The following is a 72089-nucleotide window of genomic DNA, read 5'->3' as shown; positions in this document are numbered from 1 at the left end:
AAAATCAAATCAATATACATAATTTTAAATTGTGTGATACTTAAATATCTAATCAAATCAATTAGTTGATATAATTAATGCATCATAATGAATTGTATTTAATGAGTTAAACAAAATAAATTAAGAAATACTCTCAGAAACATGCTACGTTGACTCTATCATTAAATATAAAAAATCAATTTTTATATAATAGAATCGATAATATAATAGACGGCGAGAAAGAGAAAGATAAACATTGTAGATCTTAGGTTGTTTCATTTCGATGTTGTAATGTGGGTATCACATTATTTTATTTATTCTACCCTATGGACCTTTTTGCAACTTTATTTCAGTATTAATAGAATTTCACTACCTTTTAGTAATAAATTAAAATCCAAAATAAAATTGAAAAAAAAAGTAAAGAATATAAAATTATTGATTGAAATTTTATTTTATTTTTTGTTATTATAACAGGTATTTTTATTTAATACAAGTGTAATAACCCGTGCCATGCACGTGATAAGATTAAAATTATAATTTTAAATTCTTTTGTTAAGATTAATTTGAATTATAATAATTTGATTAATAAAAAAGTAACATATTATGTATTGTTTATTTTTTCTTAATCTAGTATTAAATTGATTAACTCTAAAATAGTTATTAATTAATTTTAGTAATTTACTTTTTTCAATAAATCAAACATATATACTCAATGTGATCATAAATAACCTAGTAATACTTAGACCCACCAATAATTTTTTATATGTTGTTTTACTGTCAAGTAAGAACATATCAAAATCAGCTCAAAATAAATAATAAATTATTAGAGAATTCTAATGCACAAAATTCTCTAATAAACAATAAATAATTTAAATCCACTAAAAAATAACTCAACACTTTTCTTTGATACCTGCAAAACATATACCTGAAATAATATTATATCAATGTTAGTATACAGTTTTACAATCATCGACCATATTTACTATACGTGACTCCTTCTTAAAAGTTATTCTACATACGTGTGCAGTCGAAAGATAAATTACTGGACTTTATTTTATTTTTCTAAATTACTATAATTATGCATTATTCATTAAATGCTACTTGTAATATAATTGTAATATTGTAATATATTTATAATAAAGATATTTTTCTAAAATAAATTTAGAAGAGAGAATAGTGCTTTCATTTTGGAGGGAAAATGAATTCATGAGGAATTGACACTTCACTTTTATTAGTTGATAATGTATTAAATATTGATTTTATATAATTATAATAAAGATATTTTTCTAAATTAGTATAATCATGCATTATTCGTTAAATGTTAATTGTAATATAATTATAATAAAGATATTTTTCTAAAATAAATTTAGAAGAGAAAATAGTGATTTCATTTTAGAGGAAAAACGAATTCATGTGAAATTGACACCTCACTTTTATTAGTTGGAGGAAAAATCCAATTTTAGTATATTTCTCGTTATTATATATTTTTCTCTAATCATATATCCACTGTTTTCTTTCCTTCATTTCAGCATTTTGAATCTGGATTTAACTTGTCGTAATTCTCACTTCTCAGTCATTCTATTAGATGTAGTTGATAACTATTGAAATTCTTTGATTAACATAGGAGAAAATATATTATTATATGATAGAATTAATATGAGTATATTTTGTTATTAAATACACAAAGTTAATGTAAAATAAAATAACACATAAAAAAAGCAAAGAAAATAAAATTAAAATAGCAAAAACGATAAAAAGATTATTTTTTACAATTTTATTTTGTCATTTTATGTATATAAGATTAGAAAATAATAAACTTTTGACTAAATTAATTTTGTATTTGTTGTATTCAAATTAAATAAGTAATAAGTTATATTATTTTAATTTATTCCTTAAATTTATATATCATAAAAATCAAATCAATATACATCATTTTAAATTGTGTGATACTTAAATATCTAATCAAATTAATTCGTTGATATAATTAATGCATCATAATGAATTGTATTTAATGAGTTAAACAAAATAAATTAAGAAACACTCTCAAAAACATGCTACGTTGACTCTATCATTAAATGTAAAAAATCGATTTTTATATAATAGAATCGATAACATAATAGACGGCGAGAAAGAAAAAGATAAACATTTTAGATCTTAGGTTGTTTCATTTGGATGTTGTAATGTGGATATCACATTATTTTACTTATTCTACCCTATGGATCTTTTTGCAACTTTATTTCAGTATCAATAGAATTTCACTACCTTTTATTAATAAATTAAAATCCAAAATAAAATTAAAAAAATAAAGAATATAAAATTATTGATTGAAATTTTATTTTATTTTTTGTTATTATAACAGGTATTTTTATTTAATATACCAACACCGTACAAAATTAATCGTAAAAAAAGTATAAAATATAAATAAATATACTGAATTAAGAGATAAAATTATATTTGTTATCTCATTTTTACTTTTAGCAGCACAATAGAATATCATGTACTCAACATAACTTAAAATGTAAATTATAATTAATTATACTTTTTATTTTAAAATATTTAAAATTAATCTTAATATAAATAAAAATAATTTAATATATTAAATAAATTAATAGAATAATATAAGTTAACTATTTTTTTATTAATTTTATTATTTTTTTCTGACTACTTTTAAAATTACGACTTTTTTTTTAATTTGACTGTGAAATAAAATTAGAGTTGTTGGTCTACACCATTAAAAAAAATAATACTATGCAATTACATTTGTACATATAACATGTTCCTTAATTTTTATATGCTAAACTTAAGATTCTGTATTTCTTTGTTTATGCCATAAATAAGTATTATTTACAATGATTCGTATTGATTTAAAAAATTAAAAATTGTTGTACGTATTAATTTTATATTTAATATTAAAACATGAAAATTTACTATGTTATTTTACTATTAATGTATGTAGTATTACATTATAAAATATAAAAATTAAAATAATTATTATATAACTTAGATGAATTGAACTAAATATAAAAATATAAAACAGAATTATATTATTAAATTTTAGTAATTTTAATTAGTTAATAATATAAAATAAGATAGAAGTGACTATTTATAATTGAATAGTTTTGGTTGATTAGACTAAAAAAATCGAAAAATACTCTAAATAAAAAGCCAAATTAACTTTAATATTAAATTCATTAATACGATTTTAACTTTATATAATAGTTAGATAATAAATTAGTAAAAGCAAATGGAAGGATGGCTTTAATTAGTATTTGATAAAATATTCATTTAGAATAATTAAAAAAAGTAAAAGTATGATATTATTAAAAATAATACATTTTTATGTTTAAAATATATTTAAATAAAATATTTATAAAATATAAAATTTAGAATAACATAACATCATGAATATTAATCATTAATCAATTATGAACTAACATAAAATTATAATACAATTTATTGACGAAAAATAATCAACAATTAATGTTAATAAATATAAAAATCATCCAAACACTTTGATTAAAAGTATGAGTGGTTAATTATCATTTATTATTAATAATATTTTGTTCATAACTAAAACTAAAAATATAATTATTCAGATTTAGATTTTAGAAGAATAAGCATATAAATAACAAATAATCTATTTTATCATGCATATTATAAATTAATGAATTAAACAAACTAATATAATGAATTATAATTAATTAATTGGTATAAATTATAATAAATTATATGATATTTAAAAAAACATAAAATGAATAAGAAGAAAATAAAAAGAAATAGAAGAGATAAAAGACTACAATAAAATAAATTAAGTGTGAGAGTTTTATTATTTTTTTTTACAAATTTTATATCACACCTGATGACAAGTCATCTTAGCCTATTTTCACTAGCCTTTTTCTTTTGTTTTCGTTTGATTTATGTACTTTCTTGAGCCATAAGCAAGCCAATTTGGTAGATTTCCATGTTTCCTTTGATTTAATCAACTATGTATGAATTAATGCAATTTCATGAGATTTTATGCTATAATTGTCATATATTATGAAAGAATAACAAACTCATGATTTTGAGCAAAGCTTTGATGTGTTTGGTTAATTAATGATAGGTGAAAAGAGTTTTGAAGAAGGTTGAAGAAAGAAGGAATGGCTAGGAGCAAGAGAGAACAAAAAGTTTGAGCCAAAGTTTGACCTCAAACTTTAGCTCAAACTTTTAAAAGAGTTGAAAACACTCCAGAGGAAAAAAGCTTGAACAAAAGTTTGACCTTAAACTTTGGCTCAAACGTTGGTAGCAGCAAGCTTAAGCAATCTGGTATAAAAAGTTTGAGTAAAAGTTTGCCTCAAACTTTTACCCAAACTTTTACTCAAACTTTTATGATTTCAACCCGGTTCACAATGGATCTTTCTCCAACTCCAAGAGCAATCAACCAAGGCCTTTATCAACCCAATTCCATCAAGAGCAAAGGCCCAATTCAAGGCTTGAAGATCATTTGAAGAAAGTGTATAAATAGCTTAGGATTTAAGTTTTTCGGGGAGCTTTTCCTTTGGCATTTTTTAGAACACTTACAGAGAGCTCACTTTTACATTTTTTTGAATTGTTGCTTTAGAATTCTAGAGAATTGGGAAGGAGAATTGATCTCTCTTCTTCCTTGTTCTTGCTCAGCACTCTTTACTTTTCTTGTTTTGGATCTTGGGTGGAGAATTGGAGAAATTCTGTTTCAATCTCACCTTGGGATCTTGTTTAATTTTCAGCATTGAGTTTCCATCTCTGTTAATTGCTTCTTCTTCTACTCTTCTGCAATTTACATTTCTTTATTTTCTTTGCAATTGTTCTTGCTGGATCTAGGAAGGCAGTGAGATCTAGACTTGGCTATCTAGTCTCTTGAGTCCTGAGATCTATAGCTTTCAATTTCAATTTCCTTGTTTCGTTGTCACACCAAGCTTATTCTCATTTTCATTTAAGATCCGGTTTAATTGAATCCATCTTTTACATTCCTGTTTGTTGAATTTTTCTTTTCGTTGTTTAATTTCTGCAAATCCAATCCCCAATTCCCTTTACGATTCAAGCCATTTACATTTCTTGCACTTTAAGATTCTGCAATTTACATTTCTTGCGTTCTAAGTTTCTGCCATTTAATTTCTCGTTCTTTAAGATTCAGCACATTTACCTTCTTTGCTCTTTAATCTACTGCAACTGTCCCTCTCCCTTTTAAATTTCATGCAATTTAGCTTCTGTCGAATACAAACCACTCAAATCAACTTTTGATTCGCTTGACTAAATCAACCACTAAACTAAAATTGCTCAATCCTTCAATCCCTGTGGGATCGACCTCACTCCCGTGAGTCTTTATTACTTGATGCGACCCGGTGCACTTGCCGGTTAGATTTGTGTGTTTGAAATTCGCTTTTCCGTTCTCCAAAAACACACATCAAGTTTTTGGCGCCGTTGCCGGGGATTGAAATAGATTGACAATGATTACGTGAAGTGGAGATCTAGATCAAGCACTTTTTCTTTTCTGTTTCTCTAATTTTTGACTGACACACTAACTGTTTGAATTTTTGCTTGAGCTAATTAAAACCTCACTTTAGCAATAGAGTGAAGTTTTCTTGGTTTAACTTGATGATGTTGATTCTCATAGCTTGATAAATCAACGAGAGAAGTGGTTTTCGATCAGTAATCTCTCAAGTTTACCAACTGTTTGACACATTGCGTTAACTAATCCTTTAATCATATCCTGGCATAAATATACTCTATCTTCATTTGGACTGTATGTGATTGTGCAGACCATGGAAGGGAACTCAATGAATGCCAATAAGTAGGGGAGTAATATCCCCACCTTAGATGACAAGCAACCACTCATCACCATGAACGACATTGCTCAGTGGTTTAAAACTTTCCCACAAGGAAACATCATCGGATGGGAAGAACTAATGAGTGAACTCCTAGTCAAGCTGAAGCTACCTCAAAGAACTATTAAACCAGAGGCAGGAGTGCAACCATTCGCACAAGAGAAGGAAATTGAAGGTATTCGTGCAATCATGGCCCAAAGCGAGCAGATACATCAACAGCTTAAGCAACAATTGGAGCTTATTAACAGAAAAGTAGATGAACTGCAACATGCTGTGGCAAATACACAGAACTCACCTCAAAATCCCCATTGTTGGAATCAACCTGAAAACGGCTTTGGAGTAATTAACCATGAGCAACAAAGTCATGAGCGATCACACTCTCCAAACAGCTCCTCAAGCATGTCCCAACATAGGACTCAGAATGATGTGTACAACCCACCCTGGAGAACTCAATCCAACTGGAGGGGGGTTGAAAACCAAAATCAAAGACCAAGGGACTTCAACTGCAACAACCCCAATTTAAAAAACCAGCATAAAAACCACCCCCACAACAACAACCATCACGCACCACCCCAATGCACACACTTCCAACCCCATCATACCTCACAACTCGCCCAAAATGACTCTCATCAACCATCACAGTTGATACAACCACAACCAATTCCAAACTCTCAAAGACTCTATGTTCTAGAAATGATGATGGAAAGATTCATGAAAGTTCAAGAAATGATAACAATAGAGCAGGAAGAAATAAGGAAAAATCAAGAGATGATAAGCAGGAACCAAGAGGCCTCACTCAGAAGAGTTGAAAGGCAAATGGAACAACTGGTTCAAAATCTTGCTGAATTGGGCGAGAGAGAGGCAAATATATCCCTAAGGGACACTGAAGATGACCCAAAGAACAGTGAAAAAGCTGCTGGGTTGAAAGGGAAAGCAGTTATGGAAAAAAGTGAGAAGGCTACGGGAAAAGAAACAATCATCAAGGAAAAGCCCACGGTGAGAGGGGGAAACCAAAGGCAACAGAAGCCTCAACTTCCATGATCAGAAGATGAAGGATGTCAAGCTAATGACAATAAAAGAGCGCTTGTTGGGAGGCAACCCAACCTGAGGTAGTTTTCTTTCCATAGTTATTTTAATAAAAAGGTTAATTAACTTCATCTATATTGCAAGAAGCTAAGTTTGGTGTTACACACCAAAACAATATAAAGGAGAATGAAGGATTGTAAGTTTGGTGTTCCACCAAAATCCCATCATAAAACACATTCTCACTTTCTGCATAATGCTAGCTTCAAGCATCTAGACGAACTAGTTAACTATTCTGCTGTTTCCTAGTCTTTAGTTCTATTGCTTTTGAAAAAGAAAAAGAGTTCCACACATGGTTAATCTGATGCATGAGAACCATTGGCAAGGTACTAAGTTTGGTGTTTCCACACCAAAATAAGTTCAAAGGCCCACAAATGAATCATGCATGCTAACCATTGTTTCTAAGTGCTTGGGGAACAAGCAACTTTCAATATCATTGCAGAGCATCATACAAGCTTTTGGAAGGATTAAGCATCATCAACCAAAGAGATGAAAGAGGAATGTGTGGATCAGTGATGATGATGATGAGGAGTAAAGCAAGCGAACTCCAAAAGGTTGTATTGTTAAGTGATTATCTTACATCAAACACTGCTATGATTGAGAGTGGTTTTGTTTCCCTGATTATCTGTATGTTTAGTATAGTTTTTTTTTCTGAAATTCAATAAGCAAGATGCTTGATCATTTACAACATCATACTCTCCAAAACTTGTTTGCACTCAATTTTTCAAAAAATGCATCACATGAAAGTTCTTTGAAAAGAAGGATTGAGGAATTAAACAATTTTGAGGCAAGCAAAAGATTAGGAGAAGTGGTGGTTCTAGTTGTATAATTATGTATTGAGGTTGCATGCTTATGAAAACTTGCATGGGAGCTCATAGGCAGGACATAGAGTTCAAAGAAGTGTTGTGGAGATTCTCAAACATTTATTGATCCAAGAAGCAGCAAACAAAACAAGAGAAAATAAAGAAAATACAAAAATAAAAAGAACATGGCCCAAGGCTCTGAGCATCAATTACTAGGCAGAAAAGAAAAGAGAAACAAAAACTCAAAGAGTTGTTATCCTAGTAAATGCTTGTGGTTGAATTGTGTCAAAGAAAGAGGCTTGAGCAAGTAAATCCTTAGGGGTGCTTTAACACCTAATACCTTAAAACCAATTGGTTTAGGAGTATTGATTGAAAGTTTATCTAAAGAGCCGCTTTGAGACATGACACTTAGAGTCAAGGCCAAAGCACAGAAACTATTAGCTGCTTCAAGGTGATTACCTATAGAGAGATCTCCATGATATCATTTGGATAAAAGTCCTAAGACCTAAGACTTCCAATATGTAAGGACTAGTAAGCACTGAGGCCCTTGCATGAGCATATGATTTAGAGTTCACCCCACTGTCACTTGATCACTTCACTCACAAGATGGTACATGTAATTTTTCAAATCCATTCTGATTTAAAGAACCTTTGAGCATAATTCCTTTCTTGCTTGGGGACAAGCAAATTTTAAGTTTGGTGTTGTGATGACAAGTCATCTTAGCCAATTTTCACTAGCCTTTTTCTTTTGTTTTCGTTTGATTTATGCACTTTCTTGAGCCATAAGCAAGCCAATTTGGTAGATTTCCATGTTTCCTTTGATTTAATCAACTATGTATGAATTAATGCAATTTCATGAGATTTTATGCTATAATTGTCATATATTATGAAAGAATAACAAACTCATGATTTTGAGCAAAGCTTTGATGTGTTTGGTTGATTAATGATAGGTGAAAAGAGTTTTGAAGAAGGTTGAAGAAAGAAGGAATGGCTAGGAGCAAGAGAGAACAAAAAGTTTGAGCCAAAGTTTGACCTCAAACTTTAGCTCAAACTTTTAAAAGGGTTGAAAACACTCCAGAGGAAAAAAGCTTGAACAAAAGTTTGACCTCAAACTTTGACTCAAACGTTGGTAGCAGCAAGCTTAAGCAATCTGGTATAAAAAGTTTGAGTAAAAGTTTGCCTCAAACTTTTACCCAAACTTTTACTCAAACTTTTATGATTTCAACCCGGTTCACAATGGATCTTTCTCCAACTCCAAGAGCAATCAACCAAGGCCTTTATCAACCCAATTCCATCAAGAGCAAAGGCCCAATTCAAGGCTTGAAGATCATTTGAAGAAAGTGTATAAATAGCTTAGGATTTAAGTTTTTCGGGGTGCTTTTCCTTTGGCATTTTTTAGAACACTTACAGAGAGCTCACTTTTACATTTTTTTGAATTGTTGCTTTAGAATTCTAGAGAATTAGGAAGGAGAATTGATCTCTCTTCTTCCTTGTTCTTGCTCAGCACTCTTTACTTTTCTTGTTTTGGATCTTGGGTGGAGAATTGGAGAAATTTTGTTTCAATCTCACCTTGGGATCTTGTTTAATTTTCAGCATTGAGTTTCCATCTCTGTTAATTGCTTCTTCTTCTACTCTTCTGCAATTTACATTTCTTTATTTCCTTTGCAATTGTTCTTGCTGGATCTAGGAAGGCAGTGAGATCTAGACTTGGCTATCTAGTCTCTTGAGTCCTGAGATCTATAGCTTTCAATTTCAATTTCCTTGTTTCGTTGTCACACCAAGCTTATTCTCATTTTCATTTAAGATCCGGTTTAATTGAATCCATCTTTTACATTCCTGTTTGTTGAATTTTTCTTTTCCTTATTTAATTTCTGCAAATCCAATCCCCAATTCCCTTTACGATTCAAGCCATTTACATTTCTTGCACTTTAAGATTCTGCAATTTACATTTCTTGCGTTCTAAGTTTCTGCCATTTAATTTCTCGTTCTTTAAGATTCAGCACATTTACCTTCTTTGCTCTTTAATCTACTGCAATTGTCCCTCTCCCTTTTAAATTTCATGCAATTTAGCTTCTGTCGAATATAAACCACTCAAATCAACTTTTGATTCGCTTGACTAAATCAACCACTAAACTAAAATTGCTCAATCCTTCAATCCCTGTGGGATCGACCTCACTCCCGTGAGTCTTTATTACTTGATGCGACCCAGTGCACTTGCCGGTTAGATTTGTGTGTTTGGAATTCGCTTTTCCGTTCTCCGAAAACACACATCAACACCCGTTTCAATAATAATAAATAAAAATACATCAACTTGATATTTAAGAGAAAATGATGAGATAAAATCATAACACAGTTCTAAAACAAAAGCTTAAATTAAACCATAATATCATTGCACAACACAAATTGAAAGTAATTTCACACTATAATATACCACACAAACAGGTAAATGACTTAAGCTTAATTACGGAATTTTTTTATTTATGCATATATGATAATACCATGATCTATAAATACTTCATGGATAACATATTATATATTGCTCTAAATGATGAGCACGGGAGTTGAAGAGTGTGTGGTAGTTTGTGTCCACGATAGTTGACTTCTTGCGACGACGCCTCATAGGAAGAAAAAGAATTGTTGTAAAAGCTACCTAATAAAAAAGTAATTGGTAAATGAATGATATTTTCTTCTAACATATATGGTCTTTTATAGTGGTCAAATAAAAATGGAAGGAATAAAATTTTATATTTTTATATTCGGAATAGAATTTGATATTTATCGTAATAAAATTAAATAACTAATCAATTATAATTCATGTATTTAAATAAATAAAATAAATTAAATAAAAATATTTTTAAGAATAAATCAAATCAGTTAGTTGATACAAATAATTAGTATAATTAATTTTATTTTATTTATTGAATTCAAAAAAATAAATTAGGAAATAATTGATTAAATTAATTAGTTGATATAATTAATTTATTATAATTGATTGGATTTAATAAATTAAAAAAATAAATAGAAAAACATATGAGACAATGATTTTTTTAACTAAATTAATCTGTATTTATTGTATTTAATCATTATAAGTAACAAATCATCTATGCTATTATGTACCTTATAAATTAATGAATTAAAATAATTGATATAATAAATTACAATTATTTGATTGATATGAATTATAATAAATCGTGTGATATTTAAATATCTAATCAAATCAATTAGTTGATATAATTAATTTACTGTAATAAATTGTATTCAATGAATTATAAAAAATAAATTAAAAAATACGCTCAAAAGTAGTGATAGATCCAAAAATTTTAAACAGTGGAGGTAAACATATAGCATATAAAAATAATAAAAAATATTTATAAATATAAAAATATTAAATATTAAATAATTTTTATGTAATCATTATCAATATTAATATATTGATAAATAATAATATGATTATTAATTTATCTTTCTGTAAATTAAATATTATAATAATAATAATAATAATAATAATAATAATAATAATAATAATAATAATAATAATAATAATAAATAAATAAATAAAATTAATCAAATATAAATAGGTTATTTTCTAATTAATAATAAAAGTGAAATATATTTTTTTATGAATTATATATAATAAATGATATTTTAAATAAATGATATTTTTTTATGTTATATTTTTTTCAATGAATGATAGCATGGGTAATTATTATTATCATATATTATTATTATTATTATTATTATTATTATTATTATTATTATTATTATTATTATTATTATTATTATTATTATTAAAATGATTAAAAGTATTTTTAATTGATAATTGATAAGTAGTTTAATAATGCATTAAATATTGATTTGATATAATTATAATAAAGATTTATTTTTAAATTAGTATAATTATGTATTATTCATTAAATATTAATTATAATATAATTATAATAAAGATATTTTTTATAAAATAATTTAGAATAAAGAATAGGAAAGTTCATTTTGGAGGGAAACAGAGTCACGAGAGATCGACATCTCATCTTTATTAGTTGGGGAAAAACCCAGTTTTAGTATATTAAGTAGATAGATAGATAGATACCAACACCGTACAAAATTAATCGTAAAAAAAGTATAAAATATAAATAAATATATTGAATTAAGAGATAAAATTATATTTGTTATCTCATTTTTACTTTTAGCAGCACAGTAGAGTATCATGTACTCAACATAATTTAAGATGCAAATTATAATTAATTATACTTTTTATTTTAAAATATTTAAAATTAATCTTAATATAAATAAAAATAATTTAATACATTAAATAAATTAATAGAATAATATAAGTTAACTTTTTTTTATTAATTTTGTTGTTTATTTCTGACTACCTTTAAAATTATGACTTTTTTTTTTAAAATTTGACATGTGAAATAAAATTAGAGTTGTTGGTCTACACCACTAAAAGAATAATACTATACAATTACATTTGTACATATAACATGTTCCTAAATTTTTATGTGCTAAACTTAAGATTCTGTATTTCTTTGTTTATGCCATAAATAAGTATTATTTACAATGATTCGTATTGATTTAAAAGTTTAAAAATTTTTGTACGTATTAATTTTATATTTAATATTAAAACATGAAAATTTACTATGTTATTTTACTATTAATGTATGTAGTATTACATTATAAAATATAAAAATTAAAATGATTATTATATAGTTTAGATATAAAACAGAATCGTATTATTAAATTTTAGTAATTTTAATTAGTTAATAATATAAAATAAGATAGAAGTGACTATTTATAAATGAATAGTTTTGGTTGATTAGACTAAAAAAATCAAAAAATACTCTAAATAAAAAGCCAAATTAACTTTAATATTAAATTCATTAATACGATTTTAATTTTATATAATAGTTAGATAATAAATTAGTAAAAGCAAATAGAAGGATGGCTTTAATTAGTATTTGATAAAATATTCATTTAGAATAATTAAAAAATAAAAGTATGATATTATTAAAATTAATACATTTTTATGTTTAAAATATATTTAAATAAAATATTTGTAAAATATAAAATTTAGAATAACATAGCTTCATGAATATTAATCATTAATCAATTATGAACTAACATAAAAGTATAATACAATTTATTGACAAAAAATAATCAACAATTAATATTAATAAATATAAAAATCATCCAAACACTTTGATTAAAAGTATGAGTGGTTAATTATCATTTATTATTAATAATATTTTGTTCATAACTAAAATTAAAAATATAATTATTCAGATTTAGATTTTAGAAGAATAAACCTATAAGTAACAAATAATCTATTTTATCATGCATATTATAAATTAATGAATTAAACTAACTAATATAATGAATTATAATTAATTAATTGGTATAAAGTATAATAAATTATATGATATTTAAAAAAAATAAAATGAATAAGAAGAAAATAAAAAGAAATAGAAGAGATAAAAGACTACAATAAAATAAATTAAGTGTGAGAGTTTTTTTTTTACAAATTTTATATCACATCCGTTTCAATAATAATAAATAAAAATACACCAACTTGATATCTAAGAGAAAATGATGAGATAAAATCATAACACAGTTCTAAAATAAAAGCTTAAATTAAACCATAATATCATTGCGCAACACAAATTGAAAGTAATTTCACACTATAATATACCACACAAACAGCTAAATGACTTAAGCTTAATTACGAAATTTTTTTTTATTTATGCATACATGATAACACCATGGTCTATAAATGCTTCATGGATAACATATCATATATTGCTCTGAATGATGAGTACGAGAGTTGAAGAGTGTGTGGTGGTTTGTGTCCACGATAGTTGACTTCTTGCGACAACGCCTCATAGGAAGAAAAAGAATTGTTGTAAAAGCTACCCAATGAATGATATTTTCTTCTAGCATACATGGTCTTTTATAGTGGTAAAATAAAAATAGAAGAAATAAAATTTTATATTTTTATATTCGGAATAGAATTTGATATTTATCGTAATAAAATTAAATACCTACTCAGTTATAATTCATGTATTTAAATAAATTAAATAAAAATATTTTTAAGAATTAATCAAATTAGTTAGTTGATACAAATAATTATTATAATTGATTTTATTTGATTTATTGAATTCAAAAAAATAAATTAGAAAATAATTGATTGAATTAATTAGTTGATATAATTAATTTATTATAATTGATTGGATTTAATAAATTAAAAAAATAATAGAAAAATATACGAGACAATGATTTTTTTAACTAAATTAATCTGTATTTATTGTATTTAATCATTATAAATAACAAATCATCTATGCTATTAATTAAAATAATTGTATAATAAATTACAATTATTTGATTAATATGAATTATAATAAATCGTGTGATATTTAAATATCTAATCAAATCAATTAGTTGATATAATTAATTTATTGTAATAAATTTGTATTCAATGAATTATAAAAAATAAATTAAAAAATACGCTCAAAAGTAGTGACGGATCCAAAAATTTTAAATAGTGGGATAAACATATAGCATATAAAAATAATAAAAAATATTTATAAATATATCAAAATATATAAAAATAAATAATATAAAAATATTAAATATTAAATAATTTGTATGTAATCATTATCAATATTAATATATTGATAAATAATAATATGGTTATTAATTTATCTTTCTGTAAATTAAATATAATAATAATAATAATAAATAAAATTAATCAAAATATAAATAGGTTATCTTCTAATCAATAATAAAAGTGAAATATATTTTTTTTATGAATTATATACAATAAATGATATTTTAAATAAATAATTTGTTTATGTTATATTTTTTCAATAAATGATATCACATGTAATTATCATTATTATTATTATTATTATTATTATTATTATTATTATTATTATTATTATTATTATTATTATTAAAATAATTAAAAGTATTTTTAATTGATAATTGATAAGTAGTTTAATAATGCATTAAATATTGATTTGATATAATTATAATAAAGATATGTTTCTAAATTAGTATAATTATGTATTATTCATTAAATATTAATTATAATATAATTATAATAAAGATATTTTTTATAAAATAATTTAGAATAGAGAATAGGAAAGTTCATTTTGGAGGGAAAACGGAGTCACGAGAGATCGACACCTCACCTTCATTAGTTGGGGAAAAACCCAGTTTTAGTATATTAAGTAGATTTTTGTTCTTTGTCTCCTCTTTCTTTTATTTTTTTTCTCTGTTAGCCCCTCGCCATCGCCACTGATGTCGCTGAAAGGAAGAGCACGACAGTCAGAGGAGTCGGCGTCATCGTCATCTTCGCAGGCTGTCTCTGCGTGCACCGTCCTCGCCGTCATTCATCCGCGTCTTGTTGTCGCCGTATGTGGGGTCGCCAGGCCGTCGCTGATCACCACTTTCAGTGTCGCCGCCAAGTCAAGATTAAGCGCGAGAAAGAGAGATCTGTCGCCAATGCTCTTCAGTGAAGGAGGAAGAACCGCGACGAAGAAGGGGAGCAGGAGCCGTTACGGTGGTCATCGTCACCGCTATTGGGCAGTAATAAATACGATGATAACAATGGTGATTGTTGGAAAAAGATGTGAAAATAATAATCCTTCTTTTTTTTATTTCTCTTTTTTCTATCATTGTTTATAAACAAAAGTTCCCTTTTTTTTAACATAACTCCTCTATTTTCGCAAAATCTTTTTTCTCTTTCTAAAATAAAAAATTTCTCTCTTCATTTTCTTCCATCTCATCAACACCTACTTCAAATTACATAGATATTATTGTTTCGGCCCGGCCCGGCTGGCATCATATGCCCAAACCAGGAAGGAAAACCCGGACACCTCCTTTCCTCAAGTGAGGCACATGACAGCTGGGGAAGGAAGCTTCCTAGAAGGTGGGTCTGCTCCTGTAGGGCCCTCCCTAGCTACAGAATATATAAAGGGAGGGCCCTGCCCCTCCCCCGAGGTACGTCACCATATCCTCACCTTTATTGCCACCTTGTACGGATTCTGACTTGGGTGTCGGAGTCCTTTTTGCTGATGGCTCCTCCCCCCCCCCCACCACTCCAACAACCCGGGAGGTCGCAAAGCTTCATCCCTCTCCCTCCAGCGTCAGCCCAGGAGGTCCAATCACGCACAAGCAACCCGGATACAGGCCCCCAGTCTCCGTACACACAGTATACCCGACCCGTTCGGTACCCGACTAAATGAACATTGGCGCCGTCTGTGGGGACTGGCTCTGGCCTGAATAGATTTCCTATTGGGCCCAGTGGAAGGACAAGAGGGAGGCGAGCTGTGCGTAGAGGAGAACGCCCACCGAGCTAGTAGGGCGGCCTCTTTGGCTTCTTCCCGCGAACGCACGAGATCCCCCTCCCGTGGGGATGAGCTTCACTCTCTTTCCCGTGAAAGACGCCCTTTTGGAGGAACGGGTAGCGACAGCGCTAGGATAATGCAGGAGTTGCGCCATAGAGTGCAAAACCTCGAGAAGGAGTTGGCGGCCAGGGACTGCTACCAGCCCGGCCCAAGTCAACCCCATCCCCGGTCTCCTCAAAGGAGAGGAGAAGCCCGGGGAAGAAGCCCGCGGAGGAAACACGCCAGGCATACACCGGGTTCCCGATCTCCGCCGACCCATGCGCAGTCGAAAGACCAAGGGAAGAGCAGGGAGATACCGAGGAGACAACAAGACCCCATAATCTACACTCGGCCCTTAGCAAGGCGCACCGAGAAGGAAGACCGAGAATAGAGCAGGGAGAGATCGAGAAGGAAACAAAACCCCATAATCATGGGAGCAACCCGTTTCCACCACTCTATTCTCGAGGTTCGGCTGCCGAAACACTTCGACAAGCCAACAAAAATGAGATATGACGGAACCCAGGACCCCCAGGAACACCTAACGGCCTTCGAGGCCAGGATGAACCTGAAGGGTGTGGGTGACGAGGTGAGATGTCGCGCCTTTCCCGTGACCCTGGCGGGACCGGCAATCCGGTGGTTCAACGCGCTCCCTCAGGAGTCCGTGACGACTTTCGCAGACATAACCCGAGGCTTTCTAGCATAGTTTATCACGCGTATTTCCAAGGCCAAGCACCCGATCAACCTTTTAGGGGTGAGCCAAAGAAGCGGTGAATCGACTAGGAAGTATCTGGATAGGTTCACTGATGAATGCCTAGAGATTGACGGCCTGACCGATTCAGTGGCCAACCTTTGCCTGACAAACGGGCTGTTGAATGAAGACTTCAGGAAATACCTTACCACCAAACCGGTGTGGACAATGCAGAAAATCCAGAATGTGGCGAGAGAGTGCATCAACAATGAGGAAGTCAGCCAAGTGGTGGCAGCCAACAAGCGACAGCCCGCCTATTGACAAATGAATTTTTTTGCCGGTATAGAAATTATCAAATGATCAATCGTAGTATAGTCTAAACCGACGCAAAATCCTTCATCAAACAAATCTACAATCTATATCCGAGAGTACTAGTCTCCCGAGTCGTTCTCCCTTGGAATTGCCAAAGTGTGCATCTTATTGATTTAGTAAGCCTTGTTGGAATTCTTTGAAGGTTTTAGCAAAGTAATGAGAAACAAACAATCAATTATCAAAAGACTTGGCTTAGGGTTGGCATTAGAAATTCTATCCTTATAGTCCATTCAATGTTGACAACAATTAGGCCTTGCTTCATTTAGTTATCCCCTAGGTATAGAGGGAGGTCAAATGAAAGCAATCAACTTGAGTCACAAGTCCTAGCTTCACCTTTTGGGAATCTAGCTTTAGTGCACTCCAAGCCAACTAGCAATCCCTAATTCCAAATCAACTTTTGATACAACTATTCAACTTCTTCCAAGGACCAAACCCTATGCCAAGTGTGAAAATTCTACTCCATAGCTAGTGTTGTCATTTTATCAAACATGTGATGAGCAAGAAGGAAAGTCATAGTAAAATGAGAAGAAAAGTCGAATTGAAAGTATTGCAACACAAAGATCTAACAACAAGTCTCAAAGAGTAACAATGAAAATCAAATTCTCAAAATAGGGACGAAATCCAAAATTACAAAGTTGAATTCTAGATCTATGAGAATTGATCAATTACATCTACTACTTGAAATTGGAGAAGAAAATCTATGACATGAACAAAGTGGAGTGAGAATTATAATGGATCTCACCAAAAAGTCATTGAAAATTCAGAGATTAGATGAGGATGAACCCTAGTGAAAAGCTTGGAATCTCCCTCTTCTTCTCCCAAAAGTGTAACTAACTCTCCTCTCAAAAAAATATCTAAATCTAGAAAATGAACTAAAATTGTCCTTAACCCTTGCTCCTTTGGTCTTCTTAAGCTTTTCCCGCCAAGGCATTTCCCCAAAAGTGGGATTCTTAACTATCTCCACGCCTAAGTCACGTGACTTCTTAAAAATCATATTCGCAAATCGGCGCGCACGCGCAAGGTACGCGCACGCACCGTCGAGACGTCTTGTAATGTGCGCGGAAGCGTGATATGCGCGTGCGCACCCATGAAGATCCTGGCTTAGCCGCTTCTCAAGCCGGCTCGTAACTTGGCTCTTGGCTTTGGCTTCATGTTGCCCTATCCGCGCGGGCGCGCCAGGTGCGCGCACGCGCCCATGCGGAAATTTCCAAAGCTTAATCCTCATGCTTCCTTCCTTTGTACCCGTCTTCCTTCTCTCTTTCGGTCCATTCCTACTCTATATCCTGAAACCACTTAACACACAAGTCACGGCATCGAATGGCATCAAGAGAAGATTAGAAATGTATCTATTTTAGTGCAAAATAAGCATGTTTTCATTCATGAGGCAAAACTAGGAAAGGAATGCAAAATCTTGTATTTTCATATAGAAAGTGTGTGGAATCATTGATAAAACCCCTGAAATCAGCACAAGATAAACCCTCAAATTAGGGTTTGTCAACCTCCCCACACTTAGATTCTAGCATGTCCTCATGCTTAGAGAAATGCAAAGAAACACAGAAGACCGAGGGATCGCAAAAGTATAAGACTCATGAAGTGCAACCTACTTATATGCATGCAACTATGACTAGTGCTACTATCCACTTGGCTGGGAACAAATTAGCCTTCTTAGGACATATGCGAGCACATGGGACACGATGGTGGTCAAAGCATAGGACTTGCCACTTTCTAAGCATCAAATGCAATATGTGCAACCTTGCATGAGGAATGCTCGCGAGAGCCGGGAATCAAAGGATTGAGCATCGAACCCTCACCGGAAGTGTTTGCACTCTAATCACTCGGTGTTTGGGGTTTATTCTCTCAATTCTCCCCTAATCATGCTTTCCAAGATTTGTTTTTCATCTAACAATCAACAATTATTCAATGCATGCATACAATTATCATGAGGTCTTTTCCTTAGGTTGTAATGGGGTTAGGGTCAAGGTAGGGTCATATATGGCTAGTGGACTTAGGATTTGAATCTTTGATTAACTTAAACTTTCCCACCTAACCTATATAATGACCTATACAATTAAGTACTAACCTAACTACCCATTCCTCACTTTTCCACATACTCATGCATTTTCTTTTCGTTTCACAACACTTATGCATTGATTCCTCTTGAGCTTCACTTTGGGGCATTTTGTCCCCTTTATTGCTTTTCTTTTTCTTTCTTCTTTTCTATATACATTCTCTTTTCTTTTCTTTTTTCCCTTTTTTTTTCTTTTTTTTTTTAACTTTTATTTCTCTTTTTTTTTCTTCAAACCATATACAAGAACATCAATGCATAAGGTCTATACATTTAATCGATACATGAGCATGTACCCAATTCCCCATTATAAAAATACAAAACACAAACACCCTTTTATCCCAACCATCGTCCTAAAGTCTTCCCACTCTTGGATGACACTCACACTCACTAGCCTAAGCCAATCAAAGATCCAAATAAAGGACATTCATTGTTTTCCGCTTTAAGGCTTGTAATGTGCTAAAATAAGAATAAGTGGGTTAAGCGTCGGCTCAAAGTTGGCTAACAAAGGAGGATAAAAGGTAAGGCCATTTGGGTAAGTGAGCTAATGAAATGATGGCCTCAATCATACAAATGCATGAATACACAAAATAATGGATATAAAGAATCAAACAAATCAAGGATTACAATCATAGGAAGAGAGTAATGCACACAAGAAGGGGAATAAATGGTTATAAGATGTAACCACACCATTAGGCTCAAATCTCACAAGCTTGTGTTCTTAACTCAAACCCATGTTCCAAAATATAATTCTTCATGCAACTTTGGCATCAAAGCATTTAAAATTTGCAATGCCACGGTTGCCCCAAAGTGTTGGTTTCCTAAGAAAGAATTTCATTGTTCCAACCAAGTAGACTTATCATGCGAATGGTGCCAACTAAAACCTAATCATGCAACCTATCCTAATTTATTCAGATTTATTCAGATGTTACCTACGGAGATCGGTCGGCCGACCTCCCCACACTCAAAACTTAGCACGGTCCTCCGTGCTATAGGTTAGGCGCACTGGGTGGTTGAACTCCGAGTGTGCCACATCTCCAATGCCATCGCTATCTCCGCTCGAAGTTGCGGTGGATGTGGAGATATCGGGTTCCTCCATAGGTGGGGTGACTATGCTTAGAAGCCTCTTCACATGAGCATAGCGGCGTTGGTTACGCCTCTCATAACGGTCTAATTTGTTGTGAAGGTCCTCAAGGCGTTGGGCGGCCGATTTTTGTGATGTAGATGAAGTGGTAGTGTGGCGAGTTGGTGTGGGCAGTTCAATGTCCTTGGTAACTTCCGGAGGCTTGAGGCATCTCTTGGTCGGAATGATATCACCATCGACCGGTATTGAGGTTTTCCTATCTTTAGCCTCCCGGTTGACGCCGGCTTTCGCAACTAATGCCGTCACTAAAGCGGGGAATGGTAGATTTCCCTTGGCATGAATGCGCCCCATAGATTGGCGGATGGCATGCGGAACGTCGACCGGTTTCTCGGTCAAGATGCACCATATCAATAAGGCAAGCTCGGCGGTGATGGATGACCCATGTGTGCTTGGGAGCACGTAGTGAGCTAGAATTTGGGCCCATGCCGTGGCTTCTTGAGTGAGGTGGCGGACATCTAAACCCTTGGGTCTTTGCTTTATGGTCCCCCGAATCCAATATGCGTCGGGTAAAGCAATGACGCGGAGGATCGCGCTCCAATCGAATGCGCGATCAACGCATGTAGCCAAGACTTCTTGGTAGGTGTCATATGCATCCATTGACGGTTCAATCCCAAGGACTTCTCGGATGGTTTCCACTGTGACCGACACTTGCTTTCGGTGCACAAATATTGATGTGAGACGAGGTGAGTGGAAGTTGGAGTAGAATTCCACCACCCATGAGAGATTGGCCTCCTTTGGTTGCCTCAAGAGGAACCTCCATTGCCTCCGGTCAATGTGTGGCATCACAATCGGACTGAGGTGAGCCGGTAAGACTAGGAGGGGTTCCGGATGGTAATTCCTTTCAATCATTCTGGAGTAAACAAGTTCGCAGTAACGGTTGGAAAACTTGTTTGAATCCTTAGGAGGGTTGTCCCTCTCTAGAACATCAACGGGGCCCTTGGTCTTCTTTAGGAGGGGCTTGGCCGTTAGTTCTTGGCGCACTTTATTGGAAGCTGGCTTCTTGGGGCCTTTCCCTTTGTTCTTTTTGATGACCATCCTTGTGAGATGGAGAAGGATATGGAAGAAGAAGTTGTAGTGTGGGTTGATGGAGGGTGAAGAGTTAATGTGGAGCCACCGGAGATATGTGATAGAAGGTGGTTGATGGGAGGGAGTGGAGGTGGTTGAATGGGTGGTGGAAGGGGTGAGAAGGAGGAGGAAAAGTGGAATGAGAATGAAGGGGTAAGTGTGCCCTTTTTAAAGATGGCGTCGATCTCCTGCGCGTGCGCGGGCAGTGCGCGCTCGCGCAGGGAGTGAGGTGGACTAGGGGCGCGCGCGCGTACATTTCGCGTGCGCGTCCATGCGCTTGGGCTGGCGGCACAGGAGAGGCACAGGGGTGGCATAACTCTCTGGACGAAGTACCAGAGATTGCTTCAGGGTTTTTTTTTTTGGCGCGCGCGCGCACAGTGCGCGCACGCGTCCACGTGGTTGTGCCCCAGGCATGAGAAGGGCCTGGAGGGGGCTCAACTCCCTGTGAAGTGGCTCAGAGAGGAGTGCAGAATCAAAGGGCGCGTGCGCGGCTGCGGCGCGCGCGCGCATTTCGTGCTCGCCTTGTATGGACGCGTGCGCGCCAGGTGCACGCACGCGGCAAAGGTGCTGGGCCGGTGGCTTAGTGTAGGCTTGAGAGTGGCTTAACTCTCTGTAGGATGTACTAGGAGTGCAACAAGGCAATCGGCGCGGACGCGCACAATGCGCTTGCGCGTCGATTGGCAGATTTCACCCATGTGCGCGGACGCGCCATGTGCGCGCGCGCGCGAGCTTCCTGTGCTTCAGGCATAGCCCTGGCATGGTGTGGGCGCAACTCTCGGATAAATGTATGGAGGGCTGTTATTCGCAATCCATGCGTCCGCGCACAGTGCGCGTCCGCGTAGATGACCGTCGAGTGCCATAAGGGCGCGTACGCGCCAGGTGCGCGCATGCGCAGAGGGGTGGTTTTTCTAAATTTGCAAGTGTTTACACCACTTTTGACATTTCAAACCCCTCCCCCCCCCATACAGCCACTTAAGCACTATAGCAGGGCATTTTACTTGGTAAACTATCAATGAAATCAACAAATGAAGGGGAATTGTCATTAAAATCTAGCTAACAAACATGAAGTCAAGTGTCTATGTACAAAGCTCAAAGGAAGATCTTACCATGGTGGGGTGTCTCCCACCTAGCACTTTTGTTTAACGTCCTTAAGTTAGACTTTCAGTAGCTTATAGTGTTTGTTCAAGAGTTGCATCCCTCAAGAGGAACACTTCAAATTCCTTGGAGTTCTTTCTTTGCTCACCATGATACAATTTGAGACGGTGCCCGTTTACCTTGAAAGCGTCCGGGCTTGATGGGTGGCGCAAGTGGTAGACTCCATAAGGTTTTACTTTCTCCACTTGGTAGGGCCCATCCCACCTTGATCTAAGCTTTCCGGGTAGTAATCTCAACCTTGAATTGTAGAGAAGGACTAGTTCACCGGGTCGGAATTCTCTTCTCCTAATGTTCTTGTCATGGATGGCTTTCAACTTTTCCTTATAAAGTCTAGAGTTGTCGTAAGCTTCCAATCTCAAACATTCTAATTCTGCCAATTGAAGCTTTCTCTCTACTCCGGCCCCGTCCAAGCTCATATTACACTCCTTTACGGCCCAATAAGCTTTGTGTTCAATCTCCACCGGTAAGTGACATGCTTTACCATATACAAGCCGGAAGGGGCTCATACCAATGGGTGTCTTGTAAGCCGTTCGATAGGCCCACAGTGCATCGGAGAGTTTAATGCTCCAATCTTTCCTATTCGGCTTTACAATCCTTTCTAACACATGCTTGATTTCCCGGTTAGAGACTTCGGCTTGGCCGTTTGTCTGAGGGTGGTAAGCCGTGGCGACTTTGTGGATGATGCCATATTTTCTCATGAGGCCGTCTATTCTTTTGTTGCAAAAGTGGGATCCTTGGTCACTTATGATTGCTCTTGGGGCGCCAAAGCGACAAATGATATTGTTCCTCACAAAAGAATACACAACATTAGCGTCATCCGTTCGGGTGGGGATTGCCTCCACCCATTTTGACACATAATCGACGGCTAACAAGATGTAGAGAAAGCCATTGGAATTTGGAAATGGTCCAATGAAGTCGATTCCCCATACGCCAAAGATTTCACAAAAAAGCATATTTTGTTGGGGAATTTCGTCCTTCTTGGAAATATCTCCGAACCTAATACATTGGGGACAAGATTTGCAATAGAGAGAAGCATCTTTGAGAAGAGTTGGCCACCAAAATCCGCAATCAAGGACTTTTCTTGCCGTTCTTTGGGGCCCGTAGTGACCACCTCCTTCGGAAGCATGGCAAGCGTCCAAGATTGCTTGGAATTCGGTTTGAGGTATGCACCGTCGCATTATTTGGTCCGCTCCACACCTCCACAAATAGGGATAATCCCAAATATAGTATTTGGATTCGCTTTTCAGCTTATCCTTTTTATTTTTGTCGAGATTGGAAGGGAAAGTGCGTGAAACCAAGTAGTTTGCTATTGGGGCATACCAAGGAACCACTTCCGAGATTGCATGCAAAGCATCTAAAGGAAAGGAATCATTGATAGGAGTGGTGTCGCCTTTTGTGTGTTCGAGGCGACTTAAATGGTCCGCCACTAGGTTTTGGGAACCGCTCCTATCTTTGATTTCCAAGTCAAATTCTTGTAATAAAAGCACCCAACGAATTAATCTCGGTTTTGATTCCTTTTTTGCCAACAAGTACTTTAGTGCCGCGTGATCCGAGTACACTACTACCTTGGAACCAAGAAGATAGGCTCGGAACTTGTCCAAAGTAAAAACAATAGCTAGGAGTTCCTTTTCGGTAGTAGTGTAGTTGGATTGGGCTCCGTCTAATGTTTTGGAAGCATAAGCTATGACATAGGGAATCTTACCCTCGCGTTGTGCTAACGCGGCTCCTATCGCATAATTCGAAGCATCACACATGATTTCAAAGGGTTGAATCCAATTGGGTCCTCGTACAATAGGGGCTTGTGTCAATGCTACCTTGAGTTTGTCATATGCTTCCATACATTCCTTGCTCATCTCAAATTCGGTGTCTTTTTGTAGTAATCGAGAGAGAGGTAAGGCCACCTTGCTAAAGTCCTTGATGAATCTCCGGTAGAATCCTACATGTCCAAGAAAAGAACGGACTTCCCTCTCGGAGGAGGGGTAAGGTAAACTGGATATGACATTTATCTTTGCCGGATCTACGGAGATGCCTTCCTTTGATACTATGTGTCCCAAAACAATGCCTTATTTGACCATGAAATGACATTTTTCAAAATTTAAGACAAGGTTTGTTTTGGTGCATCTCTCTAAGACTTTTTCAAGGTTACCTAAGCAATGCTCAAATGACTCACCATACACACTAAAATCATCCATGAAAACTTCCATCGATTGCTCTAGAAAGTCCGCAAATAGGCTCATCATGCATCTTTGAAACGTTGCTGGTGCATTGCATAGGCCAAATGGCATACGCTTGTAAGCATACGTTCCAAAGGGGCAAGTAAATGTGGTTTTTTCTTGGTCTTCTAGAGCAATATGAATTTGGAAGTATCCGGAGTAGCCATCAAGAAAACAATAGTATGATTTACCGGCTAACCGATCAAGCATTTGATCGATAAATGGTAGTGGAAAGTGATTTTTTCTTGTGGCCGCATTCAATCTTCGGTAGTCTATGCATACTCTCCAAGAATTTTGCACTCTTGTTGCTATAAGTTCACCACTTTCGTTTTCGATTGTTGTCACTCCGGACTTCTTTGGCACTACTTGGACCGGGCTTACCCATTCGCTATCTGAGATAGGATAGATGATGTCCGCTTCAAGTAGCTTAGTGACTTCTTTCTTCACCACCTCAAGAATGGTTGGGTTAAGTCTCCTTTGAGGTTGTCGGACCGGTCTTGTTCCTTCTTCAAGAAATATGCGGTGCTCGCATACTTGGGGGCTTATTCCCACTAGATCCGCCAAACTCCACCCAATTGCCCTTTTGTTTTTCCTCCATACATTCAGCAATTTTTCTTCTTGTTGAGGAGTTAACTCTTGTGCAATTATCACGGGTAGCTTTTGGGCTTCATCAAGGTATGAATACCTTAAGTGAGGTGGTAGTGGCTTCAATTCCATCTTCTTGTCATTCCTTGAAGTTTGAGTTTCCGGATGGTTTGTATGATGTGTGGTATTTAGTTCGCTTGACTTTTCATTTGCTTCTTCAACCATGCACTTCTCATCTAATCTTGCAAGATGCACTTCGACTACTATGTTATCAATTGGGTCACACCGAAATAGAGAGTGGTTCTCCGGTGGATGCTTCATTGCTTCCTCTAGGCTAAAGCTTACAATTCTCCCATCTATTTCAAATGAGTAGTTCCCCGAGTAAGCATCAAGCTTAAATCTAGAAGTTCTCAAGAATGGCCTTCCAAGTAGGATTGATGATGCTCTCTCGGTTTCGCTTGATGGCATTTCAAGGACATAGAAGTCAATCGGAAACACCAACCCCTTTATATTCACCAATACATCTTCCGCAACACCTGCTACGGTTATTATGCTTTTATCCGCTAGGACAAATCTTGCCGTCGACCTTTTTAGTGGTGGCAACTTCAATACCCGGTAAACGGAGAGCGGCATGATGCTAACACATACTCCGAGGTCACACATACAATCTCTAAATTGAACTCCATTGACGGTGCAAGTGACCATACAAGGGCCCGGATCATCACACTTCTTTGGCAATGTTCCCATTAAAGCGGAAATAGAACTCCCCAATGGGATGGTTTCCAATTCAAGAATTCTATCCTTGTTTATGCATAAATCTTTGAGGAATTTGGCATATCTAGGAACTTGATGGATGGCATCAAAGAGGGGGATGGTTACCTCAACTTTCTTGAACATTTCTACCATTTTGGGGTCGAGTTCTATGCGCTTTTTAGCTTTCTTTGCAAGTGTTGGAAATGGAAGTGGTTGAGCAATTTCTTCTTCCAAGGTTCTTTTGGCCTTGGTTGTCTCCCTTGTTGGTTGGGCTTCATCCTCAACTATGGCTTGTGGTGTCTCCTCTTCCACTACCTCTTCTATATCTATTCTCTCTTCCTCTTGGGCGGTTGTGATAGGACTTGAGTCCTTTGCTTCCTTCTCTTTTAGTTGTGTACCGGATCTAAGGGTGATGGCATTGATGCCCCCTTTTGGATTTGGTTGAGGTTGAGAGGGAATGACACTTTGGATTGGGGGTTGAGGAGTGGGGGTTGATGGTGTATCCATGCGTGCAAGAAGAGCTTGTAGTGTAGAGGTGAGGCCGGTGAGGCCGGAAGCAAGTGTGTTTTGTAGTTCCTTTTGGCCTTGGATAATGGTCCGGAGTGTTTCGTCTTGGTTGGAGGGGGTGGTTGCATATGTGAGTTGAGGAGTTTGTGATTGGTTGGGTGGTGGTCTTTGATGTGGTGGTTGATATGTTTGGTAGTTTCTTTGTGGGTTTTGTTGGTTGTATGGTTGATTTTGTAAGTTGTATGGTCGGTTTTGTGAGAAATTTTGTGAGTTGTTATTCCATCTTTGACCTCCTCCATTGTTGTTGTTGTCCCTATTCCCTTGTTGATGATTGTCTCTCCAATTTTGATTATTGTGTCCACTTCCTTGGTTGTAGACTCCTCCTTGATAAGGGTGCCCTTGGTTAGGATTACCTCCTTGGTAGTACCCTTGATTAGGGCGGTCATAGAAATTATGGGTAGCCGCCAAGGTGTTGTCTTCTTGAAGGCTTGGGCACTCATCCGTGTAGTGAGAGTAGCAAGAGCAAATGCCACATACTCTTTGAGGGACCAATTGTTGGTTGTGTTGTTGAGGTGGTGGAGGGTGTTGTTGATATGATTGAGGTTGTTGTGGTTGTTGTTGGTTCAATTGGAGTTGCCTCAAGACGGATGTCATCTCATTCAAGGATTGAGTTAGGGCGGTGGCTTCACTACTAGTTGATACCTCGTTCACGGTCCTTGGACGGTTGACTCTTCGCCTCATATGTTGATTGGATTCGGCTAAGTCAATAATAAGTTGCCATGCCTCCTCCGCGGTTTTATATTTGGACAAAGAACCATTGCTAGAAGTGTCCAAGAGGGTTCTATCTTGCTCTCGCATCCCTTGACATATGTATCCAAGCAATACTTGAGTGTCGATCATGTGATTAGGGCATGCATCTAGTAGTTTGCGAAACCGTTCCCAATACTCATAGAGTGGTTCCGTCTCACCTTGCACAATACAAGACATTTCCTTCCTTAGCCTATCCATCTTTTCCGGGGGCAAGAATTTATCCAAGAACCCCCTTCTAAGTAGGTCCCAATCGGAGGTAACTTCACTAGAGAGGGTGTAGAACCATTCTTTGGCCTTGTCCTCAAGAGAAAAAGGGAAAGCAAACAACCATATAGCAACTTCATCGGACCCTTCCCGTCTAGTAGTCGAGCATATGCGATGGAAGTCCTTGAGATGTCGAATAGGGTCTTGTGCGGGAAGCCCGTGAAACTTGGGTAGGAGGTTGATCAAAGCGGTCTTCAATTCAAAGTTCGCATTCAAATTGGGGTGAGTTACATGAAGGGGTTGAAGGACATAATCCGGTGCACCCGCTTCCTTGATGGTAACTCTCCTCGGAGCATCCATGGTATTAGTACCTAAAACAAAAGAAGAATTGTTAGTGAGATTGATGGGAGTATGATTAATGCCTTCTTTGAGTGACGGTTCAATGTTCACTTCTAGTAAGGTGGTTGAGGTGGTGAAAACCTCTTCACCTTTTCCAAATCTTAGCCGCCTATGAGCTTGTCTAATATGAAACAAAGTTCGTTCTATTTCCGGATCAAAAGGGACTAAGCTCGGATTCAGTTGTGAACGCGTCATGCAATGAAGGGGAAATGGAATTCATTGTAACGATGAGGAGTTAGTCAATTGAGCAGTTTACAATGAAGTGCAACTATGTATATATATACACGCTTAATCCAAAACAATAACATTGCACACTAAGCAAACTCCCCGGCAACGGCGCCATTTTGACAAATGAATTTTTTTGCCGGTATAGAAATTATCAAATGATCAATCGTAGTATAGTCTAAACCGACGCAAAATCCTTCATCAAACAAATCTACAATCTATATCCGAGAGTACTAGTCTCCCGAGTCGTTCTCCCTTGGAATTGCCAAAGTGTGCATCTTATTGATTTAGTAAGCCTTGTTGGAATTCTTTGAAGGTTTTAGCAAAGTAATGAGAAACAAACAATCAATTATCAAAAGACTTGGCTTAGGGTTGGCATTAGAAATTCTATCCTTATAGTCCATTCAATGTTGACAACAATTAGGCCTTGCTTCATTTAGTTATCCCCTAGGTATAGAGGGAGGTCAAATGAAAGCAATCAACTTAAGTCACAAGTCCTAGCTTCACCTTATGGGAATCTAGCTTTAGTGCACTCCAAGCCAACTAGCAATCCCTAATTCCAAATCAACTTTTGATACAACTATTCAACTTCTTCCAAGGACCAAACCCTATGCCAAGTGTGAAAATTCTACTCCATAGCTAGTGTTGTCATTTTATCAAACATGTGATGAGCAAGAAGGAAAGTCATAGTAAAATGAGAAGAAAAGTCGAATTGAAAGTATTGCAACACAAAGATCTAACAACAAGTCTCAAAGAGTAACAATGAAAATCAAATTCTCAAAATAGGGACGAAATCCAAAATTACAAAGTTGAATTCTAGATCTATGAGAATTGATCAATTACATCTACTACTTGAAATTGGAGAAGAAAATCTATGACATGAACAAAGTGGAGTGAGAATTGTAATGGATCTCACCAAAAAGTCATTGAAAATTCAGAGATTAGATGAGGATGAACCCTAGTGAAAAGCTTGGAATCTCCCTCTTCTTCTCCCAAAAGTGTAACTAACTCTCCTCTCAAAAAAATATCTAAATCTAGAAAATGAACTAAAATTGTCCTTAACCCTTGCTCCTTTGGTCTTCTTAAGCTTTTCCCGCCAAGGCATTTCCCCAAAAGTGGGATTCTTAACTACCTCCACGCCTAAGTCACGTGACTTCTTAAAAATCATATTCGCAAATCGGCGCGCACGCGCAAGGTACGCGCACGCACCGTCGAGACGTCTTGTAATGTGCGCGGAGGCGTGATATGCGCGTGCGCACCCATGAAGATCCTGGCTTAGCCGCTTCTCAAGCCGGCTCGTAACTTGGCTCTTGGCTTTGGCTTCACGTTGCCCTATCCGCGCGGGCGCGCCAGGTGCGCGCACGCGCCCATGCGGAAATTTCCAAAGCTTAATCCTCATGCTTCCTTCCTTTGTACCCGTCTTCCTTCTCTCTTTCGGTCCATTCCTACTCTATATCCTGAAACCACTTAACACACAAGTCACGGCATCGAATGGCATCAAGAGAAGATTAGAAATGTATCTATTTTAGTGCAAAATAAGCATGTTTTCATTCATGAGGCAAAACTAGGAAAGGAATGCAAAATCTTGTATTTTCATATAGAAAGTGTGTGGAATCATTGATAAAACCCCTGAAATCAGCACAAGATAAACCCTCAAATTGGGGTTTGTCACCTATCATCCTACACGTCATCCTGGGAGCGGGGAAAGGCCTAAGGAGCACTCCAAGGATGGAGGGCCAACTAAAACCTTCAAGCCGTTCCCCCGGGTAGGAAAGTTCACTAACTACACCCCTTTGACGGCCGCGATCGTCGAGGTGTACCAACAGATAGCCGACAAAGGCATCTTATCAAAGCCTCACCAGCTCAAGGACAGAATTGAAAAAAATAAGAACCTTTACTGTGACTACCACAAAGGTTTCGGCCATAAAATCCAAGATTGCTTTGACTTGAAGGACGCTCTGGAACAGGCAATCCGTGAAGGTAAGCTAGCAGAGTTCTCGCAGTTCATAAGAGAATCCAGAAGGCGAGAGTGCAACCGATATGACGACGACAGAAGCCGTGCCATGAAGCCAAGGCAAGAGCCCGAAGAGGACAACGACCGCGGCTTTACCGTCGTGAATGTCATAGTTGGGAAGGACACTGTACCGAGATCCAAGTCAGCAACAAGGAAAGACGCTAAGGTCCTGGCCGTGTCATCAGCTAGTCATGGGCCCTTCCTCAAGAGAGTCCCAACGATATCATTCGGATCGGAGGACCAATTGTTCCACGACGTACCGGAGAACCCTCCCATGGTAATCACAGCAAGAGTGGGAATTGGTTTGGTCAAGCGAATTCTCGTTGACACCGGAGCTAACTCAAACATTATGTTCCGAAACGTGTTTGACGCCCTGGGCCTCCGAGAAGCCAACTTAAAAACTCACCAGCACAGGGTGGTCGGCTTAGGGGATAATTTTATCAAGCTTGATGGAATAATCTCCCTCCCGGTCTCCATAGGGGGAGGTCAAGGAAAGAGGTCATTGATGGTGGAGTTTGTTGTTCTGAGGGACTCCACGGCTTACAACCTTATCTTGGGGAGGAAAACGATCAACGAGTTTAGGGCGGTAATATATACCAAGCTGCTGATAATAAAGTTTGTAGCGGACGATAGGTCGGTAGGATCCATCAGGGGAGATCTGGAAATAGCGGTCGTGTGCGACAATGCCAGCCTCTCCCTAAGGAAGAAGTCGAAGGAGGCATCTGGTGTTTTCCTAGCCCATCTGGATGCTAGGATTGACGACAAACCAAGACCAGAGCCTGAAGGTGACCTAGAAAAGTTCAGGGTCGGGGACTCGGAGGACAAGTTCACTTTCGTGAACAGAAACCTCCCCCACAACCTGAAAGAGCCTTTGATAGAAATGATTCGGGGGAATGACGATTTATTCGCCTGGACACCAGCTGACATGCCAAGGATCGACCCCAAGTTCATGTCACATCACTTGGCCGTAAAGGCAGACGCCAAGCCCGTAGCCCAAAGGCGAAGGAAGATGTCCCTAGAAAGAGCCAACGAGGTGGCCAAGCAGACGGCCAGCTTGTTGGAAGCTGGATTCATCCGGGAACTAGACTACTCGACCTGGCTGTCGAACGTAGTCCTGTTCAAAAAGGCCAATGGGAAATGGAGGATGTGTGTAGACTACTCAGACATCTACAAGACATGCCCCAAGGACTCCTTCCCCCTCCCCAACATTGATGCTTTAGTGGACGTGGCCGCGGGATATCGTTTTCTAAGTTTCATGGATGCGTACTCTAGGTACAACAGATACCGATGCACCGACCTAACGAAGAGAAAACGGCATTTATAACGCCAGGTGGCACCTACTGCTACAGGGTAATTCCATTCAGATTAAAGAATGCGGGAGCAACTTATCAAAGGCTGATGAGCAAAGTCTTCAGCGAACTTATCAGAAAGTCGGTAGAGGTATACGTGGACGACATCCTAGTAAAGACCAGCCAAACGGAAGACCTAGTTGGCGACCTAAAGACCGTGTTCGTGTCCCTTCGATGACACAATATGAGGCTTAACCCCCTCAAGAGCGCCTTTGCAATGCAGGCCGGAAAGTTCCTGGGTTTCATGATAACCCAAAGAGGAGTTAAAGTCAACCCTGAGAAGTGTGAAGCAATTTTACGAATGATGAGCCCAGGATGCATCATGGATGTGCAGAGGCTGGCCGGAAGGCTCACGGCCCTATCCCGCTTCATCGGCGCGTCGACAGCCAAAGCCCTCCCATTTTTTAACTTGATGAAAAAAGGAATAGCTTTTGAGTGGACCCCAGCATGTGAAGAGGCATTCAACCACTTCAAGAGCATACTCTCGGCAACCCCGGTTCTCAGCAAGCCCAAGGACAGTGAGACGCTGTATCTATACTTGGCGGTAACCGATGAAGCCTTGGCGGCCATTTTGGGGCTAGAGGAGGAGAAAACCCAACAACCGGTCTACTTTGTTAGTAAAGCACTGCAGGGGGGAGAATTAAGATACATCAAATTGGAAAATCTAGCGCATGCGCTCTTAACTTCATCCCGAAGGTTGCGACAATACTTCCAGGGTCATCGGGTGATCGTCAGAATGGATCAAGGGATACACCAAGTCTTGCAAAAATCCGACCTTGTGGGACGGATGATGACCTGGGCAGTCGAGCTATCTCAATATGACCTGCAATATGAACCCAGACATGCAATTAAGGCCCAGGCCATGGTCAACTTTCTGGTGGAAGTCACAGGAGACACTCACGAAACCCCGGGCATACGGTGGAAACTCCACGTTGACGGAAATTCCAACCAAATGTTTGGGGGAACAGGGATAATCCTCGAGAGCCCGACGAGGATAGTATACGAGCATTCCGTCAAGTTCGAGTTCTCGGTCTCTAACAACCAGGTGGAGTATGAGGCCCTTATTAGCGACCTGCTGTTGTCAAAAGAAGTCGGGGTAACAAGAGTAGAGGTGAACAGTGATTCTCAAGTCATAACCTCTCAAATCAATGGAACTTGTCAAGCCAAGGACCCTCTGCTACAAAAATACCTGGAAAAAGTTAGGGGTCTAAGCAAGGACTTTGAGGAGGTCGTGGTACAGCATGTCCTAAGGGAAAGAAACACACGAGCAGACCTTCTATCCAAACTAGCCAGTACAAAGCCAGGAATGGGAAATCGCTCTTTGATACAAGAATTTGTGAAAGAGCCGACAGTCGCCCTGTGCTTAACCCAAGCAGACGTCGCTCCCTCATAGATCGACCTAATTACTGACTTTTTGGAAAACGGCAAGCTCCCCGACGACCACAAGGTGGCAAATACGTTGAGAAGAGAGGCAGCCAAGTATGTAATAGTGCAAGGCCAGCTATTTAAGGACTGAACTAACCCCTTTTGAAGTGCTTACGACCCGACCAGACGGACTACGTGCTAAGAGAAGTCCATGAGGGATGTTGTGGCCACCATATCGGGGGAAAGGCTTTGGCCCGGAAGCTCGTAAGGGCTGGATACTTTTGGCCCTCGATGATGATGGATTCCTAAGAATTCGTCAAGAGATGCAAGAAGCATCAAGAACGCTAACTTTCATAAGACCCCGGCAGCTGAGCTAAGTTTGCTCATGGCCTCTCGGCCTTTCAGCCAGTGGGGGATTAACCTCTTGGGACCTTTCCCGATAGGCCCTGGACAGGTTAAATACGTGATTGTGGCCATTGATTACTACACAAAGTGGGTCGAAGCGGAGCAAATGGCCAGCATTATATCAGCAAACTACCGTAAGTTCATGTGGAGACAGGTAATTTCCAGATTTGGAATCCCAGAGACCGTGATATCGAAAAACTGGACGCAATTTGTGGACAAGAAATTTAGGGAGTTCCTCACAGGCCTAGGGGTAAAACAGAGGTTCTCGTTAGTGGAGCACCCATAGACCAACGGCCAAGTGAAAGCCGCAAACAAAGTCATCCTCCAGGGCCTCAAAAAGCGACTTGACCAAAAGAAGGGAGCGTGGGCAGACAAACTAGCGTCAGTCCTATGGTCGTATAGAACAACACTTCAATCCTCCACCGGGGAAACCCTTTTTCGACTTACCTACGGGGTTGATGCAGTGATCCCTGTGGAGGTCGGGGAGCCAAGTCCACGACTACTCCTGGGTAGAGTTAAGGAGGCTGTAGAAAAGGACCTGGTCGACGAAACCAGAGAAATGGCGCACTTGTCAGAGACGGCGCTGAAGCAAAGAATAGCACTTCGTTCCAACGCCAGAGTGCTAAGGAAAAGTTTCGAGCCAAATGACCTGGTCCTACGACGCAACGACGTAGGCCTCCCCAGCCCCGGGAAAGGGAAGCTGGCGACTAATTGGGAAGGCCCATACAGAGTGAAGGAAGTGGTCGGCAACAGGGCTTACAAGCTGGAACGCCTAGATGGGAAAGAGGTACCCCAAACATGGAACGTGGAAAACTTGACAAGGTTCTACCCTTAGAATCCAGAACGACCACCTGTTCCACCGACTCAGTAACACCCGTTTTACTTTTTGTCGAATTATTGTCAATTTTTAATTTTTGTCATTACTTAACATGTCCCTCTTCCGTTTTATTCTATATTTTTATCTTTATTTGGCTTGTCGACTAACCGGTCTAGCACGATACGTCTTTACGGGACTGATCACCCCGGGAGCCAACGGCACCGTCAACACTACACTAAGCGTCTACGAAAATAAGCCACAATCCAAATCTTTTAATATGAAAGCCACGAACTGGCTTCCTTAATTACCAATGACAAAACAAAACGGTATACAGATCACTAATTACCAGACAAAACAAAACGGTAGACAAGTCGTCAATTACCAATGTCGAAAAAACGGTAAACAAGTTTATAGAGACTACCCAAGAGTTCAAAAGTTCATACAAACCACTAGAGAATTCAAAACAAGATACAACAAAGTAAAAGTACACCACTTCTTCGAGATGTCAACAATCTGACCATCCCAAATAGTCTTGAAAACTCCAATCGCAGAGGTGTCAAAATCGGGAGAAAGCAGCTTGACCTGGGCCTTGATCGCCTCCTCGGTCCCAGAGATCACCTCCCCTGCCTTCCTCACCGTATCTTTATTCTTCTTCTTCAAACTGGCAACCTCCCCCCTTCAGTCCAGCGACCTCATCCTTGGTATCATTTGCCGACTTCACGGCCTCCCCAAGCTTGGCCTCCAAGGCAGTAATCTTGGCCTGGGTTGCAGCGGTTTTACCACGGACAGAGTTGAGCTGAGACTCCAAGGCCATCTCCCGCTCGGTAAGACGGGCTACCGCTCTGTCGGAAGTCTTTAGCTTCCTCTCCGAGTCCGCCAATTTCTCCTTCAAGATTCTAACCTCATACCTCAAGCTCTCAACCTCTCACAAGGATTGACGGTATTTCCCATCCAGCTCCTCGGCTAGGGTCAAGATGGGCTTTGCCCTCCTAGCGATGGGAGTTGCTCTCAGCATACACTAGTAGATCCACCTTGCCTGGGGCCGAGGTCCCCACCAAGAAAAAACTTGTCAATGCCGGGCATGAGTTGCGAGTCGATAAAACCCCCAACGTCAAAATTTTTCTCCATAACAGTAAGTGACCCCTCAGGGCTGGAGAACGGCTTTTGCTTGCGGGGGTTCTCGACTATAGCCACATTGGGGCCTCCCCCGGCCGACTCTACCTCAGGAGGAACTACGCTGCTGCTATTCAGGGCATCCTTTGAGTTAGGGCAGGTAGGTCCCGGAGGGGGAGGCAAAGCTGATTGCATTTCGGAGTGGGAGAGGTCAGGTGCTCAGCAGTATGGGTTTGAGAGCTATCTTTGCTATGCCCAAGAAGAAACTGGGCCATTAAATCTTCAAGTCCAGTGTGCTCGGCGGCCATGTCCACTGCAATGCACACAACAACTCGTTAGCTCGTTAAAAGAGAGAGAGAGAGAGAGAGAGAAAGAGAGAGAGAAACGAGAGAGCGACACTAGAACCAGCCGACCACTCACCTACATAGCTTCTACCCATCTCTCGATCACCCATTAAAAGATGTGGGTTGATGTTATTTTTATTAAATATGGCTAATAACACGTCAGCTATATTCTTATCCCGCTGGGTTAGGCCTTTGTATGTTACTTTGGTGAAAGCATTGGACCCGTCCCCAAAGCTCCAGTAGGTCGAAATCCGTCTCTCCCCCTCCAAGGTTAACCAAAAAGGATGATGGCCCTTGGCAGGCAGGACCTTAAAGAATTTATCCTTAAAGCCATGGAACGAATCTTCAAATATCCCGAAGATTCGTCTACCCTGAACAGCTCGGAAGGACATAAACCCTTTTTTATGCCTTCCCTCCTTGGAAGGGTTTGTCAAAACAAAGAACCATAAGAACACTTCCACGGAGGCCGGCAACTCGAGGTACTTGCAAACCATCTCAAAGCATCAGATGGCGGCCCAGCTGTGTTCAGGTGCAGTTGCGACGGAGCCACGTCCCACCAATTTAAAAGGGCCATCTGGAAGGGGGATAAGGGGATACGAACCCCCAGGACGGTAAACATTGCCTTGTACATCCAAATCCAATCGACAACTCAGGAGGTGTTCAAGTTAAGTTGGCAAATTCGTTCGTAGTCCGTGGGAACGAACACTTCGTAGTGTTCTTCCTCGGGACCTGCCCCGCACAATTGGTTGCGAAGACAGAACTTTGTGAGCTCCTCTAGTATTATTTGGGAAGGTGTATCCTTCACATCTGAGGTGACCCAGGCGTATCTGTCAATACGGGGCCTCTGAAGGGGAAGTTGCGCCATACCTACAGTGGGGGCACCACTCAAGGTTAGACTACAAGGTTGGTAGGCTGGAAAAACCGGAACTAAGACTATAAACACAGGAAACTAACACTATATGTCACAGCAAGCCTATCTACACTCAAACAAAGGCTACATACCAGAAATCTAAATGGTAACCCCTCTAAAACTTAACTGATAGAAGCATGACTCAAGCAACATGCATGCACAGCCTAAGTACTACTAAAATGCAGAAGAATAGCAGTAATAATGGCAACCATTCAATAAGAAAAAGATGCTCGGTAAGAAAAAGATGCTTACCAGGAAGATTGCTTTCAAAAGGAGATTGGAAAAATCTGAAGGAATGTGGTTGCAATCGAACTAAAAGCAGAGGAAGGTAGAAAAATCTAGAAAGCTCGAAGGGAGATAGGAGAAGCAGCACATGAACGATTCAGAAATGAGGAAAGGAAGCACGAAAACAAGGAAGAAAAGCCAGAAACAAAAGAGTAAGGGCCCGTTTAGGAAACTCTAGAAGTAACTTTTTTTAACTTTTGACTTATGAAAAGTAGTAGTAATAATGTCTGGTGCAACTTTTAAAACCAAATTGCAACTTTCTAAGAAGCTATTTAGGAGCTTATAGAGAAGTTAAAAAAATGACTTCTCTCATAATACTTCTACTTTTCATCACATTTCTATGAAATAAGTACTTCTAGAGTTAAAAATCCAAACACAAAATAACTTATTTATAAGTTACTTTTAACAGAGTCATTTATTGTTTAAGTTATTTTATCAAAAGGAGCTTAATTAAGTTGGTTACCCAAACTGGGCCTAACTGCCATAGAGAAGCGCGAAGGTCAGGGATAAAATGGACTTTTTCCCAAGCTTTCAAATCAGCCATAATGGCATTAAATGACAGGTGCGAAGAACGAGGCGACGAATGATATTCTCTCGAAACGGTAAAGCCCACTCGCGCGTAGGGGGGCACGCCCCTATCACGCATGGCCGACCTTGCGGGCATGTAACGCCCGAACTAGGAAGGAAAACCCGGACACCTCCTCTCCTCCAGCGAGGCACATGGCAGCTGGGGAAGGAAGCTTCCTTGAAGGTGGGTTTGCTTCTGTGGGGCCTGTCCTAGGTACAGAATATATAAGGGGAGGGCCCTGCCCCTCCCCAAGGTACGTCACCATACCCTCACCTTTATTGCCACCTTCACGCACAAACAACCCGGATACAGGTCCCCAGTCTCTGTACACACAGTATACCCGACCCGTTCGGTACCCGACTAAACGAACAATTATAAAGTAAATCTAAAGTGATCAATCAATATCAAAGTACTACGTGTATGTTTGAATTGTAATCTGTCATACTAGAATTTAAATAAAAGTGATTTTGTAGAATTAAATTTGAGTAGAAGTCAGTTTGTACTAACATAATTTATGTTTAACAATTCTATACTAAAATTGATTTTAATATAATAAATATTGTTTGGATAACATTAGTTAAAATTACTTTTAGATAAATAATTAGTTAATTACTAAAAAAATATAATATTAAATTATAATATTATTTTTTTAGTATATTTAATTTTTTTATACTTCTTTTAGTATATTTTTTATAATATTCTATTTTACTATGTTATAATTCTTTACTATTATAATAAAATTTAATTTTTATTTATTAAATTAAAAATAACATATAAAAATAAACAATTTTTTATGTATTTTTTATAATAAAAACTAATATTTATTTATTAAATTAAAAATAACATATAAAATAACACATTTTAATATTTTTTACAAGTGCTCTTAATAATCTTATTTTATTTACTGTTTTGAATTTCTAACTTTTTACTAATTATATTTTTATTATATTTATAGTTAATTTTTTTTATTTTATTTATCATTTCTAATAGGAATAATAATACATATTATAACAAATTAGAATAATAAACAGTGGATAAGAATTACAATAATAAATTTTGCAATGTTAAACAAAAAATATTCTATAAATTTTTAGTATTTTCAGTATTTTTTATTTAGTATTATTTTAAAATATAAAATTTGATTATTTATGACTTTATTATTATATATGATTAATTTTTTATTTATTTTATTATTTTTAATAAGATCAATAATTCATATTATAATATAATTATAATAATAAATTTAATAAAAAATTAAAATATAAAAAAATACTAAAAATTGATTAAAAAAATTAAAATATTAATGACTTAAAACAAATCTAAAAATTTTAAAAAAACAATTAAAACAGATAATAATCATAAAAAATAAACCACGTTTAAGTGACTGCAAAAGTAATAATTTCTTGCTTTAAGTAAACTTGCAAAATCATTTGTGTTTAAAGAAAAAAAAAGTTGCTAAACATAAAAAAACAACCATAAAAAAATTTAGACGCACTTTATCCTTTCCAAAGTTTTGCCAAACACACCTTATATTAAAATTAATTATTTCAGCTAAAAACTTTAAAATTATGATGAAAAAAAAATATGGCTACTAACTAGATCTGTTAAACATCATCATAAATTTCCAGTTACAATGAACAAACACTCATCTTCATCTATATCACCGTCATTATCATTATCACCAAAAATTTTTTATACTCTCATTTCATATAATTGTTAAATTTTAAAAGTATTTTTTTCTTTGGTAAATAGCTAATAAATTTTATTATTAAATAAAAATTATTTAGTAAGTATTAAAAAAATATATTTTGTTACTGGACCTTAATCAAATTCCTTGCCCTGTAATAAGTTTTAATTTAATGAGCTTAATCCATCTATGTTACGATTCGGTGACGTTGTGAAGGGCTAACACCTTCGCCATTTCCCCCACAGAAAGCTCTTTCTTTTTTTCTCCTCCATCGACTGTGTTAAGCCATGGCCTCTTCATTTTCAATGCAGTTGATCCATACCCACAACCGTCTTTCATGGTTTCGCCATATCCAGGTTTACTTTCTTACTTACTTTCACTCCTTTTTTTAATCTCTGCAAACTCCCCTGTTTTTCAACTCTAAAATGTTCTTTCACTTCTGAAATTCAAGTTTTATTAAAAAATCGTGCCTTAACTTGAGGGGCAGGTGCTATGATATCAGGTACACTGCTAAAAATCAAATTTTTATTGCCTTTGGAACCACCCACATAGCTTCTATTCAATATGATGTCTGAAAGGGATTTTTTTCCCCTTAAAAGAATTGAGTGCACAAAATGGTAGTGAGTGATTAAGTATATGCCTTTATGATCATATGAGATGTTTGGGTTGCAAGCATGAAGCATGGCAACCGTTTGTGACTTTGTTTACATTAAATAATGGTAAACGTTTATTTCTTTGTTTGTTTGCTTTCCAGGGTAATTATAGCCAAGATATGGCCAAGGTTCTTAGGCCTAGTATGGTAGGTAGCAGTAGCGGATTACAGCTTGGTCATAGCAAAGGATTGGCATCAAGATCACATTATGCCCTAAGGTTTTCTGTTTTGCAACAATCCGATCCAAAATCGATCAGATATAGGACCATGATCTGTGTCAATGCTACAGAAAACAATGTGAGTACCTCATTTAAAACTTGTGGTTTGAAAGATAACACCTAAGGGGGGATCTCAAACTTTTTATTTCTGCTTATTTTTTGTAGGTGAATTATATACTTGGTACTAAATTAGTTATACGAACAACTTATTCCTGAAATTATATGAAACAATGATATGAAACAACCCAGTGAACTGAAATGATACAATGTGGTGAACAATGATAAAATTTATAATTCAGGTTGTACTTCTAATTGTTACGCCACCGGAGTTTTTTGTGGCTGTTGTTGTTTGGGAGGACTGCTGCATTAAACAGAAAAGATTTCAGTAATGAGACAGATTTATTATCCTGTACCATTAAAACTAATAAAAAGAATTCTAATTAACAGCTAGACTAGAAAATTATAAAAATTGATATTAATTAAAACTTACACATTCATTGGAAGTTCTGGCTACGTATTCTTTGGTGAAGATTTCTCACCAGCCTGCTTTTGTTATTCTGATTGTTGTGTCAGTGCTTCTTCGCAGGGCTGCTGTTGCGATTCCAAAGGGATGCTGCATTAAACAGAAAACAGTTCAATAAAGATCCCAAACTATTATCATATTTCATTAAAATTAATAAAAAGAATTTTATGAGACCACCGAACCGAACCCCCTTGATGCACTGAATAAAATATGATAAATAATGAAACAGCTAGAAAAGCATTGCTGCATGCAATCAGAATATCCCTAAATCTTGAACACACTATCAAGTGAAAATGCAATCAAAATAACCCTAAACCCTGGATACACTAGCTATCAAGTGATTTAAAATTACAAAGCCCACTGAACCGAACAAGATTCATGTGGTGAATAAATATTTATAAACTTACTCATTATCAGAAGTTTGTTGTGTTTGACTTTCTGGAGGGACATAGATAAAGTCATCTTCGATCAACTCTTCCTGAATAGAACTTGGAAGAGACAACGCAAGAGGAGATCTAAGGAATGTAAACAATGAAGAAGTTAATGTTAAATCATTAGAATTTTTTTATGAGAAACGGGAATCTGCAGATTGAAAAACTCACATTTCCAAAGGTTCAGAATGAGTTTTTTGTCGATCCTCAATGATTTGTAGTTTAGAATTAGGTGTAGCGCTAGTGACATTTAAACACGTTTTCTGTGTGATTAATTAAACAAAATTATTACCTACATCTAAAAGAGTAACATAAATATTTTTAACCTACACTTGTGGAGTTTTAAAACTCTTTCTTGGATGGATTTTCTTTTTTCTAAAATATTTTACCGGGCTTTCCGGGGTATTTTTCCTAAAAATGATAACAAATTAAAATTAGAACTATATTAAAATTAGAAACCTAGATTAGGGTTTAGGGTTTATGGTTTAGGATTTTAGGGTTTAGGGGTTAGGTTTAGGGTTTTAGGGGTTTAGGGTTTATTGGTTCAGGATTCAGGGTTCAGAGTTTAGGGTTTAGGATTTAGGGTTTAGCATTTAGGGTTCATGGTTTAGGGTAGAAAGATATGAAATTCATTTTGGGAAACCACTGAACTGAAAGTAAAGCCTGCAATGAACTAATTTACCTGGTATTATCTAGGGCATTTACGAATGGTGTGGAGCTTGCATGAGTCTGTAAGAGAGATTCGCTATCTAGATTTACAATCGGCAGTCTAAGCAAGATAAATACATATTAGTAATTGAATCCAGAGAAATTAGAAAAGGATCTAGCAAAAGTTAGCAAAGAAAGAAAAATAACTTGGTATAAGAAGCCGAATCTTATGTCTCAGAGAAATCATTTTACGCATCCGTCGAGTCAAACTGATCCGGAGCAATGTTTACTGCCTGAGCTCCATCATTTCTTTTCTTTGATCTCTTTTCTCTTATCGTCTCCAACGCTTGTTTTCTTCTTTCCGCAGCGCTGTCTTTTACTTGTTCAGTTCTGAAAGTTCATAAAATAAGTATCAAGGAACCTAAAAGAAAAGCATCAATAAAGTAAAAGAAAATACGATTCGAGAAACTTACTCCTTATCAGATTTCAGATTTGGTTTGTTTTTTGCAACCCTCTGCGGTTGTTTTCTTTTTACTATGGGTGTTTTTTTATTTCTTTTTCTCTGCAAGACAGACAAACATATCGAATTTAGAAAGACTACTGAACTGAAAGCAATTCATATGCTGAACAAAATGTGATACTCATTCAATCATCAAGAAAACATTTCTGGATTAAAAAGAGCTCAACTTGAGTAACTCCACTGAACAATATCACATTTGTAATTTACTTAATAAGCATACATAAAAAATTTTCAGCAAGAAAATGCAAAACTAAACCAGATAAATATCATACAATCATATAAATGAACATCACCCAAAACTTACTGGCTTTCAGATTTGCTTGTGCCTTCTGAATCTGTCGGCACAGGCTTCCTTTTTTTGCTTTGTTTTTTAACCACCTTCTGTGTTTATTTTCTTTTCTTTGTGCCAGTTTTTTCAATTTCTTTTTCTCTGCAATACATAAGAACAAGCACATAAGAACAACTTTAAGCAAATACAAGTTAAATGAAATCAATATGAAGATCAAACTTACTGGTTTTCGGATTCACTTTTGGTTTCTGAATCTGTTGGACTGCTTTCAGTTTCACTTGTTTTTTCTGAATCCGTCTCAACAAGCTTTTGTTTTTTAACCACCCTCTTTTGTCTTGTTCTCTTTGCTGGTGGTGTTTGTCGGATTCAGATTTAGATTCGGAAAATCTTTCTTCTTTCGAAGAAGATTCCAAATCAACAATTTTCTTTTTTTCTTTCTTTCCTTTTTCTTTCTTATCTAACTTCTTTATTTTTGCTTTTTCCTTCTTTATTTTCTTTCTGTACAGATTTTCCTAAAACATAAATTTATTTAATGAGAAATACAGTAACAATCAGCTGAATCAACATGAGCAACCCACTGAATCGAACGATAGTAATGTGCTTAATAAAATGCCATAAAACGTGATAATTATTTAATGATCCAAAAAATATTTTTGTATACACAAGGACTCAATTGAACACACTAACAATCAGGTGAACCAAAGGGAGCAAACCCACCGAACCGAACAAGATACATATGGTGAATAAAACGTGACAAACATTTAATCATCAAGAAAAATGTTTCTGAATGCAAAGGATTCAAATGAACACACTAACAATCAGGTGAACCAAAGGGAGCAAGCCAACCGAACCGAACAAGATTCATATGGTGAATAAAACGTGACAAACATTTAATCATCAAGAAAAATGTTTCTGAATGTACAAAGATTCAAATGAAAACACAAACAATTGCAAGTAGGAGAAATAAATTAATTATAACATAAAACACAAGTTTATTTAGTTAGTAAAGTATTTTAGAAGAATTTGAAACGAAATTTTAGGGGGAATTTTTTGTTAATTTACCAATGGGTCTGTTGCTTCCTTCGAAATCCGGTCAAGCATCATTTGCTTTGTCCAATGGGCCACCCATGGTGCTGGGGGAGCATCAGGTCCGAACGGGCGAGAGAACTTGGTTTCATGGAAGTATATCAGCATCAAAACAAAAACACAGCCATCAACAGACTATTTTGTTCCCTTTCTCTTGTTTTCAATTCTTTTCATCAAGAAGTTGAGCACATATTTTGTCCAATCCCACTCTTGGATGTTGTCTACATGAAAGATAGGCGGCTTATAGATTGGGGAGGCCACGCTTACTGTCGTTGGCAGCAAGAAGCACTTTTGTACGAAGACGACAAAAGTCCTCTTGAATTTTTGCTGGTTCTCCTCCCCTTCAACACTCATATCCAGAATAGATCTTGTCAAAGTCACCAACGTAATATTTTTGACACTGTCAAATATCGCCTTGTCTTCTGGATTTAGTTTAGTGTAATCAACCTTTTCATCAAAACGATTTCCTACAATATTTTAATAGCAAAAAATCAGCAAAAAAGGCTCAGTTTAATTTTCTGTACACTAATGAACCGAAAGTAAGCAGGAAGTGGAAAGTGTATTACCGCCATTGTTTATGCCCAATGCAGCTGCTACCTTGCGAGGAGTTATGTATGTTTTTCACTGGAGAGTTTTCAAGCATCCCTTATAGTCATCAAAGCAATCAATCAATTCTCTCAAGAGGGTGAGAGGCATTCATTTTCGAGACACGTGCCAAGGTACCAAATCCCATTTGTTCAACTATATCTTTCTTTTCTTGACTTATAGCTATTGCCTTTGTTTGGCATCTGCAATCATGAGTTTTCTGCAAGTTTTGAAATAGAATGTGAGGATATATTTATAATACAAAATAGATATTATTTGAACGAAAGTGGATAAATATATTTAATGTGCTTACGTTATAGTGTGGCTTCTCCATTTTTGTCACCATTGTCTTGTTGTGTTTTGTTGTAATAAAAAATTGGTCAATACTTCACTCAATACACTGACAAGCACAAGCATGCATATCTTAATCAAATCAATTAAAATGTCCCAGCCTACCGAACCGAACCCGCTTCAAGTACTGAATAAAACATGATAAATAATGAATCAGCTAGACTAGTTACACTATCCACTATCTACTCACATACATTATCCACGGAACTGAATAAAAATAAGAACAAATTTCATTCAAAGCCTTAGTTACACTGTAAAAATGTAATCAGAATAACCCTAAATCCTGAACACACTAAATATCAAGTGAATGAGAATGACCAAACCCACCGAACCGAACACAATCCATGTGGTGAAGAAATTGTTATAAGCTTTCAATTATTGCAAATAGTATTTCTTCATGCAATAGAAGTTAACTGAATAGAGTAACAATCAAGTTCAAAGACCTAGTTACACTATCCACTGAACTGAATGAAAATAAGAACAAATTTGATTCAAAGTCCTAGTTATACTGTGAAAATACAATTAGAATAAACCCTAAATCCTGAACACACTAACTATCAAGTGAATGAGAATTACCAAACCCACCGAACCGAACACAATCCATGTGGTGAATAAATCATTATAAGCTTTCAATTATTATGAATAGTATTTCTTCATGCAATAGAAGTTAACTGAATAGAGTAACAATCAAGTTCAGAGACCTAGTTACATTATCCATTGAACTGACTGAAAATAAGAACAAATTTGATTCAAAGCCCTAGTTATACTGTAAAAATGCAATCAGAATAGACCCTAAACTCTGAACACACTAAATATCAAGTGAATGAGAATTACCAAGCCCACCGAACCGAACACAATCCATATGGTGAATAAATCGTTATAAGCTTTCAATTATTATGAATAGTATTTCTTCATGCAATAGAAGTTAACTGAATAGAGTAACAATCAAGTTCAAAGACCTAGTTACACTATCCACTGAACTGAATGAAAATAAGAACAAATTTGATTCAAAGTCCTAGCTATACTGTAAAAATGCAATCAGAATAAACCCTAAACCCTGAACACACTAAATATCAAGTGAATGAGAATCACCAAGCCCATCGAATCGAACATAATCCATATGATGACTAAATCGTTATAAACTTTCAATTATCAAGAATAGTGTTTCATATACTTTCAATCATCAAGAATAGTATTTCTCCATGCAAAAGAAGAATTGAATAGAGTAACAATCAAGTTCAAAGTCCTAGTTATACTATCCATTGAATTGAATGAAAATAAGAAAAAAAATTATTCAAGGCCCTAGTTATACTGTAAAAATGCAATCAGAATATGTCGATCTACTGAACGAAGAAAATCAATCCAGCAAAGCTAAAATGCTACTAGGAGAAATGCTACATTGCAATATTTCAAATGAACAGTAGTTTTTCTCATACCTTTGTTAGTCTATGTTGCTGTTTTAGTTCGTTTTTGCTTGTTCGTGGCGAAATCTTGTCGTGATTCTTCTCCAGTAGTGGTTTTTGCAGAGAACGTGACTGAAGTTTGAGTGATTTTGAGAGAGATTCGAAGAAAAGGAGCGTTTCGTATAGTGGTTTCGTGTTGCGGAAAAAGTAACGTTTTTTTCATAATGAGCATGAAATAACGAAAGATTTTCGGGCGCGTGTTTTCACTCGTCATTAATGCGCGTGACTCTATTTGAACTTGGGCCAACTTAAATATATGAATGTATAGCATGACTGAATCAAATTTATATCTTTTTTATATGTATTACACGGTAAAAATTTCATTTCAATTGTTAGTATCTATTAGTTATTACTTCACAATTATTATTTCAGTGCATAAACCATCATTTCTTCCGTTAAAATTATTTTTTATTATTCATATTTAATACAAATCAAACCTTAATGAATTTCAATGATAAAAATAAATGAAAAATATTTCAAACTATAATTTATATCTTCACAGTATCACTCATACAAAATAAATAACATAATATTTTCTGTCTATTCCTTTTTCCTAATAAATTTTTTATTGTTTGTTTAAAAATTTACATATAGTTATCCAAATCATAACGATACTCTTTTGTTTTTTACACTAAACAATATCCTAAATACGCTTTATATTCACGTCATTATAGTCTTCATTTATCTTGTTCATGCTTCGCATGATTATCTTGCTAGTTAGTACCAATATTTACTCCACTTCATATCAAATAACTCAACTTTTGATTTTTTTCACAAATAAAAATTTAATAAAAAGAATTGGATAACATTTTTTTTACTATTTATGTCCCCTTTGTTGTGAAATTATCTATTTTAAATCCTAAAATTTTCGTTATAAAAGTTTTGATATTAGTTATTATAAAATTAATATGTTAATAAAATTAAACAATTTAATAAAAGCACCACAATAGTTTTTATATGTAGTTGAACTTAATATTTATGCATGGTATTAAAAATAGATTTGGTGAAATTTAGGATCGGCGGACCAAAACAAATTCGATTTTATTCGATCTACGAAAATTTTTATTTGCAAGTTTGATTTTCAATTTGATCAATGCTAAAATAGTAATTTTAATTGAATTATATTTGATCTAAACTAATATAATAACACCGTAAGCATTAAATATAGATTAAAGAAAATAATTATTGTAGAACTGTCACTAATAAAAATAAAACTTTTATTTTATTATTATCAACAACATTACTACATGCATCAACCAATTATATTTTGATATAATTTGAAGGTGGTGGATCTCTTACATTTTATTATTTTTTATTAATATTTTTTTAATTAAAATATAGATTTGAATGTGGTGGACCTCCATGGCCAGGTGGAAGTTTATGTCCCTCTCCTCCGTCGGATGGACCTGATCCTTCAATTGAAAATTCATGAGTTTGCTTTTGGAAATTTTTTGTAGGTGGTGGATGGACAGGTGGAAGTTTATGTCCCTGTCCTCCGTCGGATGGACCGGATCCTTCAATTGAAAATTCATGAGTTTGCTTTTGAAAATTTTTTGTAGGTGGTGGATGGATAGGTGGAAGTTTATGTCCCTGTCCTCCGTCGGATGGACCGGATCCTTCAATTGAAAATTCATGAGTTTGCTTTTGGAAATTTTTTGTAGGTGGTGGATGGACAGGTGGGAGTTTATGTCCCTGTCCTCCGTCGGATGGACCGGATCCTTCAATTGAAAATTCATAAGTTTGCTTTTGGAAATTTTTTGTAGGTGGTGGATGGACAGGTGGAAGTTTATGTCCCTGTCCTCCGTCGGATGGACCCGATCCTTCAATTGAAAATTCATGAGTTTGTTTTTGGAAATTTTTTGTAGGTGGTGGATGGACAGGTGGGAGTTTATGTCCCTGTCTTCCGTCGGATGGACCTGATCCTTCAATTGAAAATTCATGAGTTTGCTTTTGAAAATTTTTTGTAGGTGGTGGATGGACAGGTGGAAGTTTATGTCCCTGTCCTCCGTCGGATGGACCTGATCCTTCAATTGAAAATTCATGAGTTTGTTTTTGAAAATTTTTTGTAGGTGGTGGACCTTTATGTCCAGGTGCATCATGTCCCTCTCCTCTAGGGGATGGACCTGCTTCTTCGAGGAAAAATTTATTGCTAAACTTGTGTTCTAACAAGTTTTGTCTGCTACCTAAAACCATGAATCCATTGCTCAACAGCATGATAAGAGCTAACAAGCTCATGATACTTGTTGTCATCATTTTCATCTTCATTTCAAAATAATCAGGATGACATAAAATTAATAAAGCTAATTTAAGATGAGATAATTGTATGTTATAGAAATGAAAAGATAGAAGAAATGATATATGCATGATGAATGTAACAACTCTCTTTTATAGCATAATAGTAGATAGTAGATATTAAACTACTCTAGGAGTAATATTTAATTTCTCTCCCTCATCCATTAATATCCATTCTTTTTTTCTTTTGACCTTTAATTAATGTTATTTTTTATTAGTATTTATTTTTAATTTAATTATTTTATTAGTCTTTATAATTTTACTAAATTTATAATTAAATTTTTATATCTTTTTTAGTTAGATCACTACATTACTTTTAATTTTGTAATTAGATCTTTTTCGTGTCAAAAATCTTAAAAATCCTAATAATTTTATACTATATTTGTTTGAGAGAAAAATGGAAGGAAAAAAAAGTGAGAAAAAAAAAAGGGATGGAAAATTATTATTTTCCTTTATTTGGTTGAGAAGGAAAATTAGAGAGGAAAGAAAATGGATGGGAAAAAACTGGTGGGGTCCACCAATTTTTTTCTCTCCAACATTGGAAAGAAAATGGAGAGAAAATTAATATTTCTCTCTCTACTTCCAATACTACCCCTTTATTTTTTCAATATATTTTATAATATAAGGGTAAAATTATCTTTTTATAATATTTCTTTCCTTTTTATTTTTCTTCTAAACACATCTAAAGAAAATAAAAATTCACTCAATTTCTTTCCTTTTCTTTCTTTCCTTTCTATTTCCTTCCTCTCTATTTCTTTCCTTCCAACTAAACATAGCCTAATTGTAGATACCTTTAATTTATGAAAAATATTCCACTAACTCTATTTTTTTATATTGGCAAGGACCTAATTATAAAATTAAAAGCAGTCCAATTAAAAAAAAAAATATAGAAACCTAATTAAAAATTTAGTGATACTACAAAAACCAAAAGAATAATTAAACATTTATTCTTCTTCCTTTATACATGTATAGAATTTAGAATAATTATCTAAATCAATTTTTGAGGTTTTTAAATTCAAATATTTTAGTCTTCTAGATTTTAAAATATACAAAATATTTTTCGATATTTATCTTTGTCGAACAATACAATCCCTTCCAATTTGATTTAAAGAATAAATTACAAAACAATCTCTGAAAATTAAAAAAAAAAAATTCTCAAAATAGTCCTGACAAAAATTTAAAAATTCCAAAACTTACATTTCGATTAAAAGAATTAAATTGGAGGAGGTTGTATCGTCTAATGGAAATAAATATTAAAAATTATTTTCTATATTTAAAAATTTAAAAGACTAAAGTGTCTAATATTAAAAATTTCAATAATAAATATAGATAATTTCACTAAACTTTAATTAATATAATGTTATAAAGGTACGTGTTAAATCATTATTAATAAAAATTTAAAATATTTTATTTTAATAAATATATAACAAATACACTTAGAAAACTTTTTAATAATTTATTTTATTAGATAATCTTAACATGTATTTTTATGTTAGCTAAATTCATTTACATACTTTGGTGTTTGCTCAATCAGTGGTACGGTGGACCTAAAAAAAACTTTAATATTGAGGATAAAAGTATATTAGAATATTTTTTTTTCGAACATTGATATATTTATATCTTAAAACTAAAATTATATCCAAGTATTAGGGAGGTAAAAATTACTAGATCTACGTATGAAAAGTATATTAATCTAAAATAATAAAAGTTGAAGTTACTAAAGTTTTTTTCTTTATCTTTAACCTAATTAATATTATTTTTATATGTTTTTTAATTTACTTTTAGTACACTATCAATAATTTATCAAATTTTTATACATCTATTCAATTATTAATTATTGTTGCATAAAAAAAAAAACTTTTTACACCCACCACATAAATAGTATTAAAAAACGAATATAATTAAATAATTATATAAAAAAATTTGCATTGTCAATATAATAAAATTAAATTTTTTGCTCTTAAATAAAAAATTTAACTAATTAATATGCGTCCAAAGACACATATTAAGGTTATACATTAAATTATTTTTTGTAAAAATTATATAAAATGTAAATTTTTAATATATTTACTAACCATTTACTAAAATAAAATTGAAAAATTTCTATTAATCACAATTTTAATATGTGCCCTGCAAGCAAAATCCCCTAAACATCTATCTACTTAATATACCAAAACTGGATTTTCCCCCAACTAATGAAGGTGAGGTGTCGATCTCTCGTGACTCCGTTTTCTCTCCAAAATGAACTTTTCTATTCTCTATTCTAAAATATTTTATAAAAAATATATTTATTATAATTATATTATAATTAATATTTAATGAATAATACATAATTATACTAATTTAGAAACATATTTTTATTATAATTATATCAAATCAATATTTAATGCATTATTAAACTACTTATCAATTATAAATTAAAAATACTTTTAATCAATTTAATAATAATAATAGTAGTAATAATAATAATAGTGATAATAATAATAATAATAATAATAATAATAATAATATATAATAATGATAATTACCCGTGATATTATTTATTGTATATAATTCATAAAAAAATATGTTTCACTTTTATTATTGATTAGAAAATAACTTATTTATATTTTGATTAATTTTATTTATTATTATTATTATATTTAATTTACAGAAAGATAAATTAATAACCATATTATTATTTATCAATATATTAATATTGATAATGATTACATAAAAATTATTTAATATTTAATATTTTTATATTATTTACTTTTTATATATTTTGATATATTTATAAATATTTTTATTATTTTTATATGCTATATGTTTACCTCCACTATTTAAAATTTCTGGATCCGTCACTACTTTTGAGCGTGTTTCTTAATTTATTTTTTATAATTCATTGAATACAATTTATTACAGTAAATTAATTATATCAACTAATTGATTTGATTAGATATTTAAATATCACACTATTTATTATAATTCATATCAATCAAATAATTGTAATTTATTATATCAATTATTTTAATTCATTAATTTATAAGGTATATAATAGCATAGATGATTTGTTACTTATAATAATTAAATACAATAAATACAGATTAATTTATTTAAAAAAATTATTGTCTCATATGTTTTCTTATTTATTTTTTTAATTTATTAAATCCAATCAATTATAATAAATTAATTATATCAACTAATTAATTTAATCAATTATTTCCTATTTTTTTTAAATTTAATAAATCAAATAAAATTAATTATACTAATTATTTATATCAACTAACTCATTTGATTAATTCTTAAAAATATTTTTATTTAATTTATTTTATTTATTTAAATATATGAATTATAACTGATTAGTTATTTAATTTTATTACGATAAATATCAAATTCTATTCCGAATATAAAAATATAAAATTTTATTCCTTCCATTTTTATTTTACCACTATAAAAGACCATATATGCTAGAAGAAAATATCATTCATTTACCAATTACTTTTTCATTAGGTAGCTTTTACAACAATTCTTTTTCTTACTATGAGGCGTCGTCACAAGAAGTCAACTATCGTGGACACAAACCACCACACGCTTTTCAACTCCCGTATGTTAGTGTTGCAAGTGTGAGGAGTGTTGAAGTTAGTCCCACATCAAAGAAAGCATGGAAGAGTGAGGAGTTTATAAGATGAGAGACCCATTAACTTGACACCTTAAGGTTTTGAGTTGGATGTGGTGTCTTCTCATCTTATGTTCTCTCGCTTGATTCCTCCCCGAAATCTCCCCGAGCTCTCCACGGTTGGCCCAACAAGTGGTATCAGAGCCGATGGTTTAATCGGTCTGGTTTTAAGGAGTATTCAAGGTGAAGCATCGAAAGTCTTTCCGGCAAAGGTGGTCCGGGCGGCGTGTCCCGCGGTGTTTTGCGGCGGTGTGATGGACGAATACTCGTGGTGGTGGAGGAGCTAGAAAGAGGGGGAGTTGGTGCTTGATGTGGAGGCTCACACTTGAGGGGGAGATTGTTAGTGTTGCAAGTGTGAGGAGTGTTGAAGTTAGTCCCACATCAAAGAAAGCATGGAAGAGTGTGGAGTTTATAAGATGAGAGACCCATTAATTTAACACCTTAAGGTTTTGAGTTGGATGTGGTGTCTTCTCATCTTATGTTCTCACACTTGATTCATGTATGCATAAATAAAAAAAATTCCGTAATTAAGTTTAAGTCATTTACCTGTTTGTGTGGTATATTATAGTGTGAAATTACTTTTAATTTGTGTTGTGCAATAATATTATGGTTTAATTTAAGCTTTTGTTTTAGAACTGTGTTATGATTTTATCTCATCATTTTCTCTTAGATATCAAGTTGATGTATTTTTATTTATTATTATTGAAACGGATGTGATATAAAATTTGTAAAAAAAAAAAAATAAAACTCTCACACTCAATTTATTTTATTGTAGTTTTTTATCTCTTTTATTTCTTTTTATTTTCTTCTTATTCATTTTATTTTTTTTAAATATCATATAATTTATCTACTTAATATACTAAAATTGGGTTTTCCCCCAACTAATGGAAGTGAGGTGTCGATTTCTCATGAATCCATTTTTCCGCCAAAATGAATACACTATTTTCTCTTCTAAATTTATTTTATAAAAATATCTTTATTATAATTATACTAATTTAAGAAAATATCTTTATTTTTAGAAAGTACTATTTTCATGTAATGAAAGCACTATTCTCTCTTCTAAAAATATTTAAAAAAATATCTTTATTATAATTATATTACAATTAGCATTTAATGAATAATGCATGATTATACTAATTTAAAAAAATATATTTATTATAATTATATAAAATAATCTACTTAATATACTAAAATTAGATTTTCCTCCGACTAATAAAAATAAGGTGTCAATTTCTCATGAATTTATTTTCTTTTCAAAATAAAAACACTATTCTCTGTTCTAAATTTATTTTAAAAAATATTTTTATTAAAATTATATTACCATTAGCATTTAATGAATAATGTATAATTATATTAATTTAGAAAAATATATTAATTATAATTATATAAAAAATTAAACATAAATTTATAATTCTAATTACCATAAATATGATACTAACGTTCATAGTGGTAAATTGATATTGCAATAATTAATTTCTATAATTATTTTTGTACTACTAATGGCTATATATATATAGTATTTTTTTGTGGTTAGTGAATCTAAATTTAAGAGTCAAAGTATTCTTTTTTCTAATATGTTATTTTTCTTTGATTGGGCAATTGTTTCTAAGGAGCTTTGTAGGTCAAGTTCAAGTCACATCTCCTCCACGTTTTCTATGTTTGTCCGAAAATATTCGAAGTGGAGCACATAATGAGATTGAATTTTCTCAATTTAGGTTCAATTTTGAAAAATTCGTGTCAACCTTGAAGATGCAATTCAAAGATTGGTACGATATTTAAATTTTTTTCTCTTAAACTTTTTGTATTAAAAATAATTTTATAATATATTGTGATTTTTTTCAAAAATTACTGGCCTTCTGGTGCATTAATGCAATACCATTGAGGAGAATAAAAGTCAATTTAGTTTGATAATTTTAACAAAAAGATAGTCTGAATTAGTACGGATTCTAAGTGTTCGATCTTATGATGTTATTTCGGTTGGTTGTTATGAGAATGACTCTAATCTATACATATCTAAGGATTAGAATAGATTAAATATTATTTAAATAATTTAGTTCTAATATTAGTATTTGATTAAATTAGTTTTAGAAAAATTTAAATTGTTGTCTCAATTTATATATTATGACTATTCTTTTTGAATATGTTATTTTTAAACTTTTTAATATGAAATTTTTTTATTTTTTTATTTTGAAGTTTGTTTTCTCTTTTGGATATATGTATCACCTTTTTTTTGTAATTCAGATTAGTAATGTAATTATTAAGAGAAATATAATTCATCAATAGATTAGAATTATCAAAATTTAATTATATTGTATGGACACAAGATTGATTAATTAAGATTAAGGCGTGAAAAAGGAAAAAGAGTCACAATATGTGATTTTACTTTCTTGCTAATATATAAAAATGCGTGAAAGAAAAAAATTAAAATATCACCATTTAAAAAAAATTGTTAATCATGCATATGAAAAGAGATTGGAGAATATGCATAGATATAAAAAAATTATTATTCGATTGTAGAATAAAAAATAATTATATATATAAAAAAATAATCATAACAAAAAAATAATTAATATATATGACTTAAATTTTTATATGTACAATTAATATATATGTATAGATAAATAAAGAAATTATTATAATTTATAAAAATTACATATACGTGACGTTAATAATAAAGAATAAAAAAAATTATCGAATGATGGTAGGCTCAAAAAAATAATTATGATAAAAAAATAATTATATATATATATATATATATATATATATATAAAGAAGTATTTAGAATTATTTAACAAAATAAATATATTCTAAAAATTTTTATTATTAACTAAACAATTGATATATATACATATAAATAAATACAAAAATTAATATGATTTATAAATATTATTACACGTATAATGGTATTAATGGAATAACAAAATCATTGAATGATTGTAGGCTAAAAAAATATTTATAATAAAAAAATAAAAAAAAATTAATATATGTGACTTAATATATATTACTTAAATAAGGAAAGATTTAAAATTATTTAAACAAAATAAATAAATATATCTTACGAATAAAAAAATTATTGACTAATCGATCAATATATACTGGTAGTATAAATAAAAGAACCATTAAATAAAAAAGAAATAGTATGTTTTTAATTTTGGGAATAAAATGTAAATAATTATAATATAATAATTTGTTTAATTATTAATATTTATAATTGTTATTTTAAATCATAAATTTAGAAAAAAGAGTAGATTAACAAAAACGATTAAAAATTATATTAGTGTTGATACACATAACACTAGATTAAAAAAAATGAATGCATAACATGTTACTTTTTTATTAATCAAATTACTACAAATCAAATTAATTTCAATAAAATAATTTAAAATTATAATTTCAACCTTATCACGTGCATAGTACGAATTATTGAATAATTTATTATCATGTACATGGCACGGATTATTAAACAATTTCTCATGTGTTTTTTTTCCCCAAAATAAAAATACTATTTTTACTTATAATTATTATTCTTTATCAATTCTTTCATTTAAATACTAATATTATTTATTAATTTTTTTATTTATTTCTCACATTTATTAAAAGATTCCTTTTCAATATTTTAGGTATTAATTGTGGTTATTTAATTAACTTATTTTAGGTATTAAATTATTAAAATTTTAGGTATTAATTATACCTCAATTATAGTATTAAGGCTTTAAACATAATTTCAATTTAATTTTGGACAATATCAAAAATAAATAAATAAATAAATAAATATAAATTATATATATATATATATGATATTTTTAGGTATTAATTATTATTATTTATTAACTTATTTTAGGTATTTAATTATTAAAATATTAGATATTAATTATATCCAGTTTACTGTGTTAAGACTTTAGACATAATCCTAATTTAATTTTGGACAATGTCAGAAATAAATATATATAATATTAATTTAAAAGAGTAGTTTTTAATTTTACATAAAATAATATAATAAATATAGAGTATAAATAAATTTACTTGACAAATATAATTATTCATAGTGTGATATTTTATTACGATAACATATCTTTGTGTATCGGCTCCCTATATATATATATATATATAAAATATTTTTTTCTTTTTAGTTTATTATTTTTCTATCACATGACATATTTATTATTATATTTTTTACAGTTTTTTTTGATCTATCATTGCGGTGAAAGAATGGTGTAATACCCGATCTAACCGAAATTAATTAAATAATAAGTTAAATAGGAGCGAATATGGTTGGAAGATTTGGCAATTGGAATTTGATAATTTAAATATGATATTTGGATTCAGTGAATTTTTTCGAGTCGGAAAATATAGTTTTCTGCGTAAAAGCGCAGTGGAATTTTGACCATCAGTACCGGCTGAGATCTGTCTTGTACTACAACTGAAGAAATTGATTATGGATAAATAAGATTAAAAAATGAGGAATTATAATTAGGGAAGGTAGAAATATTTAAAGTGCGATTTAGAGCGCTAATCTTAAAGGTTTTGGCCCAAAATTGGGCCAATGGGCAAAAATAAGTGAACCGGGCCTAAGTGGGCCCAAGACCCAACATATATAAATATTAGTTGTGAGCATTTCAGCTCATTTTACCCTAAAAAGAAGGGTTGGGGCGCTGATTTGAGAAGAGAGAAGAGAAGAGAGAAAACCTAACTCTCTTTGATCTTCAAACCACCATAACTTGAGCTACGAAGCTCCGATTGACGAGCCGTTTGCGGCCACGCGTTGCTTTTCTCATCCTCTATAATTCTATCTAAGTTTGGTGGTGAGTATTTCATTCATCTCTGCCCAGTTTTCAAAATTCCTCACTGTTACACGTTTTTGGGTAGTTAGTGTTGAAATCTTGTGATTTTGGGTATTTAGGGATACTCCAACATGGATTCTAAGTGGGTTCTATCCCTACTTCATATGGGCTGAGGTAAGAAGTGCTCAAACCCTTGTGATTTGTCATTTTTATGAGCCCTAGGTTGATGTATATATGTGATATTGGTTATGTTAGTGTATTTGGTGATGTTGGTGCACAATTGGGAGATTGGTATTGCTTGAGGAGCTTTGGTAAGGCTTGGAGCTAAGGTTGGTGAAGAATTCCAAAGAAGAGGCTCAATTGGTTTGGCTACAAGAGGTACGATTTAAGTTTCATTTAAGTACCGTGTGTTGTGATGAGAATTCCTAGGCTAGATACCCCTAGGATTAAGTTTGGATTGTGTAAATGGTTGGTGCTAATATGCATAGTTGATATGTAATGTGAATTAATGATTGGGTTGAGAATTATGTGACCTTGTATGCTTGGTGTATTGAGAATTTGATGTACTGGGTAATGAGTATTGATTTGTGGTTTATGCATTTAAATTGTGAAAATTGGGTCGGAGGCCGTGAATTTTGGGCCGGAGGCCGGAAAGAGGTAAGAAAGGTAAGTCGATGTATGCATTGTATGATGGCACAAGTGATTGGATGAATTTCAGATAATGAATATATGAATGATTAGGTTGGTTATTGAATAATAAGGTTTGAGAAGTTGAAGTGTGGAATTTGGTAATTTTGGGTGAAATTATGTAGATGAGGTATGTTTGGTTCGGTTGAGATATATTATGTGATCATATATGTTATTATGATTATTGATGCCTTGATGGTATGATGATGCATTAGAGATATGTATGTTGTGATATATGCTTGGGGAATGATTAAGGTTGATTTGTGGGTGAAATCACGTGATAGTGAGTATGATATTGATTATGTATAATGATGGTTGATTGGAAATGGTATTATTGGAAATTTGGATGAGGAAGGATGTATGACATGATATTGTGTTTGTCCTTTAGCCATTTGATTGAGAAGTGTTAAAATGGTTGGATGTGGTTTTGGGAATTTTTGGTAAAGTGTCAATGTGTGAGTTGATGATGGCTTGATGTGGATTTTGGTACATTTTGATTGATTTCAAAAAGGGTTGAAATTGGCATGTTTTGGTTGATTTTGAAAAGAGTTGAAAATGGCTTGTTTTGAAAATGGTACCTTGTGGTTTTGTATGAAAATATGGTTTTTGGGCATACTTTGATAGGACATAACTTGGACTACGGATCTCTGTTTTGTGCCAAATCTATTTAGAAATGAAATTGGATCCGGGATGTCCATGCCGTTCAAAGAACGGGTGAAAAATGATTTAAAATGAGAAAGTTATGTCCGTCGGATGATTGGGGTTGAATTTGTAAATTCTGCAGCTTTTAACTTAGAAATTTTTTAGCAGAACGACCCTCCGCGCGTAGGCGCACTTGGCGCGTGCGCGCCGTTCTTCAAGAAAGCACCATCCACGCGTGCGCGTGGTGTGCACGGGCGCCTCGATGCGCTGCACCAAATGCCCAGCCATTTTCCCGAGAGTTGTGCCAGTTTTGTGCCTGGGGCACAAATGTATCCGCGCGTACGCGTGGCTGACGCGTACGCGTCGTTTGGCAAATTTTCAATCCACGCGTCCGCGTGCATGACGCATATGCGTCGATGAGTTTTGTGGCCATCCACGCGTGCGCGTGGAGTACGCGTACGCGTGGCCCTGTTTTCATGCCAAAGTTGATTTTTGAGTTTTAAAAGCCAAATCTCATACTTCTAAGCCTCCGATCTCACCTCTTATGTATTAAATCATTAAGATATGCCTAGCAATGAGAAAGGAGCTAGGGGATGTGGTAACTTGCGAGTGAAGCAAGGGGAAAAGTTATGATCAATGATGATCAAAGATGATTATATGAGATATGGAGGATGACGGTGGAAGTACCGTGTATGCCATGAGCCGGAGGGTTATATTTATTGATAAATGGCCCGTTCTTGATTGGATCATGAGTCGGATGGCTGAGTTATTGCCGGGTTACGGCAAAGCCATTATTGTTTATGGCTGAGTATAAATGCATATATGATTAATGAATGAATATGTTAAATGGATAATAATGAAAAAATATTGAAATGTGATGTGCGACCCCGGGTAGTAGGCAGTGGCGTTGTCCACTTGCTCCGGGTATGAGACGGGAAAGGAGGATTATGATAAACGAGTTTAATCATGGAGTTTTGAATAAATGTGTATTTGTGATACCTGGGTAGTAGCAGGGGTCGTGGTTCGTCCCGCTTGCTCCGGGTCATTGTCTGAGAATTGATAATAATGAAGGGTGATTATGAATAAATGTTTATTTGTGATACTTGGGTAGTAGTAAGGGTTGTGGTTCGTCTCACTTACTCCAAGTTAATGTTTGAGATTTGGTAACAATGAATGTTGATAATATGAATTGAGATTGAATGAATATATATTTGAGATACCTGGGCAGTAGCAAGGGTTGTGGTTCGTCCCACTTGCTCTGGACCAATGCTTGAGATACTTGGGTAGTAGCAAGGGTTGTGGTTCGTCCCACTTGCTCCAGGTCAGAGATTGTGACGCCTGGGTAGTAGCGGCAGTAGTGGTGAATCCACTCGCTCCAGGTTGAGCTTTTAAACACCCGCCTGGGTGGTAGCCGCAGTAGTGGTTATTCCACTGGCTCTGGGTTGAGCAGGTTGTAGCAAGGGGGTTGTAGCTCAAACCTACTTGCTCCGCAATGGGTGTTTCTGTCCAATGGTTAGCTACCAGGACATGTCGGGTTGGCTATATAACCGACAGATGATATCATCAGCCATAGGGCAGGCATTCATCATTTGCATATGTTTGAATTGTTTGGGTTTGCCATTTGTCTTGGATTTCTACATCATATATGCCATGTTACCTGACTATATGCTACTTGTTCTACTTGTATCATGTTTGTGTATTACTTGCCTGTATTGCTTGTATTTGTACAACTGAGAGGCCCCTCATGCTGGTGTCGGTGGGTGTGAGGGCTGTTCTTGATGGGATGAATTGATGATGCGATTGCATGATGATGATATAGAACTGCTGAGGCAGAACAACTGGTGATGGTTTTGCTATTGATTCTGAGTCTGATTCGTGGAAGAGTCAGCGAGTTGGGAAACATGTGAAACATGAATTGAATTTAGCACTCCCTTATGACAGTTGCCTATTCATGGATTAGCGAGAACCTAGGATGAATAATTGGTGAAGAAGTTTAGGATGCTTAGTGAGTTTTTATTGTAGTACATTGAATTTATTTGGCACTTTTACCGTACTGGGAACCCATGGACCCGGGGTTCTCATTCCGTATATATCTCTTGTTTTTCAGATACAGGTCCAGGTGCTCAGAAGTGAGTTGTAGGTCGTCTGAGAGACGGCGAAGATCTTTATTTCCTCTACTTTGTGTTTTGATTAGAATCTCTCCACCTTTGTTTTGGAAAGTTTATATTATGTATTGAACTCTTTGAATTTGCCTATAGAGGCTCTCATGTTTCCTTCGGGAGAGATTAGGATATACTGTTGTCAACTAATTTCATAATGTACCCTAGCCGACCTAAACTTCGCGGGTCGCGACTAGTGGCTATTTACTTATGTTATATATATCTATCTGTTATCTATCTCTTAATCTCCTCTATGCCTTGTCCGTATATCGTTTTCGACTTCACGGTTTATCTTTTGTTGTCGAAACGTGAGAGATACGTCTTCGCGATTTTATTTCTACTCTTTTCAAGCTTTTCGATTAATACTCCTTTCGAAATTACCTATATTTATTTATTAAAAATCCACCTGAGAGTCGTACCACCGTAATATCATTGACTTATGATTCGAGCATAAGGATTTGAATATTAGGGTGTTACATTATGGTATCAGAGCAGTTCGTCCTCGTGAGCCTGAGGGATGGAACTGCTTATGCTTCAATGCATACTCTGAGTCTGTGCCTGTGCTAGTTAGGGTATCTAATCGATACATCTAGCATGAAGTCCATGAGTGTACCTTTGGTACTTTGAAGCACTATACTTCCGATATTGAGACTGATCAACTTGATATCGATTGTTTGGTGTGTATAGGAACCAGATGGCACCTCGTGGACCCGGTCGGGGACGTGAAAGAGATCGTACTAATGCGCAGGAATCGGAAATCAACCCGAATAACTCGATAAACCTTATGGCGGCGTTGGAGAATATGGCTGCTGCTATGCAGGCCACTGCGGAGGCTCTTGGGCAACAGATGAACAATAATGGCTATGGCGGAAGGGAAGCTCAGGGCCCGATGACACTGGCAACCTTCTTAAAGGTTAATCCACCTAAGTTCAAGGGAACCACCAATCCGACTGAAGCTGATACTTGGTTTCAGGCCATGGAGCGAGCACTGCAAGCGCAGTTGGTGCCTGAAGAGCAGCGTGTTGAATTCGCTACCTATCTACTCACGGGGGAAGCATCGCATTGGTGGCAAGGGGCTCGACATCTCCTGCAATAGGGGAATGATCATATCACTTGGGATGCCTTCCAGGTGGAATTCTATAAGAAGTACTTTCCGAATTTCGCCAGGACAGCCAAGGAATTGGAGTTACTGCAACTAAAGCAAGGTGCTATGTCCGTATCTGAGTATACAGACAAATTTGAGGAGCTATTCAGGTTTTTCCGCATGTGTCAAGGAGCTCCGGGAGATTTCGAGGAATGAAAATGCATTAAGTATGAAGGAGAGCTTCGGAGCGACATCTTAAGTTCAGTGGGACCAATGGAGATCCGAACTTTTTCAGAGTTAGTGAATAAGAGCAGAATTGCTGAAGAGTGTGTGAAAAGGAGGGTTGCAGAGAAAGGAAGTCATAGAGAGCACAACCAAGGATTCGCACTAAGGGGTCGAGAGTTTAAGGAGAGAGGATACGTACAACACTTTCCCCAAGGACAGAATAACTTTGCGACGAGTAAGGAGTCCCAAAGGAATGGTAAGGGAAAACGGGCAGCGGCTGCTTCTGATGTTTCGAGCTATCAGAGATGTGGGAGTCATCACCCAAATAGGCCATGCCGATTGGGGTTATGAGTATGTTACAAGTGCGGGTTACCAGGGAATGTATCAAGAAATTGCCAACAAGGAGAGAGTCAGGATGCGGGCCGATTGAGACAGTAAGATTGAGGTAATTGCAATAATCAGGCTTAAAAGACAGTGCGTGATTTTATAATACCGCCTGTACAGTAAAACTGGGAATATTGAGTTTAATATTAGACTGAGGAGCAAATCGGATGATCCGAGTAAGGATTTGCCTTAATACAAATGGATAAATTCCTGTGATGTAAATGATTTTTTGTTGAGAATGATGTGTTGTGTTTGTTATGTAGTTGGTTGATTTCTGGATTTTTGGTGAAACGAATTGAACCCGTGACTTTTAGTTCCTTTGATTTAAATAGATAAGGAATGGTCCTAAGTGAGGGATTTGGAAACGTTGATTTGAAATGCTAGTCATGCTAAGTTGTGGTTGAGTACTTGAGGAAGTAAGTAATAGAGCTCGTACTAGACGAGAGATCAGAATAAAGCAGCAGAAACTTGCGGAAGCAGTAACACAGGATAGCTACAAATAGGAGCTGTAAAAGTTTACTATAATATCTTAAGTTTGAATACTAGAAGGGTTAAGTGGGTTACTGCAAGTAATGATCCCCAAATAGTTGGAATTGATTGCGGCTGCGAGCTTTGATGGTTCTAAAGCGGATGAGAAAATTATCATTGATACATAATTGGATTTAGATGATGAGAGAGTGCGAGTTGTCGTGTTTGAGAGATGAGTACCATGATGTTTGGTCATAGTGACCTTGGAATTAGATTGAGATTTATAATGATTAGTTTTGAAAGACGAATGTGAAAGCCACTAAATTGAAATACAGATGCAGTACTGAGATTGGTTTGAGGGAGCCCGTGACGGGTGGTAAACTCCAATTTTTAGTGAGGTACTGTTGAAAATTTTTCTCCAAAAAATTTGAAAGAGTGCTGGTTATGGTTTTGAGGATAATTTTTTATATGAGTAACTTTAACGAAAGAGATGTGTCTCGAATGCTTTTATAGATTATTAAAGGAAAGTGGATTCTCATGATTTTTGTTAAATTGTTATTTCAAACTCATTTGCTTTCTAGAAATGAAAGGGATTTTTGATTGATGAGTCAGAGACTTTATAACAGCAAGTCATGTAGAAATTCAAGGGTTTGAGAATAAGAAAGTAAGTTTGGAGGTATGCTTGGAGTTGAGCTGTGATTAGTGGTAATTGGCTTGGTAGAGGGAGAGGATAGTGATGGATGGAATTTTCGAGGGCGAAAATTTCTGTTAGGGGGGTAGAATGTAATACCCGGTCTAACCGAAATTAATTAAATAATAAGTTAAATAGGAGCGAATATGGTTGGAAGATTTGGCAATTGGAATTTGATAATTTAAATATGATATTTGGATTCAGTGAATTTTTCCGAGTCGGAAAATATAGTTTTCTACGTAAAAGCGCGTAGTGGAATTTTGACCATCAGTACCGGCTGAGATCTGTCTGGTACTACAACTGAAGAAATTGATTATGGGTAAATAAGATTAAAAAATGAGGAATTATAATTAGGGAAGGTAGAAATATTTAAAGCGCGATTTAGAGCGCTAATCTTAAAGGTTTTGGCCCAAAATTGGGCTAATGGGCAAAAATAAGTGAACCGGGTCTAAGTGGGCCCAAGACCCAACATATATAAACATTAGTTGTGAGCATTTCAGCTCATTTTACCCTAAAAAGAAGGGTTGGGGCGCTGATTTGAGAAGAGAGAAGAGAAGAGAGAAAACCTAACTCTCTTTGATCTTCAAACCACCATAACTTGAGCTACGAAGCTCCGATTGACGAGCCGTTTGCGGCCACGCATTTCTCTTCTCATCCTCTACAATTTTATCTAAGTTTGGTGGTGAGTATTTCATTCATCTCTGCCTAGTTTTCAAAATTCCCCACTGTTACACGTTTTTGGGTAGTTAGTGTTGAAATCTTGTGATTTTGGGTGTTTAGGGATACTCTAACATGGATTCTAAGTGGGTTCTATCCCTACTTCATATGGGCTGAGGTAAGAAGTGCTCAAACCCTTGTGATTTGTCATTTTTATGAGCCCTAGGTTGATGTATGTATGTGATATTGGTTATGTTAGTGTATTTGGTGATGTTGGTGCACAATTGGGAGATTGGTATTGCTTGAGGAGCTTTGGTAAGGCTTGGAGCTAAGGTTGGTGAAGAATTCCAAAGAAGAGGCTCAATTGGTTTTGCTACAAGAGGTACGGTTTAAGTTTCATTTAAGTACCGTGTGTTGTGATGAGAATTCCTAGGCTAGATACCCCTAGGATTAAGTTTGGATTGTGTAAATGGTTGGTGCTAATATGCATAGTTGATATGTAATGTGAATTAATGATTGGGTTGAGAATTGTGTGACCTTGTATGCTTGGTGTATTGAGAATTTGATGTACTGGGTAATGAGTATTGATTTGTGGTTTATGCATTTAAATTGTCAAAATTGGGCCGGAGGCCGTGAATTTTGGGCCGGAGGCCGGAAAGAGGTAAGAAAGGTAAGTCGATGTATGCATTGTATGATGGCACAAGTGATTGGATGAATTTCAGATAATGAATATATGAATGATTAGGTTGGTTATTGAATAATAAGGTTTGAGAAGTTGAAGTATGGAATTTGGTAATTTTGGGTGAAATTATGTAGATGAGGTATGTTTGGTTCGGTTGAGATATATTATGTGATCATATATGTGATTATGATTATTGATGCCTTGATGGTATGATGATGCATTAGAGATATGTATGTTGTGATATATGCTTGGGGAATGATTAAGGTTGATTTGTGGGTGAAATCACGTGATAGTGAGTATGATATTGATTATGTATAATGATGGTTGATTGGAAATGGTATTATTGGAAATTGGGATGAGGAAGGATGTATGACATGATATTGTGTTTGTCCTTTAGCCATTTGATTGAGAAGTGTTAAAATGGTTGGATGTGGTTTTGAGAATTTTTGGTAAAGTGTCAATGTGTGAGTTGATGATGGCTTGATGTGGATTTTGGTACATTTTGATTGATTTCAAAAAGGGTTAAAATTGGCATGTTTTGGTTGATTTTGAAAAGAGTTGAAAATGACTTGTTTTGAAAATGGTACCTTGTGGTTTTGTATGAAAATATGGTTTTTAGGCATACTTTGATAGGACATAACTTAGACTACGGATCTCTGTTTTGTGTCAAATCTGTTTAGAAATGAAATTGGATCCGGGATGTCCATGCCGTTCGAAGAACGGGTGAAAAATGATTTAAAATGAGAAAGTTATGTCCGTCGGAAGATTGGGGGTTGAATCTGTAAATTTTGCAGCTTTTAACTTAGAAATTTTTTAGCAGAACGACCCTCCGTGCGTAGGCGCACTTGGCGCGTACGTGCCGTTCTCCAAGAAAGCACCATCCACGCGTGCGCGTGGTGTGCACGGGCGCGTCGATGCGCTGCACCAAATGCCCAGCCATTTTCCCGAGAGTTGTGCCAGTTTTGTGCCTGGGGCACAAATGTATCCGCGCGTACGCGTCGTTTGGCAAATTTTCAATCCACGCGTCCGCGTGCATGACGCATATGCGTCGATGAGTTTTGTGGCCATCCACGCGTGCGCGTAGAGTACGCGTACGCGTGGCCCTGTTTTCATGCCAAAGTTGATTTTTGAGTTTTAAAAGCCAAATCTCATACTTCTAAGCCTCCGATCTCACCTCTTACGTATTAAATCATTATGATATGCCTAGCAATGAGAAAGGAGCTAGGGGATGTGGTAACTTGCAAGTGAAGCAAGGGGAAAAGTTATGATCAATGATGATCAAAGATGATTATATGAGATATGGAGGATGACGGTGGAAGTACCGTGTATGCCATGAGCCGGAGGGCTATATTTATTGATAAATGGCCCGTTCTTGATTGGATCATGAGCCGGATGGTTGAGTTATTGCCGGGTTACGGCAAAGCCATTATTGTTTATGGCTGAGTATAAATGCATATATGATTAATGAATGAATATGTTAAATGGATAATAATGAAAAAATATTGAAATGTGATGTGCGACCCCGGGTAGTAGGCAGTGGCGTTGTCCACTTGCTCCGGGTATGAGACGGGAAAGGAGGATTATGATAAACGAGTTTAATCATAGAGTTTTGAATAAATGTGTATTTGTGATACCTGGGTAGTAGCAAGGGTCGTGGTTCGTCCCGCTTGCTCCGGGTCATTGTCTGAGAATTGATAATAATGAAGGGTGATTATGAATAAATGTTTATTTGTGATACTTGGGTAGTAGTAAGGGTTGTGGTTCGTCTCACTTACTCCAAGTTAATGTTTGAGATTTGGTAACAATGAATGTTGATAATATGAATTGAGATTGAATGAATATATATTTGAGATACCTGGGTAGTAGCAAGGGTTGTGGTTCGTCCCACTTGCTCCGGGCCAATGCTTGAGATACCTGGGTAGTAGCAAGGGTTGTGGTTCGTCCCACTTGCTCCAGGTCAGAGATTGTGACGCCTGGGTAGTAGCGGCAGTAGTGGTGAATCCACTCGCTCCAGGTTGAGCTTTTAAACACCCGCCTGGGTAGTAGCCGCAGTAGTGGTTATTCCACTGGCTCTGGGTTAAGCGGGTAGTAGCAAGGGGGTTGTAGCTCAAACCTACTTGCTCCGCAATGGGTGTTTCTGTCCAATGGTTAGCTACCAGGATATGTCGGGTTGGCTATATAACCGACAGATGATATCATCAGCCATAGGGCAGGCATTCATCATTTGCATATGTTTGAATTGTTTGGGTTTGCCATTTGTCTTGGATTTCTACATCATATATGCCATGTTACCTGACTATATGCTACTTGTTCTACTTGTATCATGTTTGTGTATTACTTGCCTGTATTGCTTGTGTTTGTACAACTGAGAGGCCCCTCATGCTGGTGTCGGTGGGTGTGAGGGCTGTTCTTGATGGGATGAATTGATGATGCGATTGCATGATGATGTATTGATATAGAACTGCTGAGGCGGAACAACTGGTGATGGTTTTGCTATTGATTCTGAGTCTGATTCGTCGAAGAGTCAGCGAGTTGGGAAACATGTGAAACATGAATTGAATTTAGCACTCCCTTATGACAGTTGCCTATTCATGGATTAGCGAGTACCTAGGATAAATAATTGTTGAAGAAGTTTAGGATGCTTAGTGAGTTTTTATTACAGTACATTGAATTTATTTAGCACTTTTACCGTACTGGGAACCCATGGGCCCGGGGTTCTCATTCCGTATATATCTCTTATTTTTCAGATACAGGTCCAGGTGCTCAGAAGTGAGTTGTGGGTTGTCTGAGAGACGGCGAAGATCTTTATTTCCTCTACTTTGTGTTTTGATTAGAATCTCTCCACCTTTGTTTTGGAAAGTTTATATTATGTATTGAACTCTTTGAATTTGCCTATAGAGGCTCTCATGTTTCCTTCGGGAGAGATTAGGATATACTGTTGTCAACTAATTTCATAATGTACCCTAGCCGACCTAAACTTCGCGGGTCGCGACTAGTGGCTATTTACTTATGTTATATATATCTATCTGTTATCTATCTCTTAATCTCCTCTACGCCTTGTCCGTATATCGTTTTCGGCTTCACGGTTTATCTTTTGTTGTCGAAACGTGAGAGATACGTCTTCGCGATTTTATTTCTACTCTTTTCAGGCTTCTCGATTAATACTCCTTTCGAAATTACCTATATTTATTTATTAAAAATCCACCTGAGAGTCGTACCACTGTAATATCATTGACTTATGACTCGAGCATAAGGATTTGAATATTAGGGTGTTACAAATGGCAAGCAAAAAAAAATATGAGAATATTCCAAACATAATTATCGCTAATCTTTTTTTCTTTAGTTTTCAAATATATTATTTATTTTATTTATTTAGAGTAATAAATAAATTTATTATAATTGTAGTACAATTATCTTTAAACTATTAGTATTATTAGTATATTTTTAAAATTATTGACATATTATTAGTATATATAATAAGCAATAGTAAATTTTCTTTCATATTTATCATTTAAAAATTTATAATTTTGACATAATCTTTATTCTATTTTTTTCTATACCTAATAACTATTGACTACGATCCTATTAATAGTATCACCTATAGTAGATTATACAAAGAGAAAGTATGAAAAATAAACACAATAGTTCTAATAGATGATAAGATTAGTTGTTTTATTAAGAAAGTCTAGGGGACCAGCACTTTTGTTGAAATTTGGCCAGTACTTAACCATCAAAAGAAAAATAATTAATCTTACACCATTAGATGTTATCTCACACTATTAAAAATATTGATGATGGCTAATTGATGGCTAAACATCACAAATTCTGCTGGCCCCTTAGCATTCCTCTGATTTATTTATTAATTTTTTTCAAGTAATACTAAGTTCAATTTATAAATAGAGTTTAATTTCGATGCACTGACAGTGTAAAGCATTTTACACAGTCATGCAATTACATCCGTTCTTTTGGATGACCATTCACGCGGTCAATGTGAAAGGTATTTATTTTTAGGGTTAAGTATGGTTTTGGTCCCAAAGGTTTTTCGCCAGAATCGAAACCGTCCCTCATCTAATTTTCGATTTAGAATCACCCTTAACGTTTGTTTTCGTATTAAAATCGTCCTTTTTATTTTTTTGGACAAAAATACCCTCACCACTACCAACACAATTACCTCCTCCACCCACCACTACCACCACCACCAACACCACCGCCACAACCTCCACCAACAGCACCACTAACACCAGCACCAGCACCAACGCCGCCACCGTCCCCCTCCCCCTCCCCGCCTCCCCTTCCCCCCACCCCCAGCCTGCCTCCCCTCCCCCTCCCCGTCTTCCCTTCCCCCAACCCCAACCCCCACCCCCACCCCGTGTCCCCTCCCCCTCCCCGTCTTTCCTTCCCTCCCTCCCCTTCCCCGTCTCCCCTTCTCCCCACCCCCACCTCCACTTCCACCTCCAAGAATAACAGCATCAACAGAGAAATAAAAAATCAACAAATCAACACAAATTTAACACAAGCAGAACCGGCAATGGTGGCGGCGGCTATAGGCAGACCGGCGATGGTGGCGGTAGCTATGGCGATGGAGGCCCACCCCCCAGCCCCAACGCGTTTCCTTTGCCACCCCCCAAAACGCGTTTTTTTTTATTAAAATAGGGGTAGTTTAGGAATTAAATTAAAAATTGTATTTAAAAGGACGATTTTAATACGAAAAAAAAAAACGTTAAGGATGATTCTAAATCGAAAATTAGATGAGGGACGGTTTCAATTCGGACGAAAAATCTTTGGGACCAAAACCATACTTAACCCTTATTTTTATTGATGTGTCATTACGTAGTTGGATGCACATGTAAAACTACTTTACACTGTCACTGCATCAAAATTAAATTCTTATAAATATTTGTAGTTCATATTTTAAGTTAATTTTATAAGTACACAATTTCACAAGTCAAAGATAATTCTTTTTAATAGCTTTGTAAATGCTAATAGCTTTTATATTTAATAGAGAAGGAGTCACATATAGTACATACGGTCGATGATCGTAAAATTCTAGATAATTATTTTAATTTGCTTGCCCATGCTGATATATTGAAACAAACAAATGAACGATTCTACTTATTTGGTACGTAATTAATTTATATTAACCCACACAGAATTATTTTCATTTTAATTTTAAGTTTTGCCAAAAAATTGTATAATAGCATCATTTTATCGATAACAAAAATTTTAACAGTTTATTTATGAAAATATGTGAAATTGTATTGTGACTTTTTTTTAGAGGTATATCCTTTTATTAATATACTATTGTTAGTTTTATCATTTAACATAAAATAAATAAGTAAATTCTCTTTATTTTACACACATACGAAGTTATAATTTCTTATATTATTCACTCATTTGTCCTTAATTTGGTACTTTTAATTCAATTTTTTTTTGTTCAATTAGATGTTATTGAACTCTTGACATGGAAAAGAAAAACTTATATCATGGTCAAAAATAGAAAGAAGTGACCAATACATTATGATTGATCTTCATGATTTGCAGTATGTAAAATTTTAATATTTTAATATGAATATTTTTTTTGGTAATAATTATGTGTTGTGGTGCAAATATTTTTTCTTTATGTATTACTATTTACTCTTTTAATTCTCGCTTTCATTCAAAAATGAGAAAAAAATAAGATGTATGTAACACCCTAATACTCAAATCCTTATGCTCGAGTCATAAGTCAATGATATTACGGTGGTACGACTCTCAGGTGGATTTTTAATATATAAATATAGGTAATTTCGAAAAGAGTATTAATCGAGAAGCCTGAAAAGAGTAGAAATAAAATCGCGAAGGCATATCACTCACGTTTCGACAACGAAAAGTTAAACTGCTAAGCCAAACGCGATATACGGACAAGGCATAAAGGAGATTAAGAGATAGATATATATAACATAAGTAAATAGCCACTAGTCGCGACCCGCGAAGTTTAGGCCGGCTAGGGTACAGTATGAAAGTAGATAACAACAACATATCCTAATCTCTCCTAAAGGAAACATAAGAGCCTCTATAGGCAAGTTCCGAAAGAGTTCAATACATAATATAATCTTTTCAAAACAAAGGTGGAGAGATTCTAATCAAAACACAAAGTAGAGGAAATAAAGATCTTTGCCGTCTCTCAGACGACCCACAACTCACTTCTGAGCACCTGGACCTGTATCTGAAAAACAAGAGATATATACGGAATGAGAACCCCGGGCCCATGGGTTCCCAGTACGGTAAAAGTGCCAAATAGATACAATACACTGCAATAAAAACTCACTAAGCATCCTAAACTTCTTCACCAAATATTCATCCTAGGTTCTCGCTAATCCATGAATAGGCAACTGTCATAAGGGAGTGCTAAATCTAATTCATGTTTCACATATTTCCCAACTCGCTGACTCTTCCATGAATCAGACTCAGAATTATAAGCAAAACCATCACCAGTTGTTCTGCCTCAGCAATTCTATATCAATACATCATACCCTCGCTTGGAGCTAGTGAAACTACATCACTGCGTCTACCCAGGGAGCTCCGATTATCTCATTCAATAATCATCATCATCATGCAATCGCATCATCAGTTCATCCCATCAAGAACAGCCCTCACACCCACCGACACCAGCATGAGGGCATCTCAGTTGTACAAACACAAGCAATTCAGGCAAGTAATACACAAATATGGTACAAGTAGAACAAGTAGCATATAGTCAGGTAACATGGCATATATGATGTAGAAATCCAAAACAAATGGCAAACCCAAACAGTTCAAACATATGCAAATGATGAATGCCTGCCCTATGGCTGATGATATCATCTGTCGGTTATCAAGCCAACCCGACATGTCCGGTAGCTAACCCGGGCACAGTCTCTCTGTTGCGTATTAATATCATTAGAGGGAATATGTGCCCTGTCACCATTAGAGGGTATCTGCGCCCTGTCGCCATTAGAGGGTATCTGCGCCCTGTCGCCATTAGAGGGTATCGGTGCCCTGTCACCCTTACAACCAGAGAGAAAACACAAGCATGCTTACATTTGACATTTTTTCATCATTATTCATTCAATCTCAATTCATATTATAAATCCTCATTGTTATCAAATCTCAAACATTAACCTGGAGAAAGTGGGACGAACCACAACCCTTACTACTACCCAGGTATCACAAATACATTCATTCAAAACTCCATAATTAAACTCATTTATCATAAACATCCTTTTCCGTCTCATAACCGGAGCAAGTGGACAATGCCACTGCCTACTACCCGGGGTCACACATCACATTTCAACATTTTCCATTATTATCCATTTAACACATTCATTCATTAATCGTATATGCATTTATACTCAGCCATAAACATTAATGGCTTTGCCGTAACCCGACAATAACTCAGCCATCCGGCCCATGGTTCAATCAAGAACCGGCCATTTATCAATAATTATAGCCTTTCGGCTCATGGCTTACACGGTACTTCCACCGTCATCCTCCATATCTCATATAATCATATCTGATCATCATTGATCATAACCTTTTTCCCTTACTTCACTCGCAAGTTACCACATCCCCTAGCTCCTTCCTCATTGCTAGGCATACCATAATGATTTAATACATAAGGGGTGAGATCGGAGGCTTAAAAGTATGCGGTTTGGCTTTAAAACTCAAAAATCAACTTTGGCATGAAAACAGAGCCACGCGCACGCGTACTCCACGCGCACGCGTGGATGGCCTAAAACTCATCAACGCGCAAGCGTTA

General features: G+C 35.3%; 2 protein-coding genes across 3 annotated transcripts; both read left to right on the top strand.

The window, feature by feature from the left end:
* The first annotated feature begins 33392 nt into the window (after window positions 1–33392).
* LOC140180005 (uncharacterized) lies at window positions 33393–34247 on the top strand. The gene is made up of 2 exons (XM_072220387.1): window positions 33393–33679; window positions 33815–34247. The coding sequence occupies exons 1-2, from the start codon at window positions 33393–33395 to the stop codon at window positions 34245–34247; spliced, it is 720 nt and encodes a 239-aa protein (XP_072076488.1).
* A 5086-nt stretch (window positions 34248–39333) lies between these two features.
* Window positions 39334–40705, top strand: LOC112758109 (peptidyl-prolyl cis-trans isomerase, chloroplastic-like). 2 transcript variants are annotated; one of them, XR_011873923.1, is made up of 3 exons: window positions 39334–39492; window positions 39891–40085; window positions 40172–40318. XR_011873923.1 is itself a non-coding variant. In XM_025806690.3 (3 exons), the coding sequence occupies exons 1-3, from the start codon at window positions 39424–39426 to the stop codon at window positions 40626–40628; spliced, it is 300 nt and encodes a 99-aa protein (XP_025662475.1). In that variant the 5' UTR covers window positions 39334–39423; the 3' UTR covers window positions 40629–40705. The 2 variants fall into 2 exon arrangements, 1 of the variants encoding a protein (XP_025662475.1); XM_025806690.3 differs by lacking the exon at window positions 40172–40318 and adding an exon at window positions 40593–40705.
* The last annotated feature ends 31384 nt before the right edge of the window (window positions 40706–72089 follow it).

Source organism: Arachis hypogaea, chromosome 16, assembly GCF_003086295.3.
Source record: "Arachis hypogaea cultivar Tifrunner chromosome 16, arahy.Tifrunner.gnm2.J5K5, whole genome shotgun sequence".
NCBI lineage: Eukaryota > Viridiplantae > Streptophyta > Magnoliopsida > Fabales > Fabaceae > Arachis > Arachis hypogaea.
The sequence above is the reverse complement of the archived record's forward strand: the minus strand, read 5'-3'. Positions and strand labels throughout refer to the sequence as shown.

Bases quoted from the DNA above. Each gene is read 5' to 3' on its own strand.
- LOC140180005 (XM_072220387.1), top strand. From the start codon at position 33,393: ATGGCCTCTCGGCCTTTCAGCCAGTGGGGGATTAACCTCTTGGGACCT. The intron at 33,680-33,814 runs GTTAGTGGAGCA...ATGGTCGTATAG, and splicing joins GGGGTAAAACAGAGGTTCTC to AACAACACTTCAATCCTCCA.
- LOC112758109 (XM_025806690.3), top strand. From the start codon at position 39,424: ATGGCCTCTTCATTTTCAATGCAGTTGATCCATACCCACAACCGTCTT. The intron at 39,493-39,890 runs GTTTACTTTCTT...TTTGCTTTCCAG, and splicing joins CATGGTTTCGCCATATCCAG to GGTAATTATAGCCAAGATAT. The intron at 40,086-40,592 runs GTGAGTACCTCA...GCTTCTTCGCAG, and splicing joins TCAATGCTACAGAAAACAAT to GGCTGCTGTTGCGATTCCAA.